At 35.4% G+C, this 72,089-nt stretch overlaps 2 protein-coding genes and 2 long non-coding RNA genes across 5 annotated transcripts; 2 read left to right on the top strand and 2 right to left on the bottom strand.

The window, feature by feature from the left end:
- Window positions 1–13,307: 13,307 nt before the first annotated feature.
- Window positions 13,308–60,674, bottom strand: LOC127863291 (bestrophin-4-like). Of its 2 annotated transcripts, XM_052402710.1 has the most exons (13): window positions 59,992–60,674; window positions 59,234–59,368; window positions 36,926–37,092; window positions 35,744–35,898; window positions 34,168–34,245; window positions 33,772–33,912; window positions 33,311–33,391; window positions 32,732–32,886; window positions 31,862–32,005; window positions 30,289–30,442; window positions 29,715–29,986; window positions 28,345–28,501; window positions 24,274–24,797 (listed from the first exon to the last, which is right to left on the bottom strand). In XM_052402710.1, exons 1-13 carry the CDS (start codon window positions 60,168–60,170, stop codon window positions 24,591–24,593), a joined length of 2,025 nt encoding a protein of 674 aa, XP_052258670.1. In that variant the 5' UTR covers window positions 60,171–60,674; the 3' UTR covers window positions 24,274–24,590. The 2 variants fall into 2 exon arrangements, with proteins under 2 accessions (XP_052258669.1, XP_052258670.1); XM_052402709.1 differs by lacking the exons at window positions 24,274–24,797; window positions 59,234–59,368; window positions 59,992–60,674 and adding an exon at window positions 13,308–15,233 and having other exon boundaries at window positions 36,926–37,036.
- LOC127863292 (uncharacterized) lies at window positions 55,188–59,239 on the top strand. The gene is made up of 2 exons (XM_052402711.1): window positions 55,188–55,328; window positions 56,594–59,239. Exon 2 carries the CDS (start codon window positions 57,015–57,017, stop codon window positions 57,720–57,722), a length of 708 nt encoding a protein of 235 aa, XP_052258671.1. The 5' UTR covers window positions 55,188–55,328; window positions 56,594–57,014; the 3' UTR covers window positions 57,723–59,239.
- On the bottom strand, window positions 55,366–56,362 carry LOC127863293 (uncharacterized). The gene is made up of 2 exons (XR_008041016.1): window positions 56,137–56,362; window positions 55,366–55,975 (listed from the first exon to the last, which is right to left on the bottom strand). It is a non-coding gene; the product is annotated as an uncharacterized LOC127863293 (long non-coding RNA).
- Window positions 60,675–63,747: 3,073 nt separating the features above from the next.
- On the top strand, window positions 63,748–65,644 carry LOC127863273 (uncharacterized). Its single transcript, XR_008041010.1, has 3 exons — window positions 63,748–63,797; window positions 64,526–64,623; window positions 65,041–65,644. It is a non-coding gene; the product is annotated as an uncharacterized LOC127863273 (long non-coding RNA).
- The last annotated feature ends 6,445 nt before the right edge of the window (window positions 65,645–72,089 follow it).

Raw genomic sequence — 72,089 nt, 5'->3', positions numbered from 1 at the left:
AGTGAAATTGCTTTTTTCAAGTTAAGCGATTTTTTTGGTAAGAAGTTTTCAAACAGATCTTTGAGAATAAATCATGTACAGTAAATTTAAGGTGGATGAAAATGGATGGACAGTGGTACCTTAGGCGATCAAACAGCCATTGTTCACTTAAATTAAATTTGTACTGATAGAAATGTTCAGATAGATGAATGGGCTTGACCAGGCGCGTAAACGTTTTAAAGATGAAATTGTTAAGTTTGCAATTTAAATGTATTTTCCGAAACTAAACTTTTGTTTTAATAACGAAAGACACATTTATTCATTCACATGGCTATTATTATATTGACCGTTTTTCCCATAATTTTACACATTATTTCATCCATTAAAGGAGTATGCGTTTGTTATAAACTGAGCACGTACCCATTTAGAAAATCTAAGCTTAATATTTTTTATGTCGCCCACCACTATAGTGGGGGACATATTGTTTTTGCCCTGTTTGTTGGTTGGTTTGTTTGCTCCAACTTTAACATTTTGTAATAACTTTTGCAATATTGAAGATAGCAACTTCATATTTGGCATGCATGTGTATCTGATTGAGCTGCACATTTTGAGTGGTCAAGGTCATCCTTCAAGGTCAAAGGTCAAATATATAGCTTCAAAGCGGCACAGAAGGGGACATAGTGTTTATGAAAAACACATATCTTGTTTTCAATTTTGTAAAGGAGGTCGTAAATCGTGACCATCTTGACTCGTCCATGCAACATATGATGTAACGCATACAAATATTTATTTAATACATATGATCAGTTTGGGACTTGAGCGACTATTAAAGTTATCCCCGCAACGCCTATTTGGTCAAGAATAAATGACGTTTGCTTATTCTGTTTGTAAAAGTCTTGTAAACAACACAATACCAGTTAATCATAGGTCAAATTAAATTTTCAAGTTAATGAAGCACGATTTGAAAGTAATACTGACCTTTCCAACAACTATATTCATACTTATTTTGGGAGGACTTTATGCAAACACATCACTTTATTGAGTATGGATGAAACTTTTTTTCAAAGTACGTTAGTTCTTATGTTTAGACAATTTGTGATGATCACATTCATATCTTACGGGCATTAGAGTCCGATTTCAAAGTTTCTTTTTTTTGAAGTGTCTCCGCAATGCATTCTTAAAAAATGCTGATATTTGGTAAACGCCATGAAGATGTGTAATTATAAAGTGTGCGTGGCTCTCATAGCATCGACATTATTTTTCGTCTCATAAACAAATATAAATCTGTAGCCTCAACGCAGGTCTTTGCGGGTGAAAAATTGTGTTCTTTCATGAGAACCACGCACACTTTATATACATCTTCGTGGCAAGGAATTACTGACCTGAATTCCGATTCTCTGCAACATGCTGCCATATCAATCTCCGTAACCGCTACAATGTGATTCTCTGCACTCCTAAATGACGGAAAGCGGTACATTTGTTCTGGTCGACCAAATGGCACGTTACTATTAGAACGTCTAATGTGGTGATTGTTCCACATTTTAGGGCCCGGTCAAGTTCGTCCTGTTACGTAAAATATATAGATTATATTAAAGAGATATCAGAAGGGAGTAGATATTTTGCATAGCTATATTGTGGTGCATTGCAGTGCTGCTTCGAATCCTGGTTCCGTACGAGAATAGCCAAATCCATGATCAATATAAATTGTGCTGTGAAGACACTGTTAAACGTCTCAACAAAAAAAAAGTCCTTAACCATACTGTATGCCGAAACTATGTATCTTGTTGTTGTTGTTTTTAAATAAAATATATTTTAATGTATGGATCAACATTATGATTGCAATGTGCAAATGAATTTTTTTTAATGTTCTAGAAGGCATGATAATATTTACTCCAAGAAATGTTTGCTAAATTTAATATCGGCGGTGTTACGAAGAAGGGAAATTATATCATAAGAAAGGACTGGACGAGTCCACATACGAACAGACAGAACGACGGACAAATCTAACTGCTGACTGATCCAACTAAAACTTGTACTGTGGGCAGTACTATTTGTAAATTGTATAGCCTTAGTTTAAATAAATCAAAGCACAAACTAACATCTTTAAACTTGTTCGACATGCGGGCACTTTCTTTTTTGTACACATCTAGGAGGACATTTTTCAACAAATCGTTTTCCACGTTATATAAATAATTACAATATTTCTATATACATTTTTGAAATGAAATATTAAAGCTTCTCAAGAAAATGCATGTATTTATATTAGATAAATCAAATAAACGCACATAGCCTTAAACTTCATGTAGTCTCATGAACGAATATAGTTGGAAGCATTAAAATGGTAGGGAATTAAATATCAAATTTTGAAAATAAAAATGAAGGTTTTTAAAAAAAGTGCAATGCGGGTCTCGTTGAATGTCGCGTGTATTATTTTAGCAAATGAACGTGATGATCGTTGTACAAAAAAGTCGTCTGGCTCCGATGACAAGTCCCCGCCCCAACACCCCCCCCCCCTCCTCTAAAAAAGAGAACGTGTCGGTTCATCGGCTCATTATTATTTATTTATATTATTTTATTATTATGTTAATTTTATTTTATTTATTTATTATTTTTCTTTTTTTTGGGGGGGGGGAGAGGTAACGAAAGATCTGTTTTATATGTAGTTCAAGCTTGTAATTATCATAAATAATTGAACATCCATAATTATTTACTGTGCATACAAAACATTCAACAACGGCGTCAAAATGTGTGTCTACACTCCAGAATAATGTATGGGGTTGGGTGGTAAAAGGTAGGGTATGTCAATTCACTGGAACCTGACAACTTTCTTTTGCCTAACGAGTATGTGTAATATTTGATTTTTACCTGAATTAATGCAAGGAAACAAAACTGGACTAAGCTTCTGTCCAGAAAATCTCCGCTGAAACTGCCACTATCCTGTAGGTCTCTTAACAGTTCGATCCAGTATTGCATATGGTGTCGTCTCAGATAACCCCCACCAACTTTCGATTCTTTGATTTGCTGTACTGGCTCTATCTATATAAGATCTATCATGGTCAGGAGAATCGCGTCTGAAAAATGTTTGAAAATTTCGGACGTGTCCATTCTCTGTCCCGTAATCTCCGCGAACAAAACGAGGACATCCACCTTTTATTTTTACAGCCTCGAGATAGTACCCACCGATTACCCTGGGGTTATTATTTGTATGATACACATTCAGCCAAATCAAACGTCTGGAGAAGCCACATATGCACCCGCTTATACAGAGTCCAAACGGCTTTAGTTTATCGTAGCCATCAAAGTGCCAAATGAAGTTTGGACCAGAAGCATAATATGCACGCCTGCGGATACTTCTTGGTCTCCTCAGAGACACGCCTACTGGGTCCAAGTGTAATAAAATGATACGCACATCTTCCATTCGTACATTCAAACCACTTTCTTTACATCTGGCGGCCATCATACGATATCCATGCAGTTGAACGGATTGAAGAAGTTCGTTTTGTATAAAATGAGTTACGCTAGCCATGTTTGAATATTGTCTTCTTTTCAGTCCTAACTCAATTAATTTTCTTTTCAAATGGCGAATACTTATTTGAACACCATAGTCCATTCTCAATACATGCTGAATTTTCCAGTTTTTCAAACCCTTTTCAAACAAATCACATAGTATTTCCATTTTTGATAATCAATGGCTGATCTGATGCGTATTATCATTGGTCAGCTATGGCGTGCGCACGTCATAACTATGGTGTGCGCACGTCATAACTATGACGTGCGCACGTCATAGATATGACGTGCGCCTGTCATAGCTATCGCGTGCGCACGTCATAGAGACTGTTAAATAAAATATTTCCTATTTCCCTTTATGCCACCGTACCTCTTACCCAGCGCGAGCATTGTGTCATTTTTCACAGACGTTGGCAGTCTCCCGATGTCGTCAGCAGAGTTCTAATGCAGGAGTAATGTAATACGGCGAACGTTTCGCTATTTTCGGCACGACCAGAACGACGAACGGGATCTTATCGTTCGTTCTCAAGTGGGTAGTGGCGCGATAAACGTGTCTGGTTCAAGTAATGTTTCCACCAAACGATGAAATGGTAAGTGTTTCTGCGACTACAAGCAGATCGTGTGTGTTTTGCTTGTAATAATGTTGTAAGATGTTGTCGTCCCATCTACATATGACTGCGACTCTGAGTAAAATGGAGCTTTACATGCAACTGCTGAGTTCTAACGGCGATAGGCGGCGAAAGTGCGTATGTTACGTTATTGATCTGTGGAATTTTGATTTCTCTAGAGTACTGGCGAAATTATGTTGTTGTTGCGAGTGCTGAAATTCCCACAGATCCGCATCTTTAAATATAATTCGAACGAGCATTTCTCTGTCTAATATTAGTACATCCTAAAGTATATTATTGTTCAGTGTTGCCGTAAAATCAGAATCTATTCGTTGAGAATCTGTATAAGCACAAAATTGTCATGCAGTTTATCAAGAATGGCGTCATTGTCGATGAGTGAAAATGTATCTACATCTTTCAATTCGTTTTTTTTTTCTGATTCAAGTAAAATTCTACGCCTTCATTCTTTGACTTGTGTTGAGCACTATGTTTTATAAATTCATCTTATTTGTTTTGTTACAGCAACCATGTCGGCAGCCGCATTGTATTTGTTCATAAGAAGAGAAGCGCAATCCAGATTGTATTTTGTAACGTTCAAATATAAATATATTTTACAATAATATATCAAATAATGATGATGTCTACTTAATGTGACTATTCGCGGCGACGTCGCGCAAAATATTTTTTTATATAAACATCTAAGCATATGGACTTACAATGATGCTTCCACTCATGGAATGTATACAAAACAATCAAACTTATAGTTTCACACATAAAATATTTTCAAATCAGATATATTGTAAAACATATAGAGGATATTTGTTGGATTCGGTGGATTATCGATTTTAATTCACGAGTGATCATATAAAATAATATTTTCACGAGCGCAGCCACGAGTGAAAATGTATGTATATATTTTCTATGATCACGAGTGAATTAAAATCGATATTCCACCGAATCCAACAAATTTTCTTTTTATTTTATGCTTTTTTCACAGTTTGTATACATTGTTAAAGAGTTTTACTAAAGAATTTTGCTGAAATAATGACGTCATTTCGTAAAAAATGACAGTAAACAGTAAAATTTATCAATAATTTTCACTGATAATTTTCACAGTTTGAAACAGTGAAATTATCAGTTTTAATTCACTGATATTTCTCTACAAACTACCGGAAAGCATAAAATAAATATTTGTTTCAGCCTACATACAAAAAGCAGAAAGAGCTAGTGGGAGACATATTAGCAATAGCTCAGCAGAATAAGTCTATATATCAAGAAATCTTTCAGTTTGTGATGCAATCACCAAATTTGGCACACATACTCTTCAGTAACTATAGATTTGATAAAGCACGTTAGCCAATAAAAAAAATCAAAATGGCGTCCGTTTTCAAGATAGCCGCCGTCAGGATTGAAAAATGAAAAAAAAGAAACAAATTCTCTGAAAGGTTTAACTGCTGTGAATATTACTTGCTTTTGATTTCGTAAACAGCAATTTGACTAGTTTGAATTTAAATTCAGACATTGTTTAAGTTTAATATAATACACACAAATCCAACACGGCTTCAAAAATGGCCGCCAAGATTGTCGCAAAAACCTATTTATGATCATAGCTATGTAACTATCCACTCAAATTTGATGAATTTGGTGTCTATACCCAGGTTTCAGGGGGCAAAGAACACATTTATTTCGTCAGACAAAGTGTAAGTTAATAATTTCACACAGAAATCCAACATGGTGTCCAAAATGGCTGCCAAGATGGCCGCCAAAACATATAAATGATCATAACTATGTTACTTTCTACTCAATTTTAGATCTAGATTGTGGTGTCTATAGATAGGCTTCAGGGGGTAAAGAACACATTAACGTCATCAGACATTTTTTAAGTTTATTTTATATCACACAAATCCAAAATGGCCGCCAAGATGGCCGTTAAAACCTATTTATGATCATAAAATATGACTATGTAACTGTCCACTCAAATTTGATAAATTTGGTGTCTATACCCAGGTTTCAGGGAGAAACGAACACATAAAAATCACATTATATCATCAGACAAAATGTAAGCTAATTATGTTACACAAACACCAAACACGGCGACTAAAATGGCCATTAACACAATACGAAGGACCACAAGTCCATAACTTGTTACTCAAAAGTTATGGTTGTTATGTAAAACGCCATAATTTAGGAGACAAGGAACACTTTAATCGAGTTGAGGTTATCATTAAGCAGTTGAATAATCATAAACTCCAATTTATGACATTTGGAAGAGAGAATGAACTAGCACATGACTTCAAAATAGGATCAGGTTTTACTAACTTCTGTAGACTTCATTTTTTACCGTTGCTGAAAATCATTGAATATTAATTACAGCCTGAATAAGCATGAGTTCTTCCAAAAGGTTTATATTATACACATTGTGTTCCTTTGACTATGTATTTACATCAAAGCAGAAGTAGATGATTTTATTGTCCCTTTCGGAGTAATGCAGGATCTAGATGAGCAAATCTGTATCCTCGCCCACCAACTGTGTGGTGCTACGACGGGATCGTTATACTGTTTCTTTAACAATTTCAACGTCTACATCCACTGAAGACAGAACAAAATAGCATCACATTTAAGGCAGAGTTGTGCTGATCAGAGCAATCATGCCGGCCTTTTTTCAGTCACGAGACAAAAAGTGTTCCTTTTTGACATGAGCATTCTGTTTCTTTGCTGAAACTTACAATATGATTCACGTTTCTTTCATCTCTCCGGTGTGTGTTGTCCATGTTATAATTACCGTCTTCGTAGCCATTGAACCCCACTGTCGCTTGTCCGTAATGCATTTTCTATGAATCTACATAAGACTCGGCTATTGCGTTATATAAGTCGCCCTTTTCCATGGTGAAGGATTCAGCAACGTGCCACCCTCATGCATCTGTTTCATGAATATAGTTCATCTCAGCCTCACATGATGTGTCTACAGCATACTCTCAAATTGCCTGAGCGATCTGATGCTTATCTGCTGTACATAGTATGTTCTTGTTTTCAAAGAAGGCAGCAGGATGGGAGCTCAGTTTAAAAGACAATACGACTGCAAGGAAAGGATCTCCAGATTTTGACACCACCAGGAAACGCTGGAACAGAAGAGCAGGATAAAAAGCAGGGTCAGAAGCGATCTTAACAGCAAAGCTATTCCCAAGAGCTTTGGCTCTGTATTTTCCCGTGAATTTATAAGCAAAGACCGACTTTCCTATTATATCTCTTATGATCGTTTTCACAACCGCCTCAACTGCATGAACATTCACATCTGACCCAGCCACTATCTTATTGACCATGTTTCTTAGAGTAGGGTGAGCTATGTATGGAGAGCAGGTTGTAATCTGTGTCTGCATTTTCTATAGATCAAAAAATCCCCTTTAATGCACGCCTCAGTTGAATCTTTGTGTTGCGATGATGCAGATAGGGTCCAAGGGGTTTGCATTTCCTCGGCCATTTCACTGCCGCGAGTTAGATCACATGTTTTCTATAAACACATCATCAATGTGTGTTCAATGACAAGATCACGTCCTAGCCCAGCATAGCACTGATGGCTTCTACGAACAACGCGAAAACCAATACCGAACTTTCGATAAACGTCTGGGTGCGTTTCTCTAGGTCGCTTATTTGCAGCAAAGATGGATAGCAAATCGGGCACTGCCTGCTAATGCATCAGCCAACACCCAGTACGATATGCTTTAATCAACACCCTTGAATTGTTAATCATAAGCTGATAATTCAGCCATACTATGCTTGTCTTTGAGGTCTGGGCAAGTTCATATTTCTTCTTCTCTGTTGCCCTCTCGGGTTTGATATAAATCGCATAACATATCATCTGCTAGCGTCATGTTGCCCCTAAGAAAGGAAGGGTAAAAATCCTTTGCATGACCCAGCAGTATCTGAATGTCTGGATCTTCCTGGGTCATTTCGGCTGTAAGCTGGCTGTGTATGCACTTTTCAACAAGAAGATGGTCTAATCAACACTTTAAACTACTTTGTGGCGCATCAGTGATGATTTCGGCAGCCTCCTAATACAAGGGTTGGTCAAACGTTACAACGGTGTGAAGGTTGTGGCAAGGTTGCAAACTAAGGCTTATGTTGATAGAATGCACGCTTTGTCCCCATTGTACATATTAATCATAGGCAAGAATTTGAATGACAATTGCAGCCCAGGGTACTGTATTTTCTGGTGCAAGATACGCATCATTCCCTGCAAATTCAGTGTTGCCTGAAGCTGAAAAATATCGATTCTCTTGTCAAAATCCAAAAATCACGGCAGTTCCAAAATACGGCGTTTCACATAACAAGCATCACGTCAAAAGTAATGAACTTGTGGTCCTTCGTTGTGTGTCGTTTGACGCCATTTGAGATTTCTGTGTAACATAATACACTTAAACTATGTCTGACAATCGTAATGTGTTCTTTGCCCCTCGAAACCTCGGTATAGACACCAAAATCTTCAATTGTGAGTGGAAAGTTACAAAGTTATGATCATTTATAGATTTTGGTGGCCATCTTGGAGGCCATTTTGGGCGCCATGTTTGATTTGTGTGTAATATAATAAACTTAAACTATGTCTGATGATCTTAATGTGTTCTTTGCCCCTTGAAACCTATGTATAGCCACCAAAATAATCAAATGTGAGTGGATATTTACAAAGTTATGATCATTAATAGGGTTTGGCGGCCATCTTGGCGGCCATTTTAGACGCCATATTGGATTTGTGTGTACTATTGTAAATTTAAACAATGTCTGATGATCTTTATGTGTTCTTTGCCCCTTGAAACCTAGGTATAGATACCAAATTCATCAAATGTGAGTAGATAGTTACATAGTTATGATCATTAATATGTTTTGGTGGCCATCTTTGCGGCCATTTTGGACGCCATGTTGGATTTGTGTGTAATATAATAAACTAAAACTATGTATGATGATCTTAATGTGTTTTTGTGCCCCTTGAAACCAATGTATTGGCACCAAAAGAATCAAATTTCAGTGGATATTTACATAGCCATGATCATTTATAGGCTTTGATGGCCATCTTGGCGGCCATTTTGGACGCCATGTTGGATTTGTGTGTACTAGTGTAAACTTAAACAAAGTCTGATGATCTTTATGTGTTCTTTGCCCCTTGAAACTTAGTTATAGACAACACATTCATAAAATTTGATTGTATAGTTACATAGTTATGATCATTAATAGGTAATTGGCGGCCATCTTGGCTGCCATCTTGAAAAAAAAAACAATTTTCCGGAGGTCCGATTGTAGTAAACTTTTGATATGTTTTAAAGGACCTTATACCCTACCAGGATCAGTTAAAATACCCTTTGTATCCATTTTTTGGTGATTGGTGATTGAAGGTATTTTTTCATATATTGACCTTACTAGTACTTCTTGCTAAAACAGAGTATTGGCGGCCATCTTGAAAAAAAAGCCGCCATTTTGAATTTTCAAGTGGCTAGCGTGCTTTTTGAAGAAAGGGGTACCTAAAGGTAATTTATGCCAAATTTCATGCTTGCATCACTAAGTGAAAGATGTTTTCAATAATCAGCGCAGCTACAAGGGAATGTTAATCAACAACACAGATCCGTGTGTTTAACATGTTTGGAACGGGCCAGTGTTGTCCTGCAAATAAATGTCTGCGATAATTTAAACCATCAGTGTATTTGTTATGTTTGAAGGAGAAATTTAAATACTAAGTGGACTTTCCAGTTATGGTTATATGACGAAACGTATTAACACCACAACTGCTCTAAGTAGGCATGTTTTGTATGTTACATACGCCAATACGTGTACAATTATTAAAACATTTCAGGGAAACTTTCAGGATTAACTTGTCAAGTAGCAAGTTGTCTTCGTTCTTATACCAAAATGTGTACAGCCGCTATGTAAAATGTTATATTATATTTTAGTGTTTATTAAAATATGTGCTTTAAGGTTAATATTTATGATTTTTAAGTGAACATACAGTGAGCCTGGTAGTCTGTTTGGGAATTATCCTGACACTTGTCTGTATGCAATAATATCGATACAATATGTTAATTTCTTCAAAGCACTTTGTTTGTGACGACTGAAGTTGGTTACACGAAATGTCGGTACTTCAAAGCCCTCTTTATACAAATTAGCGAACAACTACAGTTCCTCAAGCGCTTTGAATAATTCACATACCCGATAATTGATAAATATTCATGGTGCTTCTCTTCTTCGTTAGTATTACCTCGACGTCGTTGCCGTTTAAATTGGTATTGCCCGTTTATTTTGATAATAATACATGTCTTAAGGCGTTTTTTTTACTTCTTTGATTAATTCGATCAAATTCATTTGTATTGCCCATCATAAGATTTTATTATTTACTTTAATTAAACTGTTATGTTATATTCCCGAATTCAATATGGCGAATTGCACAATGTGATCGAGCTTAATCGTAAATTGGTAAAAGTCGGTTTGCTATTTTTACTATCAGCATTGATTTACTTTAGTTAATGTTTTGTGGATTAATAGTTTAATCGTAATGCAGCCGAAAACTCAAGGAACGCTTTCTCGGAAAGCTGAGATTATGCACTGATCGAGCGTATATTCTTCATGAGGTTATAAAATTTCAATTTCCAGTACTAAACAATAACCACAATTAGAAACTATAACACACTTGCAAACATTTAAGTTCTGCATTTCCCTGTGTTTGATTACCAAACTATGACTCCATTTGATTCACAGTTTAACTTCAGATGAACTTGAAGACTGTCACTAAATGTCATGACTGTTTTTTTCTCTACACCGTTTTTATACTCACTGTTTCATACAATTTACATTCTTGATTTTGCTTGTAAAAATAAACAGTTTCTGCAGTTAATGAAAAACCTTTGTTGCAGATTTAATTTCGAACACTTTGAATTTCTCAAATTAGCATATTAAATTATGGAATATCCTGACTGATATTCTTGTCAAATATCCTTACTGATATAAACATCTCTGTGTGGTTCACTTATTGTGACATGTGCCAGTAGCAGTAATACCATTGCCAGTAGCAGTGATACCATTGCCAGTAGCAGGGATACCATTTTTCAACTTCACGCCATAATAATTCACTTAAGCGTCATGCTTGTCACAATATTGCATCTAAGGGAAAAACATGTAAGTGATATTTTAATTAAGAACGGGTTATTTAATTTAACAAAATATCTTTAGGACAACGCAAAATGATCAGTCCCTGTTTCCGGCTCCCGCTTCATGGAGAAACATATTAAACCGTGCATCATGAGTGATTAACTAAACACATTTGTCAATTTCTTTTCCACTTTTATTGCAACTGATAAAATAAACAATCTTAAACATTATATGATGTTAACATAGATGGATTATCAAACAACAAACAAAAAAGACATCGCATTATGGCAATTAAGTCGCAGAGCTAACGTTTTAACTTTTGCTTTTTAACACATTTGAACATAGCAACTGTAACGATAAGTATTGTTAATGTGGTAGAAAGGCAATAACTTGTAAAATTATCGATAAGAAGTTTAAACCTAAATAACACATTCATACTTGAATAATTACAAATTTAACATGACCATACTTTTAAATTACACAGTACACTTTTGGTATTGTGACTCTTTTTCTTTAAATAAGCGAACGCATTTTTTTAAATTAAAAATTAATTATGTTTAATGTGTTTTACGTTATTCAGAGTGTTTATTAAGAAAATATAAGTATTGCATAATTTTAAAAATTCAAATGACGTGTGTAATAAAAATGCCTGATAAAACTGTCCTCTTTATTGCATAAGTGTAAGTATATTGAACAAGCGTAATTGAGACAGTCGTTATTGAGAACACGAAACAACAAATACACCTGCAAAAAACAAAATACACGAAGGATATTTGATTTCAGGGCAACAACGCGAACTATAATTGTCTGTATCGTAAATAAATAACTATTACACATATGTAGATTTTCTCATTATACTGAGAAAATATTTGACTGTATTTTACCCAAAACAAACAAATTATCTTTCTATTGAATGCTTTCACTTTAAATGTTCATATTAGATTTTTAACACGTATTTATCAGTATTATAACCTCATTGCTGCTTAATAAATTTGCTAAGAAATCGAAATAACAGCGCCATTTGGATGATAATAAATGTTTCGTGGATTTCAAACGTAATTTGTCGCTGCTACTTAACATATCTAGGGCCGCCATGTGTTTGAGTAGTCTATATCCGATCAGAAACAAGGCACAACTTAACCTTTAAAGTATGGTATAGGCTTGAACATAGTGTTCAAACAGCGTCACGATGACAATTTGGTAGCGCAGAAAAGATAAATAAATTGAAATTTGTTCTTTCAAATGCAAACCGTCGAAGATGAACAATGCACGAGTGTTCTGAACACGAATACTAATATTTGTAAACAGTTATTTCATCTACATTTATTCGAGAATATCAACATTATTGAGTTGGAAAGGTTGCCGGCAAATCGCGATGTTTGACTCGGATATAATCTGGGTTTCAAAATAATGAATATTCCAAGTTGACCGTTTGGGTATATTAACGACCATTCAGACATTTATGATCAATCTCCGCGAATAGCTTTCATTGGAACAAGCAAAGCAGGATCAAATTCCATCCTTCATAACCAACCACGTGATGATAGCCGAGTCACGTCGTACAATAATTTTCCCGTTGTTATTTTTACTTTTTTTAATATATGTATTTTTTATTAATTATTAACCTAAACTTATACACTATTTTCAAAATTTAAAAGAAAATTTTACTACTTTCCATAATATTATACTTAAACAAAAAAATCATCTCAAATCTAGGAGAGATTGTATGTGAAAGAATGGGGCGACAACAGTTACTGTGCACGGAGATTAATCGATTGTATGTGAGAGAATGGGGCGACAACAGTTACTGTGCACGGAGATTGTTGTTACTGTGCACGGAGATTGATCGATTGTATGTGAGAGAATGGGGCGACAACAGTTACTGTGCACGGAGATTGATCTATGATAGTCGCCTTGACTCAATACGTTTCAGGACCGTGGGGATTAAAGATGTAAGGGTTGTCGACGTTTATACAAAGTATGCTTAGTTTTCCCGACGGTTCATATTACGAGGAAATGCATAAAATGCTATTCAATTATGAATTGATATGTACAGCTATTTGTGTTCTCTACTTCGTTATGAACTTTCCCAAACAAATAGTCAATAGTAAGGCTTGTAAAAACAAATTGAGAATTATTTCTCCATAACTGTTCAATATTTCATAGACTAGCATGATTAAAGTTCGCATGAGTGGTTGGCTTATTTCGGATTGTCGTTCAGTTTTCCATTCTTCATAAACATAGAAAACAGACATTTTCTATCAATTTGCCTTATTTGTCGTAGAAATAAACACTTTAAGTAAACATAGACTCGATTCATCGAAGCGTGAATAATCATTCTTGACAAATGAACATATATTGGAATGTACATGACATATTATGTGTAACAAGATCATGATAACATATACCTACATCGCTTGTTGTAAATATGAGTACAAAGAGCAAACGTAGTCTGATTATTTAAATGCACATCTAAACACCAATTCACATTCGTGGGCTTTGAACAATAATAACAGGTGGTTGACAAATCTCTAATAGGTCTAGTTCTCAATCTCCCGCCCCTGACCTAGCCATGTATAATTGTTATGCGCTTGTTTCATGTATAAATTCGCATATTGAAAATAAAATTCATTTCACTTTAACCCATTTATGCCTAGCGTCTAGAAAAAAGGCCCTGGCAAACAGCGTAGACCCAGATGAGACGCCGCATGATGCGGCGTCTCATCAGGGTCTTTGCTGTTTGCTTAAAGGAAGTCCATTAAGAAATTTTCTAAATATAGAAATAAATATACTAGACATCCCTAATTTTGGTAATAAATTGATCCAATTTTAAAGGATGGAAGAGTCCACTAGGCATAAATGGGTTAATTTAAATGACAATACATTATCGCATGGATTTTGGTTATTTGAATGTGTACGTATACCTCATGTAAATCAGCGACAAATGTGTTCAAAATAACAACTAGTTAACATTGTGTAAACTAGACCAAGCCAGTTGTATACGGTACTACACTTTAATTAATGAAAGCCTTTTTATGGTTATTGAGGGTCACTTGACTTTATGGGGTTTACAAATGGATGTTAATGGATGTAAACACACCGGTAAGTGTTGCTTTGTAAACACACCGGTAAGTGTTGCTTTTTAAATAACTTTTTCAACTAGTGCATAAAAGACTGTGTTTTTATGCGTCAATGTGAAAAACATCGAAATTACTTTATTTAAACATGTGTTATTGGCCAAAAAATCCATGTTTACAGCCAATCTTATACACGGTTATGCTGCACGCAACGTGAAATTTTGGCACCGATTTCAGACGTATTCAATAATAAATTCTTAAATCTTAAGATATTAGCACAGACTGCAAGAAAAATGGTCTTTTATGCACTTAAGATTTTTGCAAACATATTTCAATAACTTGAGATATTTGCAAAAATATCGTTCTTAACGGTGTGTTTTCATTCTGTCTAGCCCGCGTGTAAACCCCGTTGATCCGGCACCCTGATCTTATGATCTGTCACTTAGCAGACGACATCGGTCGAAGTTGGAAAAATATATATCGAATTATACTTTTCTTTTCTAAAGGTTAAGACAATGTGTGTTTGCTTCATGTAAACATGTTTCTGAAATATGTGCAAATACACATATCGTTCTATATTTTAACCCATATGTTCACACACTTAAGATCAGAAAAATGTATGGAATATCACTTAATCCACATAAAATACAACTATGGTTTTTGTATTTGTTGTATTCTCTGAATATTTGTTAGAGCGTAGTTATTCAACTAAAATAAGTGAACATTTAACACGCACTATTTATCCATCATTTTGTATCTTAATAGCATTCGAATCGCTTTGTTTACTGTAAGCTGCTTGGCTTGCCTTTTCCGATTTCACTGAAAGCGGAAACACGTCATCTTGCTTCTCGTCTTCCTCGACGATGACTGTTGGTATTTCTGAGTCTCCATTGTGGGCTACTTCTTCATTTGATGACGACACAGATGAAGTAAGGTCCTAAAATTAAATGTATATATCTAAATGCGAAAAGTGTACGTGCAATTTATCGTATTTAAAGCTTTACAACAAATATAAACACCAGAGTCAGGAAGATCTGTTACATCTATTACATCTATTGCATGGCCCTATATAAGATAAACCCATGTAATAGTCTTTCAAAAAACGACATCCTTAGCAGAATAAAAATTCATATTAAACTTGAAAGAAAACACAATGCGTGTATTAATTTCTTAAATCAACATATGAATAAAATGAGATTTTGATCTTTTGGATCATAATGTTAATGACCGAAAAATAAATGTGTGCCTTAAATTAAATTTAACTTTATTGCTGATAATTATTTTGGAAATGCTGATGTTACTTACATGCTGCCAAGATGGCCGCCAAAACATATAAATGATCATAACTATGTTACTTTCCACTAAATTTTAGATCTAGATTTTGGTGTCTATAGATAGGTTTCAGGGGGTAAAGAAACACATTAACGTCATCAGACATTTTTTAAGTTTATTTTATTTCACACAAATCCAAAATGGCCGCCAAGATGGCCGTTAAAACCTATTTATGATCATAAATTATGTAAATTATGTAACTGTCCACTCAAATTTGATAAATTTGGTGTCTATACCCAGGTTTCAGGCAGAAAAGAACACATAAATATCACATTATATCATCAGACAAAATGTAAGCAAATTATGTTACACAAACACCAAACACGGCGACTAAAATGGCCATTAACACAATACGAAGGACCACAAGTCCATGACTTGTTACTCAAAAGTTATGGTTGTTATGTAAAACGCCATAATTTAGGAGACAAGGAACACTCGAGTTGAGGTTATCATTAAGTAGATGAATAATCATAAACTCCAATTTATGACATTTGGAAGAGAGAATGAACTAGCACATGCCTTCAAAATAGGATCAGGTTTTACTAACTTCTGTAAACTTCATTTTTTACCGTTGCTGAAAATCATTGAATATTAATTACAGCCTGAATAAGCATGAGTTCTTCCATAAGGTTCATATTATACACATTGTGTTCCTTTGACTATGTATTTACATCAAAGCAGAAGTAGATGATTTTATTGTCCCTTTCGGAGTAATGCAGGATCTAGATGAGCAAATCTGTATCCTCGCCCACCAACTGTGTGGTGCTACGACGAGATCGTTATACTGTTTCTTTAACAATTTCAACGTCTGCATCCACTGAAGACAGAACAAAATAGCATCACATTTAAGGCAGAGTTGTGCTGATCAGAGCAATCATGCCGGCCTTTTTTCAGTCACGAGACAAAAAGTCTTCTTTTTTGACACGAGAATTCTGTTTCTTTGCTGAAACTCACAATATGATTCACGTTTTTTTTTTCATCTCTCCGGTGTGTGTTGTCAATGTTATAATAACCGTCTTCGTAGCCATTGAACCCCACTGTCGCTTGTACGTAATGCATTTTTTATGAATCTACATAAGACTCGGCTATTGCGTTATATAAGTCGCCCTTCTCCACGGTGAAGGATTCAGCAACGTGCCACCCTCATGCATCTGTTTCATGAATACAGTTCATCTCAGCCTCACATGATGTGTCTACAGCATACTCTCAAATTGCCTGAGCGATCTGATGCTTATCTGCTGTACATAGTATGTTCTTGTTTTCAAAGAAGGCAGCAGGATGGGAGCTCAGTTTAAAAGACAATACGACTGCAAGGGAAGGATCTCCAGATTTTGACACCACCAGGAAACGCTGGAACAGAAGAGCAGGATAAAAAGCACGGTCAGAATAAAAGCACGGTCAGAAGCGATCTTAACAGCCAAGCTATTCCCAAGAGCTTTGGCTCTGTATTTTCCCGTGAATTTATAAGCAAAGACCGACTTTCCTATTATATCTCTTATGATCGTTTTCACAACCGCCTCAACTGCATGAACATTCACATCTGACCCAGCCACTATCTTATTGACCATGTTTCTTAGAGTAGGGTGAGCTATGTATGGAGAGCGGGTTGTAATCTGTGTCTGCATTTTCTATAGATCAAAGAATCCCCTTTAATGCACGCCTCAGTTGAATCTTTGTGTTGCGATGATGCAGATAGGGTCCAAGGGGTTTGCATTTCCTCGGCCATTTCACTGCCGCGAGTTAGATCACATGTTTTCTATAAACACATCATCAATGTGTGCTCAATGACAAGATCACGTCCTAGCCCAGCATAGCACTGATGGCTTCTACGAACAACGTGAAAACCAATACCGAACTTTCGATAAACGTCTGGGTACGTTTCTCTAGGTCGCTTATTTGCAGCAAAGATAAATAGCAAATCGGGCACTGCCTGCTAATGCATCAGCCAACACCCAGTACGATATGCTTTTATCAACACCCTTGAATTGTTAATCATAAGCTGATAATTCAGCCATACTATGCTTGTCTTTGAGGTCTGGGCAAGTTCATGTTTCTTCTTCTCTGTAGCCCTCTCGGGTTTGATATAAATCGCATAACATATCATCTGCTAGCGTCATGTTGCCCCTAAGAAAGGAAGGGTAAAAATCCTTTGCATGACCCAGCAGTATCTGAATGTCTGGATCTTCCTGTGTCATTTCGGCTGTGAGCTGGCTGTGTATGCACTTTTCAACAAGAAGATGGTCTAATCAACACTTTAAACTACTTTGTGGCGCATCAGTGATGATTTCGGCAGCCTCCTAATACAAGGGTTGGTCAAACGTTACAATAGTGTGAAGGTTGTGGCAAGGTTGCAAACTAAGGCTTATGTTGATAGAATGCACGCTTTGTCCCCATTGTACATTTTAATCATAGGAAGGAATTTGAATGACAATTGCAGCCCAGGGTACTGTATTTTCTGGTGCAAGATACGCATCATTCCCTGCAAATTCAGTGTTGCCTGAAGCTGAAAAATATCGATTCTCTTGTCAAAATCCAAAAATCGCGGCAGGTCCAAAATACGGCGTTTCACATAACAAGCATCACGTCAAAAGTAATGAACTTGTGGTCCTTCGTTGTGTGTCGTTTGACGCCATTTGAGATTTCTGTGTAACATAATACACTTAAACTATGTCTGACAATCGTAATGTGTTCTTTGCCCCTCGAAACCTCGGTGTAGACACCAAAATCGTCAATTGTGAGTGGAAAGTTACAAAGTTATGATCATTTATAGATTTTGGTGGCCATCTTGGCGGCCATTTTAGACGCCATGTTGGATTTGTGTGTACTATTGTAAATTTAAACAATGTCTGATGATCTTTATGTGTTCTTTGCCCCTTGAAACCTAGGTATAGACACCAAATATATCAAATGTGAGTGGATAGTTACATAGTTATGATCATTAATATGTTTTGGTGGCCATCTTTGCGGCCATTTTGGACGCCATGTTGGATTTGTGTGTAATATAATAAACTTAAACTATGTATGATGATCTTAATGTGTTTTTGTGACCCTTGAAACCAATGTATAGCCACCAACAGAATTACATTTCAGTGGATATTTACATAGCCATGATCATTTATAGGTTTTGGTGGCCATCTTGGCGGCCATTTTGGACGCCATGTTGGATTTGTGTGTACTAGTGTAAACTTAAACAAAGTCTGATGATCTTTATGTGTTCTTTGCCCCTTGAAACTTAGGTATAGACAACACATTCATCAAATTTGATTGTATAGTTACATAGTTATGATCATTAATAGGTAATTGGCGGCCATCTTGGCTGCCATCTTGAAAAAAAAACACAATTTTCCGGAGGTCCGATTGTAGTAAACTTTTGATATGTTTTAAAGGACCTTATACCCTACCAGGATCAGTTAAAATACCCTTTGTATCAATATTTTGGTGATTGGTGATTGAAGGTATTTTTTCATATATTGACCCTACTAGTACTTCTTGCTAAAACAGAGTATTGGCGGCCATCTTGAAAAAAAGCCGCCATTTTGAATTTTCAAGTGGCTAGCGTGCTTTTTGAAGAAAGGGGTACCTAAAGGTAATTTATGCCAAATTTCATGCTTGCATCACTAAGTGAAAGATTTTTTCAATAATCAGCGCATCTACAAGGGAATGTTAATCAACAACACAGATCCGTGTGTTTAACATGTTTGGAACGGGCCAGTGTTGTCCTGCAAATAAATGTCTGCGATAATTAAAGCCATCAGTGTATTTGTTATGTTTGAAGGAGAAATTTAAATACTAAGTGGACTTTCCAGTTATGGTTATATGACGAAACGTCATACCACAACTGCTCTAAGCGGGCATGTTCTGTATGTTACATACGCCAATACGTGTACAATTATTAAAACATTTCAGGAAAACTTTTAGGATTAACTTGTCAAGTAGAAAGTTGTCTTCTTTCTTATACCAAAATGTGTACAGCCGCTATGTAAAATGTTATATTATATTTTAGTGTTTATTAAAATATGTGCTTTAAGGTTAGTATTTATGATTTTTAAGTGAACATACAGTGAGCCTGGTAGTCTGTTTGGGAATTATCCTGACACTTGTCTGTATGCAATAATATCGATATAATATGTTAATTTCTTCAAAGCACTTTGTTTGTGACGACTGAAGTTGGTTACACGAAATGTCGGTACTTCAATGCCCTCTTTATACAAATTAGCGAACAACTACAGTTCCTCAAGCGCTTTGAATAATTCACATACCCGATAATTGATAACTGATAATTGATAATTGATTAGTATTACCTCGACGTCGTTGCCGTTTAAATTGGTATTGCCCGTTTATTTTGATAATAATACATGTCTTAAGGCGTTTTTTTTTACTTCTTTGATTAATTCGATCAAATTCATTTGTATTGCCCATCATAAGATTTTATTATTTACTTTAATTAAACTGTTATGTTATATTCCCGATTTCAATATGGCGAATTGCACAATGTGATCGAGCTTAATCGTAAATTGGTAAAAGTCGGTTTACTATTTTTACTATCAGCATTGATTTACTTTAGTTTATGTTTTGTGGATCAATAGTTTAATCGTAATGCAGCCGAAAACTCAAGGAACGCTTTCTCGGAAAGCTGAGATTATGCACTGATCGAGCGTATATTCTTCATGAGGTTATACAATTTCAATTTCCGGTACTAAAAAAGAACCACAATTAGAAACTATAACACACTTGCAAACATTTAAGTTCTGCATTTCCCTGTGTTTGATTACCAAACTATGACTCCATTTGATTCACAGTTTAACTGCAGATGAACTTGAAGACTGTCACTAAATGCCATGACTGTTTTTTTCCCTACACCGTTTTTATACTCACTGTTTCATACAATTTACATACTTGATTTTGCTTGTAAAAATAAACAGTTTCTGCAGTAAGTGAAAAACCTTTGTTGCAGATTTAATTTCGAACACTTTGAATTTCTCAAATTAGCATATTAAATTATGGAATATCCTGACTGATATTCTTGTCAAATATCCTTACTGATATAAACATCTCTGTGTGGTTCACTTATTGTGGCATGTGCCAGTAGCAGTGATACAATTGCCAGTAGCAGTGATACCATTTTTCAACTTCACGCCATAATAATTCACTTAAGCGCCATGCTTGTCACAATATTGCATCTAAGGGAAAAACATGTAAGTGATATTTTAATTAAGAACGGGTTATTTAATTTAACAAAATATCTTTAGGACAACGCAAAATGATCAGTCCCTGTTTCCGGCTCCCGCTTCATGGAGAAACATATTAAACCGTGCATCATGAGTGATTAACTAAACACATTTGTCAATTTCTTTTCTACTTTTATTGCAACTGATAAAATAAACAATCTTAAACATTATATGATGTTAACATAGATGGATTATCAAACAACAAACAAAAAAGACATCGTATTATGGCAATTAAGTCGCAGAGCTAACGTTTTAACTTTTGCTTTTTAACAAATTTGAACATAGCAACTGTAACGATAAGTATTGTTAATGTGGTAAAAAGGCAATAACTTGTAAAATTATCGATAAGAAGTTTAAACCTAAATAACACATTCATACTTGAATAATTACAAATTTAACATGGCCATACTTTTAAATTACACAGTACACTTTTGGTATTGTGACTCTTTTTCTTTAAATAAGCGAACGCATTTTTTAATTAAAAATTAATTATTTTTAATGTGTTTTACGTTATTCAGAGTGTTTATTAAGAAAATATAGTATTGCATAATTTTAAAAATTCAAATGACGTGTGTAATAAAAATGCCTGGTAAAACTCTCCTCTTTATTGAATAAGTGTAAGTATATTGAACAAGCGTAATTGAGACAGACGTTATTGAGAACACGAAACAAAAAATACACCTGCAAAAAACAAAATACAGGAAGGATATTTGATTTCAGGGCAACAACGCGAAATATAATTGTCTGTATCGTGAATAAATAACTATTACACATATGTAGATTTTCTCATTATACTGAGAAAATATTTGACTGTATTTTACCAAAAACAAACAAATTATCTTTCTATTGAATGCTTTCACTTTAAATGTTCATATTAGATTTTTTAACACGTATTTATCAGTATTATAACCTCATTGCTGCTTAATAAATTTGCTAAGAAATCGAAATAACAGCGCCATTTGGATGATAATAAATGTTTCGTGGATTTGAAACGTAATCTGTCGCTGCTACTTAACATATCTAGGGCCGCCATGAGTTTGAGTAGTCTATATCCGATCAGAAACAAGGCACAACTTAACCTTTAAAGTATGGTATAGGCTTGGACATAGTGTTCAAACAGCGTCATGATGACAATTTGGTAGCGCAGAAAAGATAAATAAATTGAAATATGTTTTTTTCAAATGCAAACCGTCGAAGATGAACAATGCACGAGTGTTCTGAACACCAATACTAATATTTGAAAACAGTTATTTTTTTTACATTTATTCGAGAATATCAACATTATTGAGTTGGAAAGGTTGCCGGCAAATCGCGATATTTGACTCGGATATAATCTGGGTTTCAAAATAATGAATATTCCAAGTTGACCGTTTGGGTATATAAACGACCATTCAGACATTTATGATCAATCTCCGCGAATAACTTTCATTGGAACCAGCAAAGCAGGATCAAATTCCATCCATCATAACCAACCACGTGATGATAGCCGAGTCACGTCGTACAATAATTTTCCCGTTCTTATTTTTACTTTTTTTAATATATGTATTTTTTGTTATTTATTAACCTAAACTTACACACTATTTTCAGAATTTAAAAGAAAATTTTACTACTTTCCATAATATAATACTTAAACAAAAAAATCATCTCAAATCTAGGAGAGATTGTATATGAGAGAAAGGGGCGACAACAGTTACTGTGCACGGAGATTGATCGATTGTATGTGAGAGAATGGGGCGTCAACAGTTACTGTGCACGGAGATTGATCGATTGTATGTGAGAGAATGGGGCGACAACAGTTACTGTGCACGGAGATTGATCTATGATAGTCGCCTTGACTCAATACGTTTCAGGACCGTGGGGATTAAAGATGTAAGGGTTGTCGACGTTTATACAAAGTATGCTTAGTTTTCCCGACGGTTCATATTACGAGGAAATGCATAAAATGCTATTCAATTATGAATTGATATGTACAGCTATTTGTGTTCTCTACTTCGTTATGAACTTTCCCAAACAAATAGTCAATAGTAAGGCTTGTAAAAACAAATTGAGAATTATTTCTCCATAACTGTTCAATATTTCATAGACTAGCATGATTAAAGTTCGCATGAGTGGTTGGCTTATTTCGGATTGTCGTTCAGTTTTCCATTCTTCATAAACATAGAAAACAGACATTTTCTATCAATTTGCCTTATTTGTCGTAGAAATAAACACTTTAAGTAAACATAGACTCGATTCATCGAAGCGTGAATAATCATTCTTGACAAATGAACATATATTGGAATGTACATGACATATTATGTGTAACAAGATCATGATAACATATACCTACATCGCTTGTTGTAAATATGAGTACAAAGAGCAAACGTAGTCTGATTATTTAAATGCAAATCTTAACACCAATTCACATTCGTGGGCTTTGAACAATGATTACAGGCGGTTGACAAATCTCTAATAGGTCTAGTTCTCAATCTCCCGCCCCTGACCTAGCCATGTATAATTGTTATGCGCTTGTTTCATGTATAAATTCGCATATTGAAAATAAAATTCATTTCACTTTAACCCATTTATGCCTAGCGTCTAGAAAAAAGGCCCTGGCAAACAGCGTAGACCCAGATGAGACGCCGCATGATGCGGCGTCTCATCAGGGTCTTTGCTGTTTGCTTAAAGGAAGTCCATTAAGAAATTTTCTAAATATAGAAATAAATATACTAGACATCCCTAATTTTGGTAATAAATTGATCCAATTTTAAAGGATGGAAGAGTCCACTAGGCATAAATGGGTTAATTTAAATGACAAAACATTATCGCGTGGATTTTGGTTATTTGAATGTGTACGTATACCTCATGTAAATCAGCGACAAATGTGTTCAAAATAACAACTAGTTAACATTGTGTAAACTAGACCAAGCCAGTTGTATACGGTACTACACTTTAATTAATGAAAGCCTTTTTATGGTTATTGAGGGTCACTTGACTTTATGGGGTTTACAAATGGATGTTAATGGATGTAAACACACTGGTAAGTGTTGCTTTGTAAACACACCGGTAAGTGTTGCTTTTTAAAAAACTTTTTTCAACTAGTGCATAAAAGACTGTGTTTTTATGCTTCAATGTGAAAAACATCGAAATTACTTTATTTAAACATGTGTTATTGGCCAAAAAGTCCATGTTTACAGCCAATCTTATACACGGTTATGCTGCACGCAACGTGAAATGTTGGCACCGATTTCAGACGTATTCAATAATAAATTCTTAAATCTTAAGATATTAGCACAGACTGCAAGAAAAATGGTCTTTTATGCACTTAAGATTTTTGCAAACATATTTCAATAACTTGAGATATTTGCAAAAATATCGTTCTTAACGGTGTGTTTTCATTCTGTCTAGCCCGCGTGTAAACACCGTTGATCCGGCACCCTGATCTTATGATCTGTCACTTAGCAGACGACATCGGTCGGAGTTGCAAAAATATATATCGAATTATACTTTTCTTTTCTAAAGGTTAAGACAATGTGTGTTTGCTTCATGTAAACATGTTTCTGAAATATGTGCAAATACACATATCGTTCTATATTTTAACCCATATGTTCACACGCTTAAGATCAGAAAGATCTATGGAATATCACTTAATCCACATAGAATACAACTATGGTTTTTGTATTTGTTGTATTCTCTGAATAATTGTTAGAGCGTAGTTATTCAACTAAAATAAGTGAACATTTAACACGCACTATTTATCCATCATTTTGTATCTTAATAGCAATCGAATCGCTTTGTTTACTGTCAGCTGCTTCTGAAGCATGGCTTGCCTTTTCCGATTTCACTGAAAGCGGTAACACGTCATCTTGCTTCTCGTCTTCCTCGACGATGACTGTTGGTATTTCTGAGTCTCCATTGTGGGCTACTTCTTCATTTGATGACGACACAGATGAAGTAAGGTCCTAAAATTAAATGTATATATCTAAATGCGAAAAGTGTACGTGCAATTTATCGTATTTAAAGCTTTACAACAAATATAAACACCAGAGTCAGGAAGATCTGTTACATCTATTACATCTATTGCATGGCCCTATTTAAGATAAACCCATGTAATAGTCTTTCAAAAAACGACATCCTTAGCAGAATGAAAATTCATATTAAACTTGAAAGAAAACACAATGCGTGTATTAATTTCTTAAATCAACATATGAATAAAATGAGATTTTGATCTTATGGATCATAATGTTAATGACCGAAAAATAAATGTGTGCCTTAAATTAAATTTAACTTTATTGCTGATAATTATTTTGCAAATGCTGATGTTACTTACATGAGATGATTTATAACCGATACAGAATGATAACCTTCCACCATGTTCTCATTTAAGGTCACCATATACTAAATATTTCCTTCATGTAACTTAATGTTAAAGTGAAATAATTTGCAACATTTTGCACATACAGATCCCTATATCCATTCCTTCTTTTTTTGCCGTTTTCTAGTGGAATCTTTGTTTCAGCGCATTTTCTACTATAATCTATCGTTATCTCATTGCCGGAAGGATTTAGTAGTGAACGCATATGTTTATATTATATTTCAAAACGATGTAACCAAAACATGTGTCTTAAGTATAAACATGCCTTCGAGTAAAATATGATCATATTTTTAGAGAGTACAGCCCTACATTACTCGATTATTTAGTATATTGTAACCTATAGGACATCCTTTACTGTTTAAATCGCGAAAATATGCACTTATGGATAATTAACAGAATATTACAATGTTCACCCCAAAGTGCAGATCGATCTTTAACGTCTTAAGCTTGAACATGCATTTTATAACGCTTGATTAGCCATCTGGATTTCGCTGTCGGTGCTTTTGGTATATACAGGTCGTACAAGATTAAAAAAATACATAAATGATACAAATCAGTCATAATACTGAAATATTTTACATGCTTTGTCGAAGAAGAAAAAAAATATTACAACAGATGTATGGCTTCTTTCAGAACGAATTGGTGCGGTTTGAGATCAAAATCGACTGTTTTTGCACCTCTTTTATCGGTCGTTTTCTAGTTGAATTTAACCTATTTGAGCGCATTTTACTATAGTTTCTTACTCAATCACACTTCGGGGATTAAGTAATGAACGCCTATGCTTACCCTTCCAATATCTCCAAAAGATGTAACTATTACAACAATCTAAAGTATAAAACCCGCCTTCGAATAAAATATGCAATCTCCACGAAGAGTTGTCGTTCCTTGCTCTCACATACAATGTAATTTAACCGTCGTGCAAGAGATTGTAAAATATGATGATTTGTTTTAGAGAGTACAGACTACATGACTATATTGTTTAGTATAATGTAACCTTAATAAACGTCCTCTTTTAACACGCAAGCGACAAATAGAGAATACTAGGTCGGTGCCGAATAAAGCAAAGTTTATTTTGCGAGGCTTAGAAAATCTGAACCATGAGCCTTGGCGAGTGGTTCAGATTTTCGTGCTGAGGAAAATAAACTTTGCTTTATTCGGCACCGACCTAGTATTCGATTTATCCCATCAATTTTCTTAGTCGTAAATTATTTCTTTAAAAATAGAATAGGAAAATCGAACTAGACGGAAAATCCCAAAGTTATTTTAAGCAAACATTTTTTCATTATTGTAATCGTGACAAGCCTAATACATTACAAAAAGATCAGTAACTAACCTGTTTTTCTGTTTATCATACCTCTTAGTGCCCGATTTTTAAGAAATAATGAAAAAAACCACTAAACAACAGCGTGAAAGAACATGCATTGTGTCGTATGACGTGTTAATAATGACGTCACGAGTACGCGCACTTAATATTTGTAAATAATGTTAATTTGCTTATTGAGTTGCATTATGTGTTAAAAATATATTACATCTTGGTATCAAATTGTTTGTTTTGTTGAATCTGATTCGATTTTACTATAATTGATTACTTTATAGTTGATTCCTAGTAATATGACCATTCTCCGCCGCGCGTGACAGCTATATTTCAGCACTGCCGAAATAGAGGAAAGTTTATTCCACAGTGGTTTATTTCGACGATGCACATCTGGTGATGGGATAAAACGTAATACTTCAGTTATCGGCTGCCTTGACGGTACTGCTAGCGATAAGACATCGGTCCGAAAATCGTTCAATAACTAGTATACAATGAACGAAAATCTATATTTGCATAAACTTGTTTACTTCTCTCGTTAGACTACTGCCGCCAAAAGTTACTCTTGCCTATTTTTTATGCATGTCTATATAACTATTTAATATATGGCTCATTTTTTATTTAATATAGGCCTACATATACATAAAAATATGTTATATATACAGTACTCATCTAAATAGAGAATACTAGGTCGGTGCCGAATAAAGCAAAGTTTATTTTGCGAGGCTTAGAAAATCTGAACCACGAGCCTTGGCGAGTGGTTCAGATTTTCGTGCCGAGCAAGATAAACTTTGCTTTATTCGGCACCGACCTAGTATTCGATTTATCCCATCAATTTTCTTAGTCGTAAATTATTTCTTTAAAAATAGAATAGGAAAATCGAACTAGACGGAAAATCCCAAAGACATTTTAAGCAAACATTGTTTCATTATTTAAATCGTGTCGAGCCTCATACATTACAAAAAGATCAGTAACTAACCTGTTTTGCTGTTTATCATACCTCTACGTCCCCAATTTTTAAGAAATAATGAAAAAAAGACACTGCATCTTTAGCGTGAAACAACATGCATTGTGTCGTATGACGTGTTAATAATGGCGTCACGAGTACGCGCACTTAATATTTGTAAATAATGTTTATTTGCTTTTTGAGTTGCATTATGTGTTAAAAATATATTACATCTTGGTATCAAATTGTTTGTTTTGTTGAATCTGATTCGATTTTACTAAAAATGATTACTTTATAGTTGATTCCGAGTAATATGAACATTCTTCGCCGCGCGTGACAGCTATATTTCAGCACTGCTGAAATAGATCTAGAGGAAAATTTATTCCACAGTGGTTTATTTCGACAATGCACGTCTGATGATGGGATAAATTATATAATTGAACAAGTTGATCGAATGTAATATTTATGGTGGTTTGGCACATATGCCGTAACATGCAATACTATACTTTGAGTCATCTCGTTGTGTCTGGTATGAATGAAAAATTTGCTTAAAACAAAAGTATAAAACGTTATCTGCTGAATATATTATTTTTATTCTAAAAGATAAATGTCTTGGTTATTGTTTTACGGTATGTTTTGTATTTATTACTGTTTGGAAGTGAATTTTGTGCTATTGTTCAGACTATAGTGTTGTTCTGGAATTTTGACATTTGCATCTATAGAATATAGAGCATTTTTTGTTTAAGACTATTGTAGATGTTATAATAAAGTTTATGTTAAAAAAGCCATGTGAGAGTTCATGTCGCAGTGATAAACCATCGAGAAGGGGAGATCACTTTAAAGGAACAGCTTACCGGTTCTAACGCGGTTACGTACCGTAACGCTCCTGACGGTGCTTCCCTCGTCAATCACGGACAGGTATGGCGGTCGGAAAACAGGCATGTGGATCATTTGCTTGTCCAGGATATGCTTGTTGTGCGTCTGCTTAGAGGCATCCACGTCGCCGGATACCTTCTCCACAAGGAAGCGACCCCTGTTGTTGGAAACAATATAAATAAGTTGTATTTTCTCTTTTTCAATCTGTGACAAATACAAATTGTATGCAAGTGTAATATTGTCAATATGCAAGCAATCAATGTCATTGATAGTCTGTTTTTGAACCGACATGACCTTATTTCTTAGAAAAATTGTTGGCTTTATAAATATACATTGTACTATATGTATGGCGTGTCAATCGTTGCAAAATTCAATGTATTCATAGTAATATGGTATACATATTTGTATATATAAGTTCTATATTTCCATGTATGTTTAGTATAGTTGTATATATATATATATATATATATATATATATATATATATATATATATATATATATATATATGTTATATTTAGTCATATCTATATGATAAAATCCTATATATGTATTGAATAACAACTATGTGTTGTTTAATTTTATATTCATGTTCGATATTTTCATATATATATGTTATAAAAGTTCATATATGTTTGTAATATTTTGATATATATGTGGTATAATTCTGATACTTGTGTTGTATAATTTTCTAATTATTTGTATTTTCTAAACTTTCATATTTGTGTGCTATAATTCGATATGTTTGTTGTAAAAGTTTCATATATATGTTATATAATCTGCATGATGGGAAATATTTTAAACGGGTATGACTGAAAAGTGGAGATGGCTACTTCCCGCGTAAAGGGATTTAAGTTAAAGAAAATGGCTTCATAGATATAAAAGCTTAAATGTTATCATATTTTATGAGATATTTATTGACATATTTATTACACTACTGTTTTATGTATTCGAAAATATTCAAAACATATGAGGCATTTCCCGTTTACTGAAAGCCTTGACCAATGTATCTTATGTGTTTGGTGTTAAAATTCAAATACAAATTACGGGAAAATGTGCATAAGAATGAATAAAATCTGCAGAAAGATTTATTGGCTTTGACAATTATATGCATGGGGATACTTTGAAATTAAGCTGATCTTTGTAAAAGATGTGAATTTATACATTCTCTACTGAAGAAGATTATTTTAACTAGCGATATATCAATTTTATAAATGAAAACAAGAAATCCATTGAATGAATGGATTATTTACGGCGTTTTTATATATTGTTTGCGGAGTTAAAAAGATTATTTGTTTTAAGCTTTTTGCATGATTAAATTACACTAACAGCTCGACTTAAAACATGCAGCAAGATTTCCATAAACACTTACCCTTTGTTTAACGCAGGCGGTGATACTAGCGGCGAATTATCGTCGTTATTATTATCAGACGAATGTGACTGCCCCGTCACGATGTCTTCATTGGTAGATTTAGAACCCTTCCGGTGAAAAAGGTTCATCGGGAAACCCCATCTCTGCTCTCTTTCGCCGTCGATGGCCCGCTTAAGGGGCCTGTGGGGAACTTCCCCAACGGAATGACGCGCGCGTCGTAAGGGGACGTATTCTGGAAGCTCGTTTGTGGGAAGTGACCCACGTGCTGAGAGCTGGGAATTATAATAGATGCGATAACTTCATCTTCAGTAAGAATAGAAATACATGTTAACGTTGGAAATTCGTGTTGCATCTGACACGGCATGTTATGTAAGATTTTCGTTAAACGTCAACTTACACTCACAATAATGCTATATGTGTAATATAACATATAACCACGTCAAATCGCTCCGTTACTTGCATACTTGCATGACTGGAAAAGAGTGTACACATTCAGGTGAAGTACGCGTGTACTTAGACATTAGTCTTTTGGAACTTGCCGATGTCGAACGAATAGCAATACACAAAGCCTTACAAAGCTTGTATCACTCATTCGACTGTCGACGCTCCCCGCCCGCTCGCTCCGACCGGCTCGCATGAGTGATGTCATGGAAACGTCAAGAGGTCCGTAGCCTGAATTACCGTTGGGAAGCGGATTGACATTTAGGTTAGTTTGAGAGTCGGCTATCCTTGAAAAAGAAACAACAAGTATATGTATAACTAGCGAATCAATCTGAACTCTCATAACACAAGCGAGCGTGCGTAAGTCGTGTGGAAAAAAATCGACACTTATGCAATTATGTTTATACATGTAATTGTATTTAAACCGAAGAGCGTAATATTTTTTGCCGTAATTCTTTTATAAAAAAATCGTTTCTAGTCGTTAATGACTCAAAATGTATAATGAGCTAGATACTGATCACTTCAGAATAAAGGCAGATAAAAGCTTTAAATCTTAATATTACACTTTGATACGCTAATACATATTCACAGAGATGTCCATTTAACGAATGACTTTTACCACGGATAAACTACGGATAATTTAGTTATTTGAAAACAAAATACGGACCATAAGGATATTTGAAAACAAACTACATAGTATTAAAAATTTTGAAACCAAATTGCGGAGTATTAAGATATTTGAAAACAATCCACACAGTATTAAGGCATTATAAAAAACTGTTTCCAAATATTCTCGTGCATATTTGAATGAATTTACCAAAAAAGAATGACTGTACATAAAAATATCAAGTACATATACTGCGGTAATGTTTATAAACTGTGTAGGGAGTATTCGGATAAAGACCGTGTATAGATCATAAACTCGTTTAAAAAAATCTGGATATATCTCCACCAACAACACACAGATGAGCACATCTTCATACGTATGCGTTAACTTCTTAGATTACTTCATAGCTTATCGTTAATAAAGCTGCGAGTTAAAAGTTCATACAAATAAACCTTACCCAGCCCGCCCCCATTAACTGTGCCAAAGTAAAAATATGTTTGTTTCCCTTCCAGACCCATGAAAAATGAGATAACGTTATGATTCCTTACGTTAACGGTCAGTTTCGAATCTTATGTTAAATATTACGATAAAAGCGTCCTTAGCTTGTTGATAAGTTTTTTTTTAAATATACATGTATATAAATGGGGACGATGAAGATGACTGTTCAATATATGAATTCATCAACTGCAGAAGAAAACTCTGGGTGTCGTAAAAACCTGTGATTTACATGCCTACCTGCATTTACATTCATACTTCATGTTCGTAGCGGACTACTTTTTTGCCATTTGTGGTTGAAGATCAACTGGGTTTAAGACTTGAAGACTGGTTAAATTGTTTTAGAATTCTCATGTTTTTGTTCTTAAATTTTAATATATAGATGCATTGAATAAAAACATTTCGAGAAGCCTCTCCGTGTAAAAAAAGTATTCAATTCGTCGAATCAAGCCCAGTACACAATGACAAACGCATAGTATTCTCTTTTATACTGTTGTAGCATCTAAATGTCATTGTCATACAGTTAACATAATAAATTATCACCTCAATAATTATTACAATCTTATATACACATACTATGAATATAAAATACTAGTGAAATTACTGCAGACTCTCTTTATGTCGGAAGAGGCTCCAGTTGGAATCCCCTTGGGCTGTTGAGCGGCGGTGCAAACCGGCAAAACCAGTGTGGTTTAGGTCGTATGCTTCTGGGTTCAACACAAGACGCTGCTGAACTAAACTCGGTCGCCTGCAAAGGAACCATGACAGTCTTTGAAGACCTTTAACAGTAAAGCAAACGAGATAATGAAGTACTGTATGTGTAATGTTTTAAATACACTAAAGAGTGTTCGTATTCAACTAACTTAAGTACTTACTACACTGCCACTATTGTGTTATTCGTCAAAACTTTTATATAAATGCGTCTATTTCACACTTGTATACAGCTGTGCTGCACATTTATGGAATAGCGCATGTACTATTTATCTGCACCTCATCGTACGGATCCCACTCAGAAAAGAGATTTTGTATCCATTTGCATATTCGACAAAATATTTTGTTCCTTTATTCTGGTGGATATTAAACAGTGCATATTCCCGAAATAATTTCAAAATACACATAAATGTCTCTATGTTTGTTGGCAGCATGAACAACAAACTAAATTAAATGTTCGTGTCTTTAATTTCTAAGATAGACACAACACTTGTATAACCCATTATTTTCTACCTGTTTATTTCTATTGAAATTATCATAATGAAATAGGAATTCAAAAGTTGCAAATAAAATGAAACTCGCATTAAAACGCGTGGTGTACTTCTCTAAAAAAGCATAACCTGTAGCGTTAAAAGTTTACCGCAAAGGAGTGCTTTAATACTTCATTAGAGTTGCTCGTTCACCTGATTTCGTACAATAATTTTCACAAACGTATAATTGTATTTTAAGCCTTAAGAATTGATACCAGAGGATATGTACTTACGCTAAATTGTACGTGGATCCCATAAAATTGGGTCTGCGTGAAGCCATGGAGGCCTCGGTGTACGGCAGATCCTCCGTGACAATTTCGTTGAAGTGAATGTCCTTCACGAGATCAGGAACCACCTGGTGGCAGTAGTCAACCAAGCACATTGCCGCCTTCAAAAAGCAGACGATAATTAAACATGGTAAAGTTCAGAGCATACTACATTTAAAGCTCGATATCCTCAATTTTTCAAGTCATATCAGACGCAAGGTTTGAGCTAAAAATCGTATACCGAGTTAAAACAGACGATACTTTAGAGCGTCAATTTTTGGTTCTGAAACAGTGCCGACGATTTATTCCAGCTAATGGTAAAGATCCAAAATAAGAAAAGAGATGAAAGTGTGAATATTTAGTAAAATTCCGTGGCAGAGTTAACGATAGATGATAGAATTATCGGATTAGTTTTACTTTTATGTAAACTATAATACAAAATACTGATTACGTGTGAAACATGGATAGAAAGGATATTATTGAAAAGGCACGTGTGGACCTTGCTTTGTATGAGTGAATTGGAAATTGAAAATGAGGATTTTGTACCCCAAAATGTCTGTCGAGAAGCCAGTTCATGTCAAAGTCGTCATCATCCTCTCCGAATGGATTAATGAGCTGCTCTGCTACCTGAAATAATTAGGTAATGCTGTAAAAATCCAAACAGTGGATCAAACAAGGGATGAATTTTACAGACGCAAACATTTCTAGTATTACAAAAACAAGATGATGCGTTCAATAAACGCATAAGCCCACAGTGGAAGCCTTGTAAGAATTAAATAATTGGCCGATTACAGCAGGTTTAAGTCTAAAAGTAAGTCAATTTGAAGTTAAAAATGGCAGGTGATATGGACGTGTTGGGCGTGTTCATAGTTATCAAACATGCAAGTCACAAAGTCCGGTATCTCTTCTCAAATACGACTTTTAGTAGTTTTTCTTTAATCGACGGGGAGTGCTTCATTAGGCTTTTTTAAAAAATGTTTTAATGTTTTAATAAGGAAGTCATGAACCTTGAGCCAACCCATATAGAAGAGGAACTGCAGCAGTGTGAACACGGGCACGTAAAGGTCAATTTCATCCTTGTCATTATCCACGTACTGACGGCCGATTAGGCAGCCACCGAAAAAGATGTAGACCGCCAATGTCACGACCTGTAACGCGTACAAGGTAGCTGTAAACTTTAGAACGTACATATTGCAATATACTTTAATACTTTGTTGGGAATCTAACGTATTAAACACAAGAAGAACTATATTATTTATGCTATATATAGTGATATATTTTGTTCTGCAACCGAAGTTTTTATAAAATACAAGTTTCTTCATCACAAAATATGGTTATAAAACGTACAAACTGAATTATAGAGACTTAAAAAAAACTGGTATAGGAACATCGCGTTTCCGAACCTGAGTGTAAACCAGCGGGATTGTGATCCAGTCGAACACGAAGCAGATCGAGCACCTGTCGCGAAAATCGGCCAGTTGCTGGAATAAATAGTGATACGTTACCTCAACATAAACAATAATTTTAAAATTTTATTAATATAACAATGAGTATGTCGACAAATCAAAGTTTTTAATTTTTGAAAAAACATAATAGGATTTCGAACAAAATAAATACATTACATACATGTATGTATGGATCTAAATGTTTGTCTGTGTAACCACAAATATCGAAAGATACACTTTCTGTCTAATATCCCAGCTTTCCAGTGATTTCCTCCATTTCAAATTTATCCATTTTACTGTGATTTAATATCGATTTTAACAAACGCCTAAAAATTCGCCGACATTTCCTCCAAAAATGGAGGGAATCAAAGACCCTACTATCCTTTACAAAATAAAGACATTGTTTACATATGTCCGTATCTCAATGTTTGTTCGAGTAACCACAGATATCGAAATATACACTTCCTGTCTAATATATATAGTACACTATGTTATATGAGAAATGGTGCTGAAAATATAATACGATGTAACAATTGGATTACCAAAGTACGGGACTTGCTACAAAACACTGGTTTTGTAGATGTTTGGATGTATCCAGAATCAGTAAATGCAAGTGTATGTATTCCGATATTTAAAAATAGATTTATTGAAATTTACTTAGGTGTGTGGCTAAATGATTTAAATGTTAAAAGTTCATTAACTCTATACAAAGAATTGAAACATCGATTTGAACTATCTGATTATCTTAACATAATCCAAAACTTTAATTTAAGAAAATACATATCAAAATTAAGACTTTCGTCTCACATGTTAAAAATTGAATCTGGGAGACATATAAATATTCTTAAAAACGAACGCAAATGTATCATATGTAACTCAGGTGATATTGAAGACGAATACCATTTTGTAATTGTATGTCCTCTTTATACCGATATAAGAAAAATGTATATTGACAAATTCTATTATAACCGATCTAGTATGCATAAATTTATTCTTTTGTTTACAAACACTAAAACAAAAGTCCTAAATAAACTCGCAATATATTGTAAAAATGCTTTTAAAATGAGAACTGATAAATTACATGCAAACGTTCAGTGATATTATGGCCTAAGTGCATTTTTAACACCTTTTTATGTACTATTAAGGTCACTTTCGCATTACTATGCATGTGCTTATTGCTTATATATTGTCAGTAATGTATATGTAACGATGAACTGGAGTTATATGAATAAACTTTCTGTTCTGTTCTGTTCTGTTCTAATATCCAAGCTTCCCAGTGAATTTCCTCCACATCAAAGTAATCCATTTAACTTTTTTTAATATCGATTTTAAGAAACACAGAAAAAATTGCCGACAATTGCTAAAAAAATGGAGGAAATTAAAGACCTTACGATACCTTTTTTAAGATCGATACATGCATAAAATGTGGATTATTCTCAATACTCAATCAATCTAAAGTAATTTCATAGATCAACTAATAGTAATTACAACCGTTTCGGTAGAAGTGGACGTATAAAAGAGATTGCGCGCGCACCTCTATTAAGAGTCGGAAGCCGTAATCACTTGTGATCTTGCCTTCCCTCCTGGCATTTGTGATGACAGTGTTGGCCCAGACCAGTGGCACCCAGAACTTGTGGTACTTGCAGTTGACGTTCTCGAAATCTACCACCTCATTTTGTGTCAGAAAACCTGGATAATAACTTGTATTTGTTTAGTAATTTTTTGACAGCTTAAGTGCTTTTAAGTGTGTTCGCTAGATGTTATATTACAACTCTCTACTACTCCCTGCTCTTATGACCATACCATTTTGTAGACATATGCTCAAGGTGTTCACAAAAACAATGCATGGAATGAATGCAAATTAATGTTAAACCATTATGAATGTATGTACGTCAAGACGAAAATGAGTTAAATATTTTGTATGACAGTTTATTGATTGGTTTGTTTCATATCTAGAGTTTCTTTTCTTCTAGAAAAGAAAGATTAACAGATGCAGCTACTGAGGACAATATCAGAAAACATTTCTACTTTTTACATATAATAGCAGCAGACCAACTACCTCGCCGATAATAAACCACAAAACATGTATTTTTCCAACGGAAAGCATCCTAGTTTCAGTCAAGACAAAGAAGACCACATTCAAGCTAGATAATTCATTTAAACGATATAATGAAACATTTTTACAGAAGAAGCACAAAAAAACTAACATAACTAATAATTTCCACGAAAGAAAATTAAAACAATGTAGTCATTAAAGTTTGCATCACTTTGAATGACAATGAGCTTCAATGTGGGGTATCCAGGCAAAGAAAAACACGTGTACCATGTGTCCCATTGTGGGGTTATTCTACTCAAAGGAAATGTGAACTCATGTAAACCGGAATTGACAACTTGCTCCAAATAGGATATCTGTACGCCGTGGTAGGGAAACTCCACTTAAATATAATCAAAAGTCATTGGAATCAGAATTGGCAATGTATTTAATGGCGGACAACTCTATTTCAGGTAATTCAGAGTCATCTTAACCAGCATTGACAATTTGCTCCTTGGTATGGTATGGTATCTCTACTCAAAGGAAACGCAAAGGTATTAAAACCCGCATTGACAATTTGCTCCATGTTGGGTAATATGTAGTATTATTTTACAGACATTGAAACTAGGATTGGCAATTTGCTCCAGGGTGGGGTATCTCTATAAAACAAAAATGTCACTGAACCTGCTTTGACAATATGTTCCATGGTGGGGTATCTTTTCATGACGGAGACGCAGCATGAGCGGAGAATAAGGATGAGGGCAGCCATCATGTAGCGGGCGACGGTGCGCCGAATAATGCGACTGGCGTCGTCACGGCCAACCACGTAGCTCCCCATCACATACAACGTCCTGCAAGATAGGAAACATCCGGGATGTGTATAATCTGTTTATTATATGTTACGAATTTAGTTTTAGTGTTTACATGAAAATTATGGTTACAATTATAGATGTATATGTCGGTACGGATATTTATTGGAAACCAAACTGTGATTAACTGTGACTGCAAGATTAATCACTGCTTATTTCATTGTATTAATATTTGTTATGAACATGAATCAAACATATTTGGACATCTTTATTTTAAAGCGGAATCCACATGTATTGATATAAATTTATACAACGTCCTGCAAAAGAACGCCATGCCAATACGTTCTTTCTTGTCTTGACAATGCCTCCAAAACCATAAACATAGGTATACATAAAAATAATAATTACCTGTGCATTCATACTTATATTTTAGGTTCATATCTGCTTTCGCCTACAACATTTTTATTTCGTTAGTAATGCTTGTGGTTTAAGGATAGTTTAAACATAACATAACAATATATAGCCACTATGAAATTTATTATTTTTATCAAAAGAGTTCCTCATTTATTAGCAAACCTTTGTAAGATTTGATACAAATAAAAACTCTATAACTTAAATTAAACATATTTAATTTGCTAAATCAACAATTATATTTTTATAAATGTATACCTTTGGACGAAACTGTTATGTACATATTGGAAAAGGGTTTAGACCCTTAGTTCTGCGACATTATCAATGACCTTTCCCTTGAGATAGTAAAAACATGTAACGATGGAAACGGATATACATAAATGATCATGAAGTCATTCGCAAACTATACAGTAGATAACACTAAACACAACAGTTGAATATTGTATTGATTTTATATGGGAATGATGCTGATATTAAGTTTATTTAGTTAACTGCAATTATTTCGAATACGAACACGTGCAATTGATGTATTATGTCTCAAATCTAGACGTACTGTAATATGTAATAGTTATGAAATTATCAATTAAATCTACTTACATATGTTTTATTAACTCCAGATACTTGCTAACAATCCATTGTTTGTCACAATTCAGTAATTCCAATCCAAAAATACGCTCCATGTTTGTTTACTATGACGCTGTCAGCCAGCTGTGTAGGAATACGACCTACATTTTCAATTGCACAATATAATTTGTTATTCCTAACTATTGTTCTCCAAAATTAATGGCTTTCACTTGTATTATTAATCTAAGGATGCATTTGTGTATTGCATTTTGGTAAAGTTATGTTCCTGTTGCAAATGCTTTGGAACTATTTTGTTAGGCGTAGAAAGCCTATGCATCATATAGTTTTATGTTTCCATTGTATTATTAAAATGTTTAACAGAATTTAAATGCAGAACATTTCTGCCTGATATTATGTATTAATGTTATGTGTTTTAATACAAATTGCTTTTTATAATGTAACAACTCATATTATTGACTTACTTTGTTGATTTAGGATTCCGAAATGCTGTTTAGGAAAATGGCTCTTTGTAAACTTGTTTTATTGGTTAAGGAATTCCTAAGTGCATGTTGATTGGTTGGGACGCCTAAGTTTCGGAATCCTAAAGCATCTTCACTATAAATAGCGCGCAGCATCACGGATTCTTCACCTCGGTCAATGACTCAAAATCCACGTCATTTAAAAGTCGGAAACCTACCAGCTTAAGCTAAAGCCATCATAATGGTAGGGAATAGTTCTGTAAACTCTTAAGAATTCTTTTAAGTTATTTAAAATAGTAATCAAGTAACAGTGATGCTGCGCACCTTCATCATACTTATAGTTATTTATTCGTAAACCAAACTTCTTAAGTCGCGTTCTACGATTTGAATAGATTTGTTAAACCTTAACTCGGTCGTTTGTTCTATCCTGACAACTTCGAAGTGGCTAAGTATTACAATTGGTGTCAGAAGCGCGGTTTATTTTTAAATAATTTTCCGAGTGATACGAACCCAGCCTAACGTTAAACACATTGATATTAAAGCAGTTTAAATTTATTCAATCACACAAATCAGTAAACCGAGGTCACACTCAACTATTACTATGTGCAACTACAACTACTACATTATCTACACCACATAAAAGATGGCATCCCCAGACCCTGATATCTCATTTAATCTTCGTTCAAATAATGACACTTCAGACAACATAAACACTGAAAATCAGCAACATGAGAATGACGAAAATGATACCCAAAACCATCGCCCTTCAGTTGATCGACACATGCCTGATGACGATCGTTTTGTCAATGTGACAGGCGATGCAGAACACTATTTCTCTTCAAACAATAACAGTTCACACACACATCGTGAAACACAACTTAGTAGACCACGATTCGAACATCGAGGTAACTTTGCACCCCCTGCAATTCCAGTAGTTCATCCTTCATTGATAAGGCCAGATAATTATGAGGGCTCCGGTGACTTTGAAGCATACATGTCACATTTTGAGGACTGTGCAGAGCTCTCTGGATGGGATGATAAATCCAAATGTCTTGTCTTGGCCAGCTGCCTACGTGGCTCTGCAAGGTCATTCTAAATGAGCTTGCCCCAATCTGAAAAAAGGGATTATTTTCTGCTCTGTAGAAGACTTGCTTCGCGCTTCAGTAAGAGCAAGCATCAAAACCTTTGGCTTTTGAAGTTCGAAAGCCGGCGCAGGCAAAGGGGTGAATCAATTGCAGCTCTAGCGGATGACCTACGCCAGTTGGCCCAGAGAGCCTACCAAGACCTGGACATACATTCCCAAGAGCGCCTTGCACTCAATCAACTTTATAAACAGGTTTCACCCGATATACAGTGTCGGTGCATTGATAATGGCTGTCGCACAATCACAGATGCTGTTAATGTTATTGAGCGCTACGAGGCAGTTCTTGGTACGCATTCCACATTTGTAAGGGCACTCAGTGAAGAGAGCTCTACAAACTCTGACACTGATATGCGCAAGTGTCTTCAGCGTATCGAGTCACGTCTGGACAGGTTAGAAAAGGTCTGTCCCAGAGGCCCACCATTTCAGAACTCTCGCCACAAAAAGCCCCAATCACCTGGTTGCTTTGGATGCAAAGCCAATGATCACTACTGGCGCGATTGCCCGAACAACACTGAGAGAAACAGGTTCACAAACACCAACAAAATGCTACACCACAATCAACAACCGCCCAATCGCATGTTTGAGCAGAAACACAATGTTCTTGATGGCTCTTCATCTCGCCGCCAGATGAACGACAATAGGTCGGAAAACTAGTTTCAACCGACTCTGAGGGTCAAGAGTCGGTGCAGATTATTAACAGACCCACACCTTGTTATGATAACGTTGTTCCAATGCATTCTGCACGAGCCGGTGCGGATACACACACATGACAATGGTTTCTATGTTACTGGCACGGTTGCTTCTAAGCCTGTTAGATTTCTTGTCGATTGCGGCGCGACAACGTCTTTGATTTCTACTCAAACATTTGCAAATATCCAACAATATTGCAATTCTATGACCCCAGTTACTCAATCTTTTCACACGCTGAGTGGGCAACAAATGAACATCCTTGGCAAAGTCGACCTTGTGGTTCAGCTTGGTAAGGAGTGCTACGATGTTACTTTTGTTGTTGGTGACATTGATTCAGATGGAATCCTAGGTCAGGATTTTCTTCGACAAAATGTGGACCACATCAATTACGGAAAGTCCTGTTTGGTGATGGGGTCCGATATTGTACCACTTCAAACTGTGGGCGGCTCCAGTCAAATATGTCGTGTAGAGGTTCGTGACACGGTCAAGATACCTGCACATTCTAGAATGTGGGTTCCAGTCAATATTCCCCTTGCTGAATATATGGCACCACTTGGTTTTGTAGAACCAGATCCTGATGTTATGGCTGAAAAGGAAGTTTTTCCCATGAGCGGTATTGTTGAAACACACTCAGAGAATGTTCTAGTTAATGTTGTTAACTATGGTTCAGAACCTGTCACAATCTTCAAACGAATGCATCTTGGCACCTGCAAACCTTTCTTTGAAAACACGCAACAACATCGTGTTGCACGTGTGACACAACAAGTTGAATGTAACACTTTGCCACAGCACCTTACTGATCTGTATGATCGCAGTTCAGTCCATCTAAATGATCAGGAAAAATCTGATCTTCAAAACTTGCTTTGCAAGTACAGGCCTGTCTTTTCCAAATCTTCTGAGGACATTGGGCGAACCTCACTAGTCAAACATGTCATCAACACTGGTAAAGCTGCACCAATTCGGCAACCGCCAAGGCGTTTACCACTTGGTAAACGTGCAATTGAAAAGGAAGAAGTTACCAAAATGCTGGAACGTGGCATCATAGAGCCGTCAAGCAGTACATGGGCTTCTCCAGTTGTTTTAGTGACCAAGAAAGATGGCACCCCCGCGGTTCTGTATAGACTATCGGCGCCTAAATGACGTCACCATCAAAGATGCATACCCGCTACCAAGGGTTGACGATTGCATCGATTCACTTTCTGGCGCCAAATATTTCAGCTCGCTTGATCTTAATAGCGGCTACTGGCAGGTCGGTATGAGTGATGCTGACAAAGAAAAGACCGCTTTTGCAACAACGATGGGGCTGTACCAATTTACAGTAATGAGTTTTGGACTGGCAAATGCTCCATCTACATTCGAAAGGCTGATGGAGAACGTTCTAAGAGGTCTACAGTGGGAGGAGTGTCTCCTATATATGGATAACATTGTTGTTCCATGTGCCACTGTGTCCGAAGGTTTAGCCCGCCTTGAACATATCTTCGAAAGGCTTCTTGATGCTAACCTTAAATGTAAGCCCTCAAAATGCAGCTTGTTTCAAAATAAAATAAAATTTCTTGGCCACATTGTCTCAGAGGATGGTATCTCTACGGACCCAGCAAAGATTGAAGCAGTGCTGAGATGGCCAACGCCGAGAGATGCAAAGGAGGTTAAGAGCTTTCTGGGACTTTGCTCGTATTATAGGCGCTTCGTCAAGGACTTTGCGCTTAAAGCGAAACCTTTGCAAAAGGTTTCGGATAAGAGCTCCAAATTTGAGTGGTCACAAGAATGCGACGAGTCATTCCAATCTCTAAAGACTTCTCTAACTTCCTCACCAATTCTAGGTTATCCGGTTCCTGGTTCCAAGTTTGTCCTGGACACTGACGCCAGTGACATAGCAACTGGTGCTGTCCTCTCACAAATTCAAAACGGGACCGAAACTGTGATTGCATATTACAGTAAGGCTCTCAACTCCCATGAAAAAGCAAACTGTGTTACACGGAAGGAGTTGCTTGCTGTAATAAATGCATTGAAAGCACTTCACTCCTATTTGTACGGACAGCCAGTCCTTGTCCGGACAGATAATGCAGCGGTAAGCTGGATGAAAAACCTGAAGCACCCTACTGGGCAAGTTGCACGCTGGCTACAGGAGCTTGGTACGTATAACCTTGAGGTTACGCACCGTAGTGGGTCACAGCACAGGAATGCTGATGCCCTTTCACGCAATCCGTGCTGTAATTGTGCCCGGCAACAACGCCTCAGCGATGAAGTGTCCAAGCAACAAACTGCTACACCTGAAAATTGTCTGCCTGAGGTAGACAAGCATGACAATGATCGCTTAAGGGCCGTTACACGATCCAAAGCAAATGAAAACTCCCAATGCAAACCTTCAATGGCTACTCTTAGTAACTGGTCACCCACAGAAATCAAAACCGAGCAGCTGAGAGATCCTTGCATTGCATACCTCATTCAAGCTCTTGAAGGTTCTGAGACAAGGCCACAATGGCAGGCCGTCAGCGACAAAGCATCTGCTGTCAAAATCCTTTGGCGCATGTGGGACCGATTGAACGTTAGTAGAGGTTTCCTAGTACGTACATGGCATGATGATGAGCTTCACAAATGGGATCATATTGTCGTGCCGTCTCACAGACGAGAAGATGTATTTTATTACTTCCATGACATTCCGTCTGGTGCTCACTTGGGTGTCGAGAAGACAATAGGAAAGATTCGGCAAACTTTCTTCTGGCCAAGTATGCGAGAAGACGTTGAGAGGTACTGCGCGATGTGTACACATTGCGTATCACGCAAGAAATCTAAGCCGCCTAAGTCACCCCTAGGTCAGAATCACACCTTAGCCCAATTAGAGCGGTGTGCTGTGGACATATATGGGCCGCTTCCCAGGTCTGAATCTGGTTATGCATTTGTCCTTGTGATATGCGACTGCTTTACACGGTGGACTGAAGCCATTGCGATACCAAATCAAGAAGCCAAAACTATTGCAAAAGCATTTGTCGACAATTATGTTTCGCGATTTGGAGTCCCTCTATCAATACATTCGGATCAGGGTAGTTGTTTTACCTCATCTCTTTTTAAAAACATGTGCGACTTGTTGGGAATAAGGCAAACTCTGTCCACTCCATTGCATCCGCAGTCCAACGGAATGGTAGAGCGCTTTAACCGCACTCTAGGTACCATGCTCACCATGTACTCTGCCTCAAACCAACGAACTTGGGACCAGTTTCTGCCACAAGTGCTCATGGCTTACCGGTCTTCCATCAACACTAGCACCGGGCAGTCTCCCAACAAAATGGTTTTTGGTAGGGAAATCACATTGCCCTTGCAGGCCTGCATTGGACTGCCACCAGGGTCTGGTACAAACGAAAAACCTATTCCTGACGATTATGTGTCAGACCTACGTGCAAATTTGGAACACATCCATGATGTTGCTCGTAAAGTTCTTGCGAAAAAGGTGGTCTACCGCAAGCGACATTATGACCTTCTCGCAAAAACTAGGCAATTCAAGGTTGGTGACCCTGTCTGGTTACTGGATTCAACACGCAAACCAAGTGTATGTAGTAAACTACGTCCACAATGACAAGGGCCATATCTTGTATTAGGAAAGATAGACGATCTTGTCTATCTTATAAAGAAGTCCCAGAAACACAAAGCTAAACCAATCCATGTTGACAGGTTGATGCGATTCAAAGGAAGCGAAATCCCTTAATGGATTCTTAACGCAAAGTAGATATTTATCAGTACAATTTACACAGCTCACAAATTGTTATCTTCACACAGACCACTTCCTACAACAATACAATCTGCACTTTATTATATATATATATTTTTTTAATCTTCGCTGTGGTTGCAATCACTCGATGGCAAACTTCTAAAATGTGCATGAATCCTGCAATATGATAATTTGATACCGATACAAATGATGATGCTTAAATGAAGATTGAAGCCTATGATGAATGGTGCGCACCATACGCTGAGTAATGAAGTTGGCTTGATCCCCCGATTGCGATTTACTCCAGAAAATGATAAGATTCTACGTTAAAGCATATTAGCTCATCAGTAAGGTATTTCCCTTGTGTACTTGCAGGATACAAGCCAATTTGGATATCAACTCATCTGCCCCTTCTGTGTTGATCATCGACCCAAACTCTTCAGCCGGTCTGGTGATTTACGCTACCACGCGAAGTCAAAGCACCCCATTGAGCTCCGAGTAGCACCAAATGACCTTTTCAGCAATAAGGTGGCCTTCTACTTCTCTACGGAGCCAGCTGCATTCATCAAGTGCCATGAAGTTGAAAACCCCTACAGCACCACTGCGCCCTACGCAAAATATCTTGTAACAAAGTGGGCTGCAGGTAGATCTCCAGGGATTTCTTCATGGATTAAGGGTTGGGAGTTGGGATGTGAATCGTCTGCAAAATCCAGGAAACGAAAATCTTCTGGAAGTGTTTCATACATCCGACTAGATGAATTCGGTGCTGTGGCCTATTTGGAAGATGGACCTTCTGTCTATGAGGCCACCATTAAGAAGGGGATCTTCCAAAATCAAAAGTCTTTGAGCGCATTGAAGCGGCGACAGGATTGTATCGCTCCTTCGCAGACTCCACCTCAAGGTCCCTGGGCTGAAGAGGACTATCCAGATCTTTATATGGATATCGCGCAATTGCTTGGGATTGAGGACCGGTTGGTTGCAAGGGTGCAGAAGAGGAGCGACATTGTGTTCCAGGCAATAAGAGAATCGGAAATCGACATTATACCGTCTCCAATGTCGATCCACCTATCTGATCCATCATCACCCGTCCAGCTACCCCTCCAATCCATGCCATCCTTTGATTTGTCTCCCCTCCCCACAGTGTCTGCATCTTCATTGATCATCCCTGTACCAACTTCAACCCCCGCAATCACCCCTCTCCGAAGGACCAATAAGGTAACTGGCGTCATCGCCTCCACAGCCAACACTTTACTCTCCAGCCAGACTCCATCATCAACTACCGCAATCGCCCCTCTCCGAAAGACCAATGAGGTAACTGCCGTCATCGCCTCCACAGCCAACACTTTACTCTCCAGCCAGACTCCATCATCAACTAACGCAATCGCCCCTCTCCGAAAGACCAATGAGGTAACTGCCGTCATCGCCTCCACAGCCAACACTTTACTCTCCAGCCAGACACCATCTTCAACCAATCTGTTTTCAAGCCACCACCAACTATTAGGAGTCCCATCACCACTTCATCAATGTTACCCACAACAACAGTCCCTTTTTCTGTCCGATGCCTTCTATCACCTATTAGAGGTTCAACACCTGTATATCATCCAACATCCCCAACCACCGAGGCTCAAAGCGAGGTCGCGAGGTATTCCCCTTCTCCATTGTCTGCGGTGGAACACTACGTGCCGACCCCTGCCAACACACTCCTACAAACACATGCGACGGCACTTCTGGTCAGTGTGGCAATGCCTCTGCTACCCCCTTCCAAACGTGATTGGTCTTCTGTTCCGGATGAGGCAATTACGCTCGTACAAGGTTTACGCTGGCCACCAAAAGGATGGAGGAACCTATCTCCTGACTGCCGATTACTTGCACTGGAGTATGCTGCAACATCCATCCTCCAGTCCACTGCTGTATCATGGAGCATCACCAACCGATGTCTGTTGGTCCACCAATTTCAGCACCTGATGCTCCCTGGTACAGCAGGTATTCTCCTGGACAACAGTGGAAAAGCCCGCCACTACTTACACGAAACAGTCCGAGAGATTGCCAGCGGCGTCAGCTCTCTTCCAACTGAAGTCAAGTCGACGATACTAAGGACCCTCCCAGAACATCAAGACGATCCTCTCCTGTCCATCATCAAGGACATTCCAGTCAGGCCCTGAAGGAAGAAGATGTCATGTAAACTTTGAATGTTTAAAGTTGTTTAGTATAAATAATTAAATTTTATTAAATCATATGTTTTAAATGACTGTTTAAATTTAATAACATAAAAAAGTACTTGTGCTTGTACATTTCAAACTCCAGGAGGAGTTTGTTTTTTTAAGGTAGGGGAAATGTAATATGTAATAGTTATGAAATTATCAATTAAATCTACTTACATATGTTTTATTAACTCCAGGTACTTGCTAACAATCCATTGTTTGTCACAATTCAGTAATTCCAATCCAAAAATACGCTCCATGTTTGTTTACTATGACGCTGTCAGCCAGCTGTGTAGGAATACGACCTACATTTTCAATTGCACAATATAATTTGTTATTCCTAACTATTGTTCTCCAAAATTAATGGCTTGCACTTGTATTATTAATCTAAGGATGCATTTGTGTATTGCATTTTGGTAAAGTTATGTTCCAGTTGCAAATGCTTTGGAACTATTTTGTTAGGCGTAGAAAGCCTATGCATCATATAGTTTCATGTTTCCATTGTATTATTCAAAATGTTTAACAGAATTTAAATGCAGAACATTTCTGCCTGATATTATGTATTAATGTTATGTGTTTTAATACAAATTGCTTTTTATAATGTAACAACTCATATTATTGACTTACTTTGTTGATTTAGGATTCCGAAATGCTGTTTAGGAAAATGGCTCTTTGTAAACTTGTTTTATTGGTTAAGGAATTCCTAAGTGCATGTTGATTGGTTGGGACGCCTAAGTTTCGGAATCCTAAAGCATCTTCACTATAAATAGCGCGCAGCATCACGGATTCTTCATCTCGGTCAATGACTCAAAATCCACGTCATTTAAAAGTCGGAAACCTACCAGCTTAAGCTAAAGCCATCATAATGGTAGGGAATAGTTCTGTAAACTCTTAAGAATTCTTTTAAGTTATTTAAAATAGTAATCAAGTAACAGTGATGCTGCGCACCTTCATCATACTTATAGTTATTTATTCGTAAACCAAACTTCTTAAGTCGCGTTCTACGATTTGAATAGATTTGTTAAACCTTAACTCGGTCGTTTGTTCTATCCTGACAACTTCGAAGTGGCTAAGTATTACAGTACTGGGAATAATCGTCGAATAAATTAAAAATTTGCTTAAGAAAGCTTTAGATTTCGAAATGGTGTTCATGTTATGAATATCAATAAGTAACAAAATCCAAAGATTAACGGCAAATTATAACGTCCTTAGAGTAATTATCATAGAGTTATAATAATATAATCTTCTTCATTTATACGTGTTGAGGGGGCACCTCGAGAATTGGAAGATGGTTAGTAAGGTAATTGAGACACTTGCCGTTGTGCATTTTAGATTATGATGATTTTGAGATAATTTCGTCACTGTCTTTGACTTGGATGTTAAACTTTAGTATAAACTTTTCTAAGAGAGACGGAATAAGTAAGCCTAAAGAAATGCGCGCGCGGCTTCATTTTGTATTGTTTTCTTATAAATTCGTATCAGACAATATACGACCGTTCCATAAAATGCAGCGCGTAATCTCGTAATGGTTGCATGTGGGTGAATAAGTTTTTGTTAAGCCGTTGTCTTGAGGGTTTGTACTTTCACAGAACTCACAGGATTTTCGACGCGGATTTTTGAATATTTAATGCTATTGTTCCATTTGCCGTCGCTGCTTTATGTAAGATCCAAATGTTTGTGATCATCAACTAATGTTGCGGATACATTGCCAAATGCTTATTTAAGAAAACGAACATCCGTTTGCGTTCGAAATAAAGTTGTATCAGTTGTCTTAGGAGTACAAAAAATAAGCCATCGTTTAGCTCAAATGTTAATGAGGCAGAGGTCATGGTTTGAAATACCCCAAAGATCAGCTAATGTAGATGTAGAACATGACAAGGAAGTATCGGCAGCAAACATAGGAAAATGCTAACCATTTTGTTTATCATATAATTTAAGTAAATCAGGAAAAACAGCGGCCCTAATACTGAGCTTTGAGGGACATCGGCATTCACTTGTAAGGAATATGACTAAGCTGAGCCAACACATACGTTTAAGGGTACGGTTAGAAATGTAATTTTCTATCTATTGTAGTCTTCCATTTGGTTTAAGTCTGGATAAAAGACCGTATGGCCGAACGCCTTGGATAAATCGCAGAATATAAGACAATAAAGTTTCTTGTCCACAATAGATCTAGCTATTTGATAAAATAAATCAATCAGTTGCAAAGCTGTTGAGTAGCCATTTAAGAATACTGACTGTATTTATAAAATAATTAACATAATACGTTTGCAATAGAAACGCAATAACTCGATGATTAATTTAGTATTCACCAACAGGTTTGTTAGTCGTTCAAAGTGTGATTGTGTCCAGAATTCTCTTTCAGTTATATAAATATTTTCTCAACATACAAATGGAAAGTGAGTAGAAAAAGAAAAGACTCCCAACGTTGTGTCTAAAGTTGGAGCGGCAACACGTATAGGTACTCTTTTTTTTCTTCATCGGATGTTTATGTAGTTTCGTTTCCATGAGTGTCGTTTCCACTGATTGTAAGGGTGATAATACATAGCAGTGTGAATACAAGTGTATAAGATTTTTTTACATAATCCAATATTGTTTTGAATTTCAAGGCAGTACATCAGCAAGTGTAGTTTCAATATTGTAGTACAATTGTTCCTTTGAATTATGAATCATTGTGTTTACTCTTACGAGCGTATTTGAGTTTATCCTAGTTGTTAGCAGATGGTTATTTCATAACGGAAGATTTATGTCTGTCGCGTTTACACGTTAATGTTCGTTTTGTAGAGGCGTTCCAGTGTATCATAAGGGCGTACTTAAACTAGTTTTAATTGAATACACGTGAATATAATAGTATTATTTCTAAACATGTATGGATAAATAGAACAGTAGCTTCCTGTAGCCACATCATTCATTGATATACAATACCCTTTTTGATGTTAATTATCCCCCGCCAGAGGCGGAGGGATATTGTTTTGGCGTTGTTCGTCCGTCCATCCGTCTTTCCGTCCTTCCGTCCGTCCTTCCGTCCTTCCATCCGTCCTTCCGTCTGTCTTTCCGTCCGTCTTTCCGTCCGTCCGGAGCAATATCTTGGAAGTGCTTTGGCGGATTTCATTGAAACTTGGTATGTGTATATATATGGATAAGAGGATGATGCACGCCAAATGGCATTGTACACAATCTGTTAATAACGGAGTTATGGCCCTTTGTATCTTGAAAAAATGCTTTAATGTGTCCGGAGCCATTTCTTGGAAGTACTTTGGCCGATATCATTGAAACTTTGTATGTATATATATAACTATATATATATAACTATATATATATATATATATATATATATATATATATATATATATATATATATATATATATATATATATATATATATATATATATATATATATATATATATATATATATATATATATATATATATATATATATATATATATATATATATATATATATGGATAAGAGGATGATGCACGCCAAGTGGCATTGTACACCATCTGTAAATAAAGGAGTTATTGCCCTTTGTATCTTGAAAATAATGCTTTTTTGAGTGTCAAATATAACACTTTTGTGTCCAGAAGCTCATTGGCGGGGATATCAATTCAACGAATTTGCTTGTGAAATAACTAAGTCGTTGACAATCTTCTCGCTTGTACAACTAGACATGTCTCGTGTATTAAGATCTCTAACAAAAGTATTTATTGAAATTACATCGCTGTCCAGTACAACTAAATTATCGGAGATAATAATAGGGTCAATTAAGATAGCAGTATTTGCAGTGACGTTGGTTGCTTCAGTTATAAAGTTCCTTAAGCTATATACGGTAGATGACTGCTTTAGACGGTAACAGTTTAAAAGCTGGTCTTCATTTATATCACCTAGCATAATTACCGGTACATTTTGGTTAATTTCCAAGGCTTTTTCGATATAAGTTTCAAGATCATTCAAAACTATACATCAAAGTTTTTGGAACGGTAAAGAAGTATCCTGTATTAATTTCAATCTATACTGTGCGTAAACGGGAACATTCGATCTCAATTACACGCCGCGACAGAATGGACTAATTAAAATAAATTAGTATGCCGCTGCAATGTAACATATCATCGTTGAAAACCTGCGTTTAAATCTTCAAATAATAAAACGTTATGAACAATTTCCGTGGAGCATTACATGTCAAAATCACAAATTGACATTTACGAAATTGAAAAGTAAATACCTACCTTTGCATGAACTGCGTGATCTCTTCACTTATGTTATTAATTTAAGCATAATATTACACAAAAATATCAAATCTATAGAAGGAAAAGAAGTTTGTGATAACAACTAAAATAGTTCCGTAGACATATACTGGCGGGACTTCGCACAATTTCAGGCCGAGGCAGACTTTTATATTGAAAAGTATTTATCTGCCTTTTTGCTACAACTTAAATTTGTATAAATATTTCTGTTTAATTATCATTTAAAAATTTAATATAAAAATCTCTAGCCTGAAATAAATTTTTATTTAACTTATATATTTCCGGCGATGTGTTGTATATTGCCTGTATTGATTTATTTCTTATTCAATTGTCTAAATAAACTCTAGATGCATGAGCGAGTTTATTTAAAGCGTTAACTTACTTGCCTGTGACGCCGCATGTCTGTACACTTGTTGATACAAATATAAAAAATAGATGACACGCATGCATGTTTAATTCAAAACATGATGTAATGTAAGCATAGTTTTATTACGTTTAAACGATGCAGATGAATCTTGTTATTATCCATAACCATATCTGTGATAAAACATGTATAAAACAGACGACATTTTTATCAGATACTAATAATATGAAGTTTATAATGTGCTGTTTTAAATTATATTTTACAAGCCAATCAACGACTCATTAGAAAAATACCGAAACTGAACGCCGTTATTTATTAAGCGACAAGTGGTTAATCATCCGATTCAAATCTCGGGGCAGCGAGAATCTCGATAACTCAAATGTCAGTTTATCGGGGGATCTTTGTATAAAGTAAAGAGTCGAAAGTCCGCACAGCTTTTTTATATATAATATGTAACGAAAATTGACATCACTAACATAAAAAACAGTGTAGTGTAGGTCTCACATAACATATAAATTCACATGTAAACGTGTTTCATGAAAATATATTTAAACGTAGTGAGCCTTAATAATTTGTCTTTACACAGGTCAGTAAACCCCGTGTGTTAACAACGATGATAGGAATAAAAAGCCAAGATCGGGTGTCAGAGTGAGGCACAGCCGGGGGCATTCAAGCTAAGATCGGTACCAGAGTGAGGCAAACCCGTGGGGCAATCAAGCATGCGACCGCTCGTCTTTAGTACATTATATACAATTGCAACCTTGATGCTACGGGAAGCATGTTAACTTAAGAATTCATTTACATTGACACAACGTTGCTCAGACATTCGTACTTCTGACATCACACGGAAAAATAAATTTAAAATCAATACACTCAATAAACGTATTCAGCAACGTTGTTTTCATCATCTAACTTGACGAATACACGAATAATTATGTGTAAGAAATCGAATTATATAATTCAACCAAATGCTTAGATACTATATCGTTCTTAAATGTATAAGGTTCTGAGTTGTTTAAATGAGAACAGTGTTCGATGAATGTCGATTTCGGGTTCTCACATAATGTAGCCTTAGGCGCAGAAGGACTCGTGAACTTTGATAAACATTGAAACCCACGCACGCGTATTTCAAGGCACGTTCATAGAGATGCGCCTTAACTGATTAATTAATACAAGTTCATTAAGAAATTTGTTTTACAATGTTGGTGTTTTGGCAATCCACCTCTTTCTTTTTTTATGTAGCGCTCATTTTGATTATATTATTAACTATTCGATAAAATGTTGCACTTTTCATAATCACAGACGCGATCTGTAAAATTGTATAATAATCGTAGAATCTTCATAATTATGCCATGACATAATCCTGAAGCGATAGACCTTTAATAATAATTAAATACATATAAGCTTATTATAGCATACAGTATTATGCATTCACTGAGGGATACGTTAATAACAATAGGCAGCGTATTGTGTGAAAAAAGATCAGGGGAGGAACATGCCCTACCCCCCCCCCCCTTGTAGGGTTAAGCAAAATACAAAAATCATCATTTGTAAAAAGATTCAGCAAACATATGGTCTATTTAAAAAATACGTTTTACATTGAAAGGGTGGAAATCAGCTGAAAGGAGGAAATAGCACACCTCTATAGGCTGACACTGACCGAAAGACCGGGACATTACATTCTATAATTGTTTTAAGCTACTGTATCCGCATCACACCGAAACGAAACTATTGCATCCAATTTAAAAAGTTATTAAATACGATGCGCCGATGCACACATCGTGTATTGAATTAAGTTCGCTGTTGCATCTGGGCATGGTCCGGTTTAAAGAACTGATATGATTAAATATTTACAGACTAACGATGTAGCGACAAATGTAAAAACAATAATATATATATTTAACAGAACGTTAATAGATAAACGACAATACAATGATGAGACATTTCTTTCAAATTACTCTCTTCATCCAAATAAACTTAGAATTAAATGTTTTCGATAATATCATGATATAAAGCTAGAAAATTAAACTCATTAAATTTAAATGTTAGCTCTAAACGTCATCTCGAATCATACCTTTGGCTATATGATTATAGGGTCATATAAAACTGGTGTTAATATTCACAACATAATGTAACTACACAACGTGAAGGTTACTGTGAAGATTAAAGACGCTAGCAGATTGTGGATTTTTTTTTATATAAAATTGGAATTTTAAATAATTACGTGAACAAACCAATATTATTTGCCGTAATATCACATAAAAAATATCGAAATAATAGGAAGAAAATGTCATAATAAAAGATAAATAAAAAATCATTCGCAAGGATTCGAGCGCTTCTGATCTGTAAACAGGTCTCTTGAAAATGAAACTAAACAAGCAACATAAAAGTTAAGAGACCGAAACAAAGTTGTCTGAAGATTAAACTACATTGTACATAAATGCCTTTTGCCCGTGTCTGTTTATGAACCAGGTAAAGTAAACATATCAATGTGCTCACTGCATGTAAGATGTTTGCTTCATTGAGATAAAAGCATTATTTACGACTGAAAGAAAACGGTCCAATAGCGTCATGACATACCAACTACTTAACACATATGGAATTGATGACATCAGTGTCTTCAATTAGGAGCAGCTGTAATTCATTTGAACAGTTACATGTAAAGCGCATTTAATTCAAATTTAAGTCGTAATTAAGTCGACAGCGTCGACTGCGGAACGAATGTAAAAACCGTTCAACATGGGTTCATATGAGTCGTGTTCTGAGAAAACTGGGCATAATGCATGTGCGCAAAGTGTCGTCCCAGATTAGCCTGTGCAGTTCGCACAGGCTAATCAGGGACGACACTTTCCGCCTAAATTGGATTTTTGCTAAGAAGAGACTTCATTTAAACGAAAGATGTCATAAATGCGGAAAGTGTCGTCCCTGATTAGCTTGTGTGAACTGCACAGGCTAATCTGGGAAGACACTTTAAGCACATGCATTATGCCCAGTTTTTTTAGAACGCGACTCGTATGATCGAGAGTACCAACTGGAACATTCGGTTCTGACATAAAACAGCCTTAGGCGCGGAATGATCTCATTAACTTTGATATTTAACAAAAGAAACAGTCTGGTGGCGTACAAAATGCAATTGCTACCAGAATAAATAGCAATGTACTGTATAAGCTTTTAACCGAAGGAAAAAAGTGTTGCAACTGTATTTGTTTCGAAGCTGTCCACCCCAGGCTTACAACTGTATTGACCTTTATCAACACACAATAAAATGTTGGAGAGTTTTCCCGCCAGTAGAGTTGAATGAAGAAAATGGCACCACTGCAATGCCAAAATGAAATTATACGGATATAGGATTGCGTTATACGGAGGCAGGATTGCGTTTTGCAATTATGCAAGCCAAATTTTAAACGTGAAGCTATTGTATAACATTTAGAACTTTTCACCGGGTACAACAGTATGAAACTCAATGTTCTAAATCATTAGTGTTTGTTTGTATGCCTGAGGCTGCGTTATGTGTGTACTCGCAGAGAGTCACAGCACTTCTACCCAATTATTTACTAGACTAACAAAAGTAACGAGTAATTTTAATTATTATAATAATATTTGTTATTATTATCATTATTATCATTATTATCATTATCATCCTTATTATCATTATTATCATTATTATCAGTATTATCATTATTATCATTATTATCATTGTTATCATTATTATCATTATTATCATTATTATAATTTGTTGTTACTGAAATATGTTCAAGTTTAGTGCGTTCTTTTGCTGCGTATTTGTGTGTTTGTGTGTAGACGACGCGGGTACGCCTGAGTACCCGGGGGAAACCATACCTGAACGATATGGAATCACCAACCAAACGCATATGCTTACCGTACTCGAACCCGGGACGCCCATGTGAGAAACCATTTTGGGTACCCGCAGTTTACGTCTCATGCAAAATACGAGTTAGTAGATCAGGGTTGAGCGGAGATCGAGTCTGCGGCCCCAGAGTTATGAGTATAATGTTAAATAGATAATGTGCCATGTGAGTACAATCAATATGGTCTGATGCCGTATTATTATATTTACGTAATCCGGTCTAAAGTAATACTTGTAGATATTTATATGAACAATAATTAATTGTAAGCGTATAAATGTAACATGCGATATATACCGTGTATTGAGATTAAACAGTATATACGTGAACATAAAAAGCAAATACATAAATTTGCGATATACTACATACCAAACCTTTCATGCGGTGGATAAGCGGCTAACCACTAAGAAACAAAAGCGTTTTCAATTAAGTTCTTATAGATGGACATTAAAATTTATTCTCAATTTAAGAATAAACGCGGAATATCTTCTTTAAAGATGCATGTAGTTCTTGTTTCATTGTACACAATTGTTTGCTCTGCATAATCTACATACTTGTTTCCACTTACCCGATAGACACTTATTATCTGTGCGACCCTTATCTTTGTTGGTATGTATTTGATTATTCTATTATTTTTATACGCCCGTCTATGACGGGACGTATTATGGTATACCCCGCGTCCGTCTGTCCGTCTGTTAATGTCGTACGCTACGTCAAATATCCTTTGACAGATTTTCATCAAATTTTAACACAATCTTAATATTGATAAACCCTGATCCCCTTTCGTTTTTGACGGAATTCTGAATTGTCGTTCCAGAGTTATGGGACTTTGTTCGTCAAAATTTCGTGATTTCATTGAATGTCCTACTGTAGCTCAAATATCCTTCGATGGATTTTTTTCAAATTTCAACACAATCTTAATATTGATAAACCCTGATCCCCTTTCGTTTTTGACGGAATTCTGAATTGTCGTTCCAGAGTTATGGGACTTTGTTCGTCAAAATTTCGTGATTTCATTGAATGTCCTACTGTAGCTCAAATATCCTTCGATGGATTTTTTTCAAATTTCAACACAATCTTAATATTGATAAACCCTGATCCCCTTTCGTTTTTGACGGAATTCTGAATTGTCGTTCCAGAGTTATGGGACTTTGTTCGTCAAAATTTCGTGATTTCATTGAATGTCCTACTGTAGCTCAAATATCCTTCGATGGATTTTTTTTCAAATTTCAACACAATCTTAATATTGATAAACCCTGATCCCCTTTCGTTTTTGACGGAATTCTGAATTGTCGTTCCAGAGTTATGGGACTTTGTTCGTCAAAATTTCGTTATTTCATTGAATGTCCTACCGTAGCTCAAATATCCTTCGATGGATTTTTTTCAAATTTCAACACAATCTTAATATTGATAAAACCTGATCCCCTTTCGTTTTTGACGGAATTCTGAATTGTTGTTCCACAGTTATGGGACTTTGTTGAATGTCAAGGAGACGGCGCTCCATGCTCATGTTCTTATAAAATAAACCATGTATTCAAATACAAATAAACTGAAGTAAAAAAATGATTCAAAGGGTTATTTATTACCTTACTACTTCATTGGCGAACGACGGGCGTATCATGCGCTCATGGCGCAGCTCTTTATTTCCTCATTCAATCATTGTCAATAAATTTACTTTGCATATATTCAAAAAATGTTGAACAGATATTGAACAGATATTTGGACATGTAAATATGATGAAAGTCGGAAATAACTTATACTTAAATGGATATATACATATTTTTAATACATTTTCCATAACGACAATTCAAGACAGATTTAAAAGAAAAAAACTCAATAACCTGCGTATACTTGTTTTTATCATATATGTACAGATTGCCAGTGGAAAGGAAAGGTATTTAAAAGTCACGTGATAGGCGCGAAAGTGGACGTGTTTTTGAAACGGGGAAGAAATTTGTGGATTTTAAATTAAGTTTTGGAGAAAACGTTTTTTTTTTGTGGATTAAGTGAACATTTGGTTTATTATGGCTTGTGGATTATCTATGCAGTTTACTGACTATGGGGAATAAGCGAAAAAACAGAAAAAGTAGTGGCAGTCAAAGTGGCACTCAAAGTGTAAACTTAGCAAAACTGTCCAAACAGTGAGGCCCGTCGGAGGAGGTTAACACAAATGTTTCAGTAAGTGAGATATTAGGACAATCTAATGCGGTGTTATACCCAGACGAAATCGGTCCACTACAGAGTGGAGTGTTTGAGCTGTCTTGTGTAGATTCGTCCAGACCAAGTTTTGAAAAGATGGCGGAAAACGGTCAAGAGCCAACAATCAAGGACGTCATGAACTTTATGAGAACCATGGATAACAGGTTAGCGGCAATTGATGTAAAATTAAATGCAATAGATTCATTAGAGAAGAAAGTGTGTGTTTTCGAGAAAGAACTTAAGAAAATATGGGTCGCTCTTGAAGAAAGGGTGAAGCGTACAGACGCGCGCGTGTTGGCGCTTGAGGAAAAGGTGGAGTTGGTTGATGTTGGGGCAACGATAGTGGCAGACAGGCTAGTTCAGTTAGAAAAGGAGCGAAACGAGCTCCGGGATGACGTTTATTTGAAATCGCAGTCAATGCGTAATAACTTGGTGTTTATGAATATCCCGGAAGACAACTCAACAGGAAATGAGCCGCCCGAAGTCACAGAGCGGAAGCTCCGCGATCACATAGAGGAAACACTTAAGGTCGCCAAAGAAACCGCCGACACCATACGTTTCGAGCGTGTACACCGCGCGCCAGGATATCCGGTTCACGGCAAAGTGCGAAATATAGTCGCACAATTTACCTTCTTCAGGGACAGGGAACTAGTGAGGAAACAATGGAAACACCTTACAGGTACAAACTTCCAAATGCACGAGCAGTTTCCACCGGAAGTGGTAGAGAAGCGGTGCAAACTGGTTTTCCACATGAAAGATGCCAGAAAGGAAGGTAAACGTGCGTGGATCGCATACGATACGTAAGAGATACCTTTTTACTAGACTTAGATTGTCAGCCCACCCATTACATATTCAAACCGGTCGTTATGCGAGACAAATCATTTCTAGAAACCAACGATATTGCATTTGTTGCGATTCGACCGATATTGAAGATGAATTTCACTTTATTTGTATTTGCCCGACGTTTAGAAACATTAGAAAACAATACATTAAAGCATGTTATTATATAAGACCATCTATGTATAAATATTTAAGTTTACTGCAAACGAATAATAAAGCGGAACTTATTAATATATTCCTTTATGTAAAAGAATCACTTTAAGTACGAACATCTATTCTAAATGCAAGAATACTTTAATTGTTCATCCTCTTTTTTCATTTTTCTTTCTTTTCTGTTGTTGTTATATTTAATTTGTAATCACGCCACTGTAGTTGCTTAGTAAATGATTTGTAAATTTGTACAAAACTTTGTTCCTATCACAATTGACAAACTGTACTGTTATCATTATGTGTTGTTGATGATGTACATTGTACAAGTCGAAATAAACTGTCTGTCTGTCTGTCTGTCTTTAAAATGTTGGTGACGCAAGTTACGTTTGTCTAAATAAATACGTGTTAACTACAAGCCACTTTAGTCTTTCGGGGATTAAACAAGGTGTGACAAACAAAACGCAACCTAGCCTATGGTTAAAGGCATATGCTTTGCTGATTGCCAATAAACTGAAACTGAAACTGTTATTTAAAAAACAATTCTCAAGTGTTTGTATTTCGTTTTCTAGTACATGCATTCTACTCTACTTTTGCATTGCTTAATGCGCCGCATGACACTAATTGCGTTATCTCCTAAATCATGACAGGGAATTATAGTGTATACATAATTTGACAACATATATTGTATACATTTAGTATTATTTGAAACTGCTGCGACTTAAGAATGTACAAGTCTGCTACATGTAAAATGAGGTATGAAAGTGAAACTATGGTACCTGAAGCCCCCCTTAGTTTTTAAGACTTCCGGTATTTAAATGTTTACCGGTAAACAGTTGCCTATATTAGTGACAAAAGTATTCATATTTAAAGACTGAGGTAAAGAGCTCTTAAGCTGAGCATAGGTTTATCAATAATAATTCCAGTTAACTTAATATAGAGAAGCTATTTTTTTAGAAAACATATCCGACACTTAAAAAACAGGGGCAGTATTAACAGACAAAGCTTTAACAATGTGAGAAGTAAAAACCGTGTATCTTCAGAAACCATTTGCTGCTGCTGTTATTGTGATCTTTCTGTTGCCTTTCTTTTATTTAATTACAGAACAAGGAGAAGTAGTAGAAATACAAGAATTAGAAGTAGAAGTAGAAGTTACTGTAGTAATAGTATTAGTAGAAAGAGGATGATGATGAGGAGGATGAGGAGGAGGAGATAAAGAGGAGGACACATACACATAAACACGTCGATTGCAACGCATGGATTTTGAACGACAATAGTTTTTTTCCCGAGAAGCAAATACACATGCACTAGTACTATGAGTGTCTTACCTGTCGGGCCATGGATAGTTGGTAAACTGCGTCCACCATCTGCCGACGACAATGGTGACATAGAATCCGAGTATGAATGAGACGGGAATTAGGTCGATATGTTTGTTGCAGTAAGCCACAACTTGCTCGAACGTCCTGAAGAAATACAATTAATTAAAAGGATTTATATACATGAACCATGATGGTTCAATTGTAAGTGTCAACATATTTTACTATTGAAATCATCTATTTGTCGCATGAAGTCAAAACAATGATTTTTTGTATCATGTTTTTTTTCGGAATATTTAAAACGTAACATTAAAATTTTAAAAGAAAAATAACCAACCATAATATTTGTTACACATCAAAGCAGACAGATACAAGATATTCCTATGCAACGTATATGAATTTGTGTAAAAACATCTTTGAAAACATGTATATTGCCTTTTATAAAAATGGATATTATTAGCGGAGCTATTTATTTTTCGTGTATTATGCTTTTTTCCATTTATATATTTATTTGTATTTATTATCTACAAAACGTTACTGTATATACGTGCCATTATTCATGGTTAATATAGGGAAATCGCATATTTCGATTGTTTGTGAAGCTTCATGCAATTAGAGTTCCTTCTAGAAGGATATGTTATCTTCAATATTGTTTACACGTGGGGTGATAAGAAGAACTGTGTTGTTCAATGTCCGTATGTTTGTTAAGGCATACCAAAAACATATTAATTTATTTTATGTAACAAACCGGACAAAGTCTATATGATTACCGTTTAGAGGTTCCGGATAAGCCAAAGCGATATATGCAGCTGATTATACCGTACAGCAGACAGAAAATAAGTGTCTCCTTGTAGATGAGTTTGTAGACGCTGCCCCGCCATGCCTTCAGCAGGCGGAAGAAGCCGAAAAGTGATGTGGTGGCGACCTTGTACTGGTATGTGATGGTCATTCCCTTGCACTGTATACATACACCTGGTCAATATATATAGTCCTACTGGTTTTAACAATAGTGTTGCCTGATTTAGCGCGGTCAATGTTTCAACACCTTTCCTGTTTAAATAACATTATGGAAATTACAATGAATTCAATCTCCGCTTGGATTGTCCGGTTGCACCTCCCGTTATCTTATTTGTAAACATCAAATAGTGTTCGGTGACCATTCAACTTGTTCGGTTTAACAATGGTCACATGGTATTTAAATCCGGTCAAGTCAACTACAGGTCTTCTTACTGTTATGGTTCGGGTATAAGTAAATATGTAATTAGCATCATTGACACCGGTGGTCACTTGTTTAATCCAGTCCTTCCAAACGTCTTCGCCAATTAGAGTCGCATTGATGTGTTCTTTTTAATCCTGTTATGTTGACATATGTATGAACTTAATACAAACGCAAATATCAGTGCTTCTGACATCAGTATACACACGGTTGATGTTTTCGCTGTATCTTGTCAACGGAGTGCATCACTGGTACATTGTCGAAATGCGTTGGTATATAACTGGATCACCCACTGAAGTTCGCACCAAAAGTTCACAAGGTTAAGCTTTTAAACTTTTCGGGATGTTATTATAGAAATCGTGGCACGTCTTGCTGAAACATATGCAACGCGTGACCGTGAATACATATGCAATATTGCAGTCTAATTAAAATTAAACAATGCAATGCGATACATGATATACACGTTTAAAATCGTATTACATTTATTGGTTTTCGTGTGCAGCACGACCATGTAGGGCGCAGTCAAATCTTGTGAAGCCATATTATATTTTTCATCCTTCACTGCATTTTAATATCATTATCTTGTGTTTAACAAGCTTTGCGCGACTTACCCTTGCGTCCGTTGGCTAAAGTTTCAAGAACAACAAAGGCCCATAGGCTCAATATCGTACCAAAATATTAAATTGATACATTTAACTCATATCTTTATCAAATCATTCTCAATAAACAACAAATATTTACTTATATCTTAAAAAACAAGTAATTTAAATAATAATGTCACTGCCTTATTAACTTACAACTCAGTGTGGAAAACAAGCTGTAACTATGGCTCGATTGGTCATTGAAGGCTCGAGTACTACTTACATGTACCACGGGAACTCTTAAGTATACTAACATGTACCCCGTGTAAGGTAAATATACTTAAACGTACCTGGGCGATATTAGACTGTACCCGAGTTGTATTCCCGCCCAAAATCCGATGTCGTAAAACGCGCTACCGATTACTTGTACTGTAAAACTTAAACAATCTTCTCTTTAAAAAAAACTGCATCAACATGCTTTTTAGTATGAGTTTCGATGCTATCTATAGGCCATTTAATAGAAAATAGACATTCATGTGAACAAAATTAATTTTAAAAAAGCCGACAACGACCGATTTAACGTTAAAATTCCTGGGTACGTTTAAGTATATTTACCGTACCCGGGGTACATGTATTAAAAAGACTGTAAGTATATTTAAGAGTACCCGGGGTACATGTAAATAATACCCGAGCCGAAAATTACCAAATCGAGCGTTACTTTGGTAAACGTTCAACAAGGTTCGTGCTAAAAAGACAAAATCAAATATTCTGCAGTTTGGAACAATTGATATGATTGTTATTATTGCCTATGTACATGCGAAATGTTAATCCCAAAGCCATACACTATTGTCTTTATTGAACGTAAAACATATGTTAAACCAAACGTATTTGCTTTCGGCAAACACATGTAATCGTTTGATGAATGTGTGTGAACGAAACTGGTGTAAAATGGACATAAGTAAATTTATAATTTTACCAATCCAAATATCTATCAATTTTAATAGATTTGTACGGTGGCATAGAGGTGACATTCACTTCTCTTTTTTAAATTGCTCTCCTCTTTTTTCTAGAGAAAGAGGAGTGCAAAACTAAATAAAAGCGGCGTGCAATTGACATGACGCCTTATCTATGATCGCTCCGCCCACTAGAATTGATCCACCAATCAGCGATCGATTAATCGGGCGCACTCGTTAGCAACGACCTGTCCGCCATTTTCTAGACAAGCTACATGTTTAGGTTCACTTTTATTCCAACGAGTTTCTTTTGTTTCCCTCTTAAAAAAACGATTCAAACTGGTTAAACGGTGTCAATGGGGATTATGTAACTCGGACAATCGATATCCTGACAGATTAGTTGGTGACATTGAAGATAAGTTAGATGAATTAAATTTATACCATTTCCAACGCGACAATGCGGTCTTGACAAGAGCGAGTGGGAGCTTCAAGAATTACCGAGATCCCCTTTATAGAACATTAATTTACTTCACAAACTTGAAATGTCATATAAGCAATAACTAAGCATTATTTAGTATGTATTATGTCACGTGTGCATGTAAAATAATTGAGAATTTTGGTACCCAATTCGTGTAACTACGAAATCCCCGTTAAAAATCGCTTTCTGTGTGTGTCAGAAACAAGTGAAAACCATTATGTTATTATTTTAAAAAAGACGTATCGATAAATGCTATTGTAAAAGAGTTATTATTACTGATATTAGTTAACCAATAAATGCGGTAACTTCGGGGAAGTCGGTACCTGCGCGAGCGTCTGATATTGGTAGCCTTATTAATTTATAATAGCCTGACCGTATTCCATTTCGTACAACGCTAATTTTATATCAGACAATGTCCAAACTTACTGTGTTTTTTTGCGCTTTTAATTATAGTGATTGATAAATGTCCCATAAGCAATGTTTAATATGAGTAATATCACTTTTATACGCAATAACATGTGGGATTGAGGTACCCACCCGGCGTCAGAAAGCGCGTAAAACTTCACCGAATTCCCAGTTATAAAGCGCTATTTCGTGTCAAATACACGGGTAGGGGGAAATGTTGCGGTAATAATTTTGTTAATAACACGGGTTAATACCGGTGAAGTGTTAATTTATTGCAAATACCACCATTACACGTAATAACGGGTTCGATTTCGGTAAGCGCGCAAGCGTTTGAGAGCGTGTTTAATGTACCGATTTACCCGTTATAAATAGCTGATGTTCTCTTTAATCGTATATTTTTTGCATTTGCAGAATAACTAAATGGCATCAACCCTTTACAAGTGTAATATGGTGTTAAACAAGTCCATAAAATCATCCGGAATATCGCGTAAATCTATATGCAGTCTATAGGCAAAGAAGCCATTTTGGTGTTAGCTTGTCTAGGTTTTCTTCCCGCTGAGCAACGTGATTAAGTGGGCGGAGCGATCACTGATAAGGCGTCATGTCAATTAAAAAAAGAGCGGTGCTTCTCTTGTTTTAAATTGCTCTCCTCTTTTTTTATCTCGTGGCCACGAGTTAGCTATGTCGTGGCCACGAGATAGAAAAAAGTGGAGTGCACAACTAAATAAAAGCGGCGTACAATTAAAAAAAGAGCGGTGCGGAAAAAAAGGCAGAGTGCATTAAATAAAAGAGGAGAGCATTTTCGTCATCTCGAGATCCCGACTTAGCTCAGCCAATCAAATTGTTTGTTATGTCACTTTAACGTTTATTCTGGATTACCTGCCCCTTTGTAAACAAAGAGTCAGCAGGTACAGACGAAGTTATAGCGGAGGCGATGGCAATAGTAAGTTAACTAGCAAATTTTAAAAGGTGGTTCGTTGTGCAAATTATTTATCTCTTGATCAGTATTATAATTAAGTATTTAAATGGTATGACTCATTTTCACGGAACGATTGATTTTGTATGAGATTTTTCATTTTTCATAAGTTGAATAGTTTTCGGATAAATAAATGGAAAATGTAATTTCGGATAACATTAAATGATTAATTATATGGAGTAATAGTACCGTCAAAATCCTTATTTTTACCAATGATATGTTCATTTTTGGCTTACATCATACAATTTATTCTGTTTTAAAATCGATTATGTATTTGTACATCCATTTAATTTGATTGTTTTATCAATGCTCATTTATAACAAACAACTATATAATAAATTTTACAAGCCACTGCTCATTCTAATAGAACTATTTACATTGTCCTATTGTACTTGCAATTTTTGCTATGATGGCTGAGAGAGCTGAGTTAGAATAATTTTTATTGTAAATAATCGGTATTTTTTTTTAATTTTAAATTCAACTGCTAAGCAATTTACTTTCTCATAGTACACAAGAGAAAGAGATTATGACACATGCAGGACTAAAACCTGTGATGACCATTATTCTAGCATGCCTACCCAGCGAGCTTAAATCCAGATGCTTGTAATTTTCCTTGGTGGGATGATAATCCTGTGTAACCAAGGTCTAATTATTTAAACTAGCCCTTACACTACACTGCTTTCTTCTTTGTTCAGGTTATCAACAGCAAGTCAGTTACAGATGCATTGCGACAGAGACGTTGTTATCTACGTCTCTGATTGCGAACACAGAATTAAACAACATTGGTCATAATGTAAGCATAATTAAGCTCCACTATTTGATATAAAAGTCAACAAAACTATTTGCAGTTTGAGCAATGAGCACAGAATTGAGCATTGGGCACAAACAATATAATAGATAATGAAGTTTTGATCTGCTGATGCAAACAAACTGACCTGAGCTTATACAACTTTATTTTGTGCTTTAAGTTCTAATCTGTTCTCTCAGCTCAAACATGACACAAATAATCTTTTTTTTTCTTGAGCTGTTTATTACCTATTAACAAAGTTTTCCTAAAACTAGAAACAATTTTCCTAATATTTTTAGCAAAATGTACATCTTCATGTATGTATAGTATATATATATATATATATATATATATATATATATATATATATATATATATATATATATATATATATATATATATATATACACATTATATTTGCAGCTTACATACAAGAGATCGGCAGAGCAGGAAGAAGCCATGTTGATGCCCTGGCCATTCTCTTCTTTAACAAATCAGTCATTGCATCTGCACATATGACCAGAGAAATGAAGGACTATTGTGGAAACTCAACTATCTGCCGAAGAACTTTAGTTAACCAGTTTTTTGGTTTTGAAACTAAGGAAGTGTAACAGTTTTCAATTTGTTGTGATTTGTATAATAATGAACTGGGGATAGAATATGATTTTAGTAAACTGTCACCTAGCTAAAAGCATACGTATTATTATTACAAGATTCCTTGATTAATTGAATTTTCACATCTTTTTAGGAAATTCTATCCTCGAATATTTTAAATATCTTAAATATATTTGATTTGATTGATTTATTTATCATTTATGTTTGATGAAAATGTATATTCTATGTTGAATTAATGCATATGTTAGTGTGAGTGTGTGTATGTTTGTGTGTTTCTGAGGATAGTGCGTATGGGTGAAAATGTGTGAGAATGGTACGGGAGTTGCGTGATTTATGTTTATAAATTAACATTTGTTTGTAACGATATACCATGTAGTATAAGTTACCTAATAAAGTTCTTTTCTGTTCTGTTCTTTATTGTGCTGCTATGCTTATTTTGGTTGAAAAAATGATAAAATCTACCTTAAAAAGAACTTACTTATAAATAATTGACTTTTGACATATTTAAAAAAAGTGTCAATAAAAAAAGATTGGGTGGGGATACAAAAAAGAGGGTCAATCTGGTGACCAGAAACAATATTTTTTTGGCCTTATGGGAAACAGTTTAGTAATAAAAATTCATTGTCTATTACAATGTTTTTAAAATTCAAACATTCTATGTAATTTGAATAAAAAGTTCAGAACTATTAAGCATAATAATGTAACCCTATTTTTAAACGTCCAATTTCATAATAACACTTAATTTGGTTCTGAGAAATCCATGTGTGCAGTTCTTCCGTGTGTATCTTCTTTACCGGATTTTTAGCTCGACTATTATATATGAAATATATATAGTGGAGCTATCCTACCCACCCCGGCGTCGGCGTTCCCGTTAGCGTGCAAATGTTAAAGTTTTGCGTACCACCCCAAATATTTTCAATGTCCATTGACATATTGCTTTCATATTGTGCATACTTCTTAACCAACATGACCCCAACTTATAAACAAGAGCAGACAACTCTATCAAACATTTTGTTATAATTATGGCCCTTTTCCCACTTAGAATATGCATATTATTGATAAATCTATGTTAAAGTTTGCGTACCACCCCGACTATTTTCAATGTCCCTTCACATATTGCTTTCATATTGTGCATACTTCTTAACCAACATTACACCAACCTATACACAAGAGCAGACAACTCTATCAAGCATTTTGTAATAATTATGGCTCTTTTCCACTTAGAATATGCATATTATTGATAAATCTATGTTAAAGTTTGCGTACCACCCCAAATATTTTCAATGCCCCTTGACATATTGCTTTCATATTTTGCATACTTCTTAACCAAGATGACCACAACCTATAAACAAGAACAGACAACTATATCAAGCATTTTGTAATAATAATGGCCCTTTTTCCACTTAGAATATGCATATTATTGATAAATCTATGTTAAAGTTTGCGTACCACCCTAAACATTTTTAATGTCCCTTGACATATTGTTTTCATATTTTGCATACTTCTTTACCAACATGACCACAACCTATAAACAAGAGCAGACAACTCTATCAAGCATTCGGTAAGAATTATGGCACTTTTTTAATTTAGAATTTGCATATTATTGATAAATCTATGTTAAAGTTTGCGTACCACCTCAAATATTTTCAATTTTCCTTAACATATTGCTTTCATATTTTGCAAACTTCTTTAACAACATGACCCCAATCTATAAACAAGAGAGGAAAACTGTATCAAGCATTTTGTAAGAATTATCGCCCTTTTTTATCTTAGTAACTGTGTATTTTGTTAAATTTTGTGTTTAGATCCACTTGACTTTTAAAGTATCAAAGCTATTGCTTTCAAATTTCAAATATTTTCTTAATGTCATGAGGGTACTGTACCTGCCAAGTTCAATTTGACCTTGACCTTTGAATGACCTTGACTGTGAAGGTCAAGAGTAAATTTAAGTTAAATTGCCATTACATCTTTATTTATGATCAGATTTTTTAAATACTCTGACAAAACAACACTTACCTGAATACCACAATGGATTCCACCCAAACAATACCCCATGCCCCAACCCAGAATCCCTGCCCCCCCTCCCCATTTTTTATTTTTGAAAGATCATCTAATAAATGACCACACCCCACATTATACCCCCCTCTCAACCCCCACCCAACCCAAAAAGATAATTTTTTCTTTGAAACATGGTTTAAAATATATAAATATATTTATTTACTTTATTTTTGAAGGACCGTCCAAACTTCCCACCCAAGCAATTGCAATCAAACTTTTAATAAAATCTTATTAGTTTGTTTTATGTCTTTACAAATGTCCAATAGATTGTGGAAAATATACCTGAACTATTACCTTGACCTTATTGAATAATTTGAATATTACCCCATGATGGCTTACGTTATACTGTCAAGCACTCGAATAGTCGAGGTCGCTGTCCTCTGACAGCTCTTGTTGGGACAGTGCTTAAACCCAAATGAAAGTTAATGTTGTCCCCAACAATTCTGAATTTCTTTCCACTGGCAATGGAATCAATTAATTCAGTATTAAAATGTCCCGATATCTGATCCACTGTATACAACATGCCTGAATGGCTCAGAGTGACACCCAAAGGTTGAAGTCTGTCATACACCTACAATGATCAAACTTTTTTGTCTATAATTCATTTTTTTTTTAAATATTACCTTAAATAAATCAACTAAATGGGTTTGAAAAGCTAAACCAAACACATTTAGGTAATACTTCATATATTTCCATTTACCTGAAAGGCATTCTGTTAAGTGAAATTATATAAGGATACATTATATACAAATGTATATAGTGAAAAATTCATAATTTACACCTGTTTCAAGTCGGTGCGCTTAATTTACTATAGGAACAATTAGTTTAAAGGCTCATAGAAACATCACATTTCAGAAAATTGTAGAATGAATTAGCCAATGAAAAATTTTATACTTGGGTTTTGCTTCATTAAAAAAAAATTCCATTGGTTTTTCTCTACAATTTGGTCAAAAGGTTATTGTCATTAAATGTAAGTAATATTAAAACAAGATTGAAGCAATAACTTTCAGCTTTAACTAATTGAGTGTGTTTGGTTTTTGAAGTTCTATTATACTTTAAGGATAAATAACAAATAAACATAACCGAAGTATAAACAAATAACAACAAACTAACAGTCACGAGGTACATTTTTATTTCTTATTTATGACATCTGCTGTGTAGCAGAGCAATTTATCTTTTATAAGGCTGACCTTATCACGTTTTGGTAAATTGAAAAAAAATAATCAAAAAATGTTTCATATTCGCAAATTTTCGTTTTAGCAATGATATTTGTGAGGAAATAGTAATACGGAACATTTACCATGCTCTAAAATATTCATTATATGCATCTTTTGACAATTTGAAAACCTTGGAATTATAAAGCGTTGCAACGCGAAACGATTGAATAATTTGGAAAGTTCTGTTGTTGTCGTTATAGTTTGGGAAACTAAGAGTATTGCTTATTTCATTAAAAAAATACATCCGCTCATGGCATGAGCATGGTTGGTGAGTGGTCTAGGCGGGATACTTTTTACTCCATGACCTCAGGGGTCAGTGGTTCGAGTCCAGTTGAGGCTTACTTTTTTTCCTTTTTTAATTGTATTCTTGTTTTGTTTTTTTACTGGAGATTTTTAGGTCCAATATTTAAATTTATCAATATAAAGCATTTAATGACAAGCTTCAATACATGTCAAAATCTGTGAAAAGGCCCCTTTAAAATTTCTATTGTATGGAGATCCCTGACTGACTCATGAAATGAACAGGACCAATTTTGTTTTGCTTCTATATAAGAGTAAAAATGATTTATTAGTTAAGAATTACAAACCCTGAGAATCCTGCTGGGAAATTCACGTTTGTCATCATATTTAACACATTTTTACGTAAGGTATATTAATGAAATTTAAATGGTGTTCTAATTACATATAGAACTACAACTATTGAAAAATTGAAACGAAATGGACAAGAAATAAGAATATTTTTTTTGCAAGATTCGTAAACTTATTCCCGATTGTGTTAAGGGTAGAATTAAAACAAAATGGCCATAATGGCCCTATATCGCTCACCTTAGTACAGGTAGCCAATATTTGTCAATGGCATAGTGACCTAGTTTTTGACCCCTGATGACCCGTCTTTGAACTTGACCTACAATTCCTCCAAACAATCATCCTGACCAAGTTTCTCGATCTATGAGCAGAAAAAAACCCCAAAGGGCAGTTAAAAGAAGAAGGACGGACAACAGACATTTATCGATCCTATGAGCTCATCTGAGCTCAGGTGAGGTTTAACATCAAGGACCTTAAGAGCCTGGGTCAGCGCTATTAAATAGATGTTCCAAAAGATTTATTTAATTTCCAAACAAAACATGTGTCATAAACAGTAACATAAACATTCAAATGCCCAATTTCACAAACTTGAGGTTAAGAAAATAGTACACAATGTAATGTTTAATACTACTATGTACATTATGTTGTAAAACACATTACTGAATAAATATGTTTAAACCAATGTTTAATACTGTTTTTTTTTTATCAAATTGCAAGAAACTATACATGTATATTGCTAATTTCTGGCTAAGAAAGATTTTTTTAATACCTGGTATGTTTTTTACTGTTTGTGTATTTAGATATTGTGAAATATTTTAAACATATAAAGATTTATTTAAAATACATACATTGAATATTTTATAAAACAAACATTCATTCACAGCTTAGTTTGGCAACTCTTTAATGAAATTTTCTCTTGAGTTTCTCATAAAATGATTAAATATAAATTGCACACTTTACAATATTCCATTCTATAAACAAGGTGTTAAGTCATATTTTGTGTTTTTGGGCTTAAACAAAAAATTTGAAGAAAAAAAAGAAACACAGTTGAAACTAAATGTAATTTTGGGCATGTTTGTTTTTTTAACTAAAGTCATTGCGATTATCTTTTGAACTAACGAATTGTAACGACAACTCCTGGTATCCTGTATTAATCAACATTCCAAACACAGTAGATATGACCAGTATTAGTCTCTGAACAGATTTTGTATTCCCTATCTTAGAGGTTGGTAGAGACACAGCCAAGAGAACATCAGCTACCTGTGGCTGTTGCTCTAATAGTTCATCAATGAGTTCATGCCATTTAAATTCAGCCAGGTCACAGAAATTATTTTGGGCTAAAACACTGTCCTTGTTGTAGCATTATGTTGCTGCATATTCAATTTCATTTAAAAGTTCTACAACGATACTTCCTCTCAATGAAGAAGACACTATATGCCCTGCAACTTCTCTTGGAGAGCTGGAACCTGATTAAAGCAAAAAAAGTAAAGTAAAAAAACAAAACAGAAATAAAAATATCGGATAATATTGCTTGATAAATCTTTTTTTTCTTTAAAAGAAATGACAATATAATGTTATTTTAGCAAACATTAATAATCTATGTGTCTATATCATATAGTGTTTTATACATTTTTAGTAGTCATTTCAAAAAAATTATTTGTTTAAATTGACTTAAAATTAGTCATATATTTTACAAAAACAAAATATCTGATTGATAGCCGTTTTAGATTTTTTATTTTATAAAATCACTTACCCCTTAACTACATTTATCATCTTCCACTGTTTCTGTCGTGTACATATGTACAGCTTATGACATATGGTAATGATTGTTTTCTAAATTCAATTTAATAAGCATGGTTCATATGACATTGTATCATACCTGAATATAAAATTGAGTGCTCTGCCAGCAAAAAAAGGAAAATATACTAATGTTATTACTGTTTAAGAATCATTATGTACCTATTCTGTTTTTTCCACCAAACATGTTGTTCATGGCAATTGCATCGTTGTTCCAGAAACTGTTTTCTGACTCGCCATCTTTTCGTAATTTCTGACTGTATTCTTTCAGAAAAGATTTCTCTTCGATGGACCATTTGTTGTGTCTGGTTTTTTCATCCTAGATCAGTGATGAAACATGAAAATTTGAGTGTTTAATGGCAAAGCTTGAAAAAGGATTGATGGGCTTGTGCCAAAATAGTTTATATGAATGAAGAGTGGTTTATTTGATCTTTGAATTAAAATTTAGCCCATGTTCTTATGCAAAGAACTTTATATTAATGGCAAAAATATAATATACACACAACAAGACAGTGTTCTATTAAGCAAGCCTATGTTTTACAAATATTAAATCCATAATATATACCGAATGTTGGTAATTAATAAGTGATATATACCAAATGTTGGTACTTAATAAGTGATTTATTGTGTTTTCAACAAATTTTACAATTGGTTGAAGAGATTTCACAATTATAAAAATACAATTGAATTATTATAGAAAAGAAAGTAGTACTAGAAAGTGAAAACTAATCACCAGTTTAATCCTTTTATGTTCATGTTTAGGTGTTTTTCTTGTGGGAGTTGATATTGCCCTCTTGCTTCCTCGTTTATGAGGGGTACTTGAGTTTTGGGCACAGGCACTGTATGTGTGATCTGGGCGAGACTTACTCTCAATTAATTGGAACCAAATATGATCCATCTGAAATATGATTTATGGTTTGAATTATGAATTATGAATAACTTTGTCTTGAAAACCACGAGCCATTTTTAATGGAGTTTAGAAAAGATATTTAGAAGCATTTTGCAAATCTGGGAAAAGCAGGTCTGAAATTCTGACTGTGGTGAACCTGGAAAAAGGCATGAATACATAAAAATGCATTACTACTGTTTATCAAAGATAACCACACCGCAATGCTTTCATATTTGTCACACTACTCCAAAATACATCACAAATACGGTATGCTACAAATTTACTCAAACATCCGAAATTACACTATCTGT

This window comes from Dreissena polymorpha, unplaced genomic scaffold, assembly GCF_020536995.1.
Source record: "Dreissena polymorpha isolate Duluth1 unplaced genomic scaffold, UMN_Dpol_1.0 chrUn004, whole genome shotgun sequence".
Classification (NCBI taxonomy): domain Eukaryota; kingdom Metazoa; phylum Mollusca; class Bivalvia; order Myida; family Dreissenidae; genus Dreissena; species Dreissena polymorpha.
The sequence above is the reverse complement of the archived record's forward strand: the minus strand, read 5'-3'. Positions and strand labels throughout refer to the sequence as shown.

What these genes read in the sequence shown, in the direction of transcription:
- LOC127863292 (XM_052402711.1), top strand. Translation starts at nt 57,015, where the DNA reads ATGGCGGAAAACGGTCAAGAGCCAACAATCAAGGACGTCATGAACTTT.
- LOC127863291 (XM_052402710.1), bottom strand. Translation starts at nt 60,170, where the DNA reads ATGACCATCACATACCAGTACAAGGTCGCCACCACATCACTTTTCGGC. An exon ending in GGAACATATTGTCAAAGCAG is followed by an intron (nt 35,899 to 36,925) that starts GTTCAGTGACAT and finishes GTTATTATCCAG; the next exon opens with GTTTTCTGACACAAAATGAG. An exon ending in CCGCCTGCGTTAAACAAAGG is followed by an intron (nt 28,502 to 29,714) that starts GTAAGTGTTTAT and finishes TTCCAACAACAG; the next exon opens with GGGTCGCTTCCTTGTGGAGA.